This window comes from Glandiceps talaboti, chromosome 16 (genome assembly GCF_964340395.1).
Source record: "Glandiceps talaboti chromosome 16, keGlaTala1.1, whole genome shotgun sequence".
Taxonomy (NCBI): Eukaryota; Metazoa; Hemichordata; class Enteropneusta; family Spengelidae; genus Glandiceps; species Glandiceps talaboti.
The window spans coordinates 5,773,742-5,845,830 of record NC_135564.1 but is presented as its reverse complement, the minus strand read 5'-3'; the positions used below and the strand labels follow the sequence as shown (position 1 = coordinate 5,845,830).

At 36.4% G+C, this 72,089-nt stretch overlaps 2 protein-coding genes across 3 annotated transcripts; both read left to right on the top strand.

Annotated features, from left to right (window-relative positions):
• The first annotated feature begins 42,069 nt into the window (after positions 1-42,069).
• Positions 42,070-44,501, top strand: LOC144447722 (neo-calmodulin-like). The gene is made up of 5 exons (XM_078137800.1): positions 42,070-42,090; positions 42,583-42,613; positions 42,876-43,019; positions 43,409-43,651; positions 44,473-44,501. The coding sequence occupies exons 1-5, from the start codon at positions 42,070-42,072 to the stop codon at positions 44,499-44,501; spliced, it is 468 nt and encodes a 155-aa protein (XP_077993926.1).
• A 12,301-nt stretch (positions 44,502-56,802) lies between these two features.
• On the top strand, positions 56,803-65,192 carry LOC144447409 (excitatory amino acid transporter 3-like). Of its 2 annotated transcripts, XR_013482025.1 has the most exons (11): positions 56,803-56,940; positions 58,675-58,786; positions 59,390-59,591; positions 59,778-59,820; positions 60,141-60,258; positions 60,703-60,829; positions 61,691-61,924; positions 62,375-62,566; positions 62,935-63,069; positions 63,429-63,701; positions 64,638-65,192. XR_013482025.1 is itself a non-coding variant. In XM_078137425.1 (10 exons), exons 1-10 carry the CDS (start codon positions 56,824-56,826, stop codon positions 63,601-63,603), a joined length of 1,455 nt encoding a protein of 484 aa, XP_077993551.1. In that variant the 5' UTR covers positions 56,803-56,823; the 3' UTR covers positions 63,604-65,192. The 2 variants fall into 2 exon arrangements, 1 of the variants encoding a protein (XP_077993551.1); XM_078137425.1 differs by having other exon boundaries at positions 63,429-65,192.
• The last annotated feature ends 6,897 nt before the right edge of the window (positions 65,193-72,089 follow it).

The following is a 72,089-nucleotide window of genomic DNA, read 5'->3' as shown; positions in this document are numbered from 1 at the left end:
AATGCGGAAAAATACTACAGTTAGATTGGAGAATACAGTGATGGAATACTTGCATCACTTCACCACTTAATGAAGTTAATTAACAAATGTGATTGAGACGTGTATTTAAAAGAGGGATGATTTGTTGTGGTGTTATTTATATATAGATGTGTAAAGGTTTTTGTAATAAGATGACCTAATATGACTAGAATGGAGCCACGTCAATGTCAAACCCTCACCAAAGCTACTTGTCTTTATCTTTTAAATAGTGTGAGAATTCAATTGCTTTTATCACCACATTTTTACTGTCTGTCTGTCTGTCTGTCTGTCTGTCTGTCTGTCTGTCTGTCTGTCTGTCTGTCTGTCTGTCTGTCCGTCCGTCGGCCAGCCTGACCATCGCCCATCTGTCTGACTGACTGCTTGCTTGTCTGTCTGTCTGATTGCTAAAAACACAATATCTTGAAATCATTACATTCTCATTGCAATGATTCGTCATGTTCAAATATCTTTAAATGAAGACCTTTTTAGGTTTATTTTAATAAAAGATAAATATTTTCTCGACGTTCTTCCACGTCACAGTGGTAAATTGAGCAAGTTAATGATCTCTGATCGTAAAATTCAGATATTGCCCGATATTTTGCTCTCGTGGTTATCAAAGCAGGTAATATCCGCAAGGCAAAGTTAAAAGTAGTTACATAAGCACTCCGTCAATCACTCAAGCTTACGGTTATGAGTGGAGTTTTTCACATTACAAGGTACTAGAAAATGCACTGCAAAGAGATTTCTCGGGGCAAAATGACATCTTTTCCATCCAGCAGTTTCTCATTGTGTAAGTGGCCTTTGTACGGCAGAGTAATGATTTCTTAAGCATTCCAGATTGAACCCATCTTGTTGTTTTTAGAATCCCTAATGGCAGAAATGGTGGATTTTTACACCAAATATGATCATCACTCAATAAGAAGTGATACAAGTATCAACAAGCGTGTGTGCAGTGTTTTGTAAATATGGCTGCCATTCAATCATTGTCAATGTAGATAGGTGAAAGTTCAGATCAAATATAATGACACCAGCTGAAAAGTATAAACACCATATTGTACAGTAGTAGACACTTGAATCATGTCTCGAAATGCCTTATAGTTCCAGAGCTGTTGTACAAATAGTTTATTTTTCACCAAGTATGGCTGCCATTTAATAAAAAAACGTGATATGAGCTGCAAAATAAATGCTTGTCTGCGTTCACTTTGTTCTTCATTACCTGTTCCCAAATTTTAAGAAAGAACGGACACACTTCAATAAAACAACCAGTCCAAGAAATGCCATCAATAGCGTTTGTGATTTTGAAAAAAATGACTTTATTTTTATAAATGACCATAAAATTATATCAATGTCTTAAAATTGCACCTGATCATATTGGGTAGACACTGAAATGGAATCTCTATGTATTACAGTTCTGGAGTTATGTAGTAAATATAAATTCTGACTACAAATATGGCTGCCATTTGGTCGAATTTGATATAACTGAAAACATCGAAACTACATATGTATATGCCCATATCAATATGTCACCTTTGTGTAAAGTGTGGATGAAGTCACGGATATTGCATGTCTGAGGCATGACGAATTGCGGATGGACGGATAATTCCAAGTGGATGTGGTGGGTGGGCTAAAAAGTGTGGTGAATAATCATCTGAACACGTATAGTTGGAGAAAGAATTCGATTTTCTAAATGGGGCTACCAGCGTTGATATGAATATAACAGTGTGGAGATTGTAATGTCACTGGTATGTTGTCAGATATATGTGTTTAAGTATTCAACGACATACATGGCCATATCTGATAATGATGTCATGAATATGCGTCTGTTGAATTATTGAAGCCACTGTCGGTTCAGAGTTAATATGCATAGACTGTAAAATGAAAGAGAGTATTTCAGTGTTCAGATATAACATCGAAACAGTATGTCTAGATATGGCAATATACTTCTAGAGAATATTATGTATGTTGTCGATTCTACAGTTTTCATATTCTCTGCTGTTCATTGGTTGTATATCTAATGTATCACCTTTCATGTTTTGATTGTGTCTTTAGACTACTTTTAGAGCTTTATACCTGCCATTTAATGATGTACAGGTTTCTGATGCTTTTTAAGACTCTGTTTGACCCTAGGCCCCAAGGGTCATGATATATCTTGATGGCACAAAAAGTACCACATATCTTATACAAATCGGCTGACGCCAGTCCTTATGGAATTCAGTATCTTAACATGATGCATTAATGGTGATATTGCACACCAAGGAACCATCAATTTGTATAGAGTCCCGTCAGATCTACCGGGAGATGCAAGGCAAGAGTCGCTAAGGAATTTAATAGTCAGGTCATGATTGCCTGTCATTTAGTCAAGAGTGAAGAGTTATTGTGACTACCCCACTATCCTGTAACGCTTAACGTGTTGGGTCAATGGATTCAGTAGAACAGGCTTTGAAAACACACCAATAATTGGCATACAGCGCCAAAAGCGGTGACAGCATGATGTCGGTCATCCTGCCCACATCCTTGTTCTGCAGTATATGACACTGCGAATTGGTGATAACTTTAAACATGCAGGGCAGCCCTTAAAACTTCCAAAATACTGTCAACGATATTATTCGTTATGTACTATGTCGTTAGTAACACCATATGGATGCAAAATAGTATTCATTTTGGAGTTTTAAATACTAGAACAACTTTACTATGCTTTTTTCTACTTTCAATGTGCAATAATGTTGACAAAGTCAATGGTGTAACGCCATGAATTGCTAAAAGCTGACAACAAAACAAGCGTACAAAGTTTGTTGTTGTACATAGAGAAAGTGATTTGTAAATAATATGGGTAAAGACAAGTAATCATTTTTCATCGCAAAGCAACACAAATTATCACCTATTCGTGCATGGAGCTGTTCCAATATATGGGGAAGCCACGGAGGTATGCACACACCGGGCGTGAAGTAGTGATTACATGCATTCATTCACTTAGTTTACAAATCAGTTCCTGTACGTACTATAACAAACAGTTTACACATTTGTTTAGTCTATTGCACTTGAGTCACATACACGGACTTACCTTTGGTGTTTAAAGTTAGTTTTTCAAGTACAAATTATATTAAAAATAACTGTTGAATTTAAAATCCAAAATAAGTACACACTTCTCACCCATATGGCCACTTTAATTTGCAAATGATGTATTTGTTGTAGAATGCAACATTATATATCTGTTGTTATTCATTCACTCATATACTATACCAGGCTTTTTATAGAAAAATATATCAATTTTACGTGGGGTTTAACTTCCTTTTTAGCTTTTGACATCATTTTCACCGACTGTTTGCCAAAAATGGCCGCTTGACGTAAGTACTGCAGCAGCTGGTAAATCTTTATATATATTTTACAACCATCTTTTGTGAATAAAGCATACTGCACTGTAATCGCACGTCTACCTAATAAACATTATTTGTATCTGGTACATTTATAATGGTAATGCCGCGATAGTTAAATAGGTAGTGTCTGGAATAACACAGGGTTTAAATAATTGTTCAGATGGATTGATGTATGGCAGTAAGGGTCGGGGTACTTTGCCTTGATCCGGAGAATGTGAACAGTACCCTTGTATTGAAATACAAACACAAACTCTACAAAGTTTCGAAATTTAGCTGTGAAAAATCTACATTTCGGTCTAAAATTTGTGTCAAAGTTCTTCACTCCAGTCAAATGAAAGAATGATGGTTGCTCTTAATGTATGGGCCAACTTTCATTACAGATCGTACAAATTATTTTCACTGAATAATCTTGACGCAATCTCATCAGTAAATTGTTTTTGAAAGAACATTGTTTTCATCGACAAGGTAATAATTCATGTTAAGATGGTTTTATTATTTGATACACCATTCATGTCTAAAGAGCAGACGTGACTTTTCAAGGAATAACTCAACTCGATAACTACTGTAGTATTCCACAGACGTTGTTACACCAATCACCAATTCCAGAACGCTTCGAATAATTTGTAATGCTATCTGCGTGTGTATGTATGTATGTATGTATGTATGTATGTATGTATGTATGTATGTCTGCATACGTACACGCACGCTCACGCTCGCACGCACGTACTCACGCATAAAGGTACACACGTGTGCGCGTCTGTCTGTCTGTCTGTCTGTCTGTCTGTCTGTCTGTATGTCTGTCTGTCTGTCTGTCTGTCTGTTTTTAAAAAAACCAATTGAAATGACTACGTTACTTTTTTTTCACATTAAGAGTTTTCAGTGTAAACGGCTGACGCAATTTATAATCTGTTCCACTGTAGCATTTACCTCCGGTATTAAAGGAAAATCCACTTATTTGCGTCACGTTGCAACGAGGGGCAACGGAATTGATACAATGAAAGCCAATATTTCCTATTCCATTATTATTCCATAAATCCAGTGTGAAATTTTAACATCACACGTTTGCCGTCGAGACGTGACGTCTATGAACGACTACAAATCGCGAATCTAACATTTTGACAGACTTGTCTAGCTGACTAACAACACTTGGGGCACAGGGGAGGATATCTAGTCCCACGACAGATGACTTGAACGTCAAAATAAGGATTCCTATTCATGGTTTCTTGACACTTCTACAATATCTAATTACTATGCCATTCACACTCAAAATTTGATCAGGGACTTTTGCAATATCCTTCTTTCGCAAAGTGTTCCTTCTTAATTTGAGAACTATCAATAGCTTCCTAACGAACATTATTCCTATAGCTGTTCTTTCAGTATTTCATAGTGTAGGCGTATCAAATTGTTCTCTCTGTGATAAGTCAGCCAGATTACTCAGAAATTGCTACTTACAGTTTGTATCAAGGTTTTACCTAACCTAAAAATAGAAATTCAGATTTGCAATGTAGTCATAAGTGTTTGTTTTTCATGGGAAAGTGACTCATATATGCGTAGATTGGCTATGTAAAAACAAAGACAAGACAACTAAACCTACAACGGTCCATTATGCTTTAGTACGACTTTTAAGTGGAAGAAAACTGATATTGAGTAAATACACCAGAATTGTTGTGCTAAGAGTGTTATTGCAAATTGTAACCACCATGTCTGATTCTCTTTCAGTTTAAGTATCAATTGCTGTATTTTGAAATGTTTTTAAATACCAAGAGGTCAATGTTAATCTATCGGCGTTTATGAACCTTGGCAACAGATTAGAAAAAAACAACTTACTCAATACACAAAGTGTTCATTTTTTGGCACTTTTCGGACAATCACCTTTGAAACTTTGAGTAGATTTTACGTGTGTATGTATACTTAGCAAAAAGGAATGGTTATCTAATGTATTATATTATGCGCTCTGTTTCTGAATTACTCTGTTCTTCCTTGTTTTAAATCTAAATTTATCCAATATCACTTTACATATAAATTTATCCAATATATCATTTTTTCAGGTGCATCAGCATATGACTGTCCAGAGGATTATCCAATGTCCTCGTGTCCTACGCCTCACGACGAAGCTAATCTCAAATATTGTTGTTACTCCGCCGAAGATAATTACCACTGTTGTGAGCAAGCATTACCGTAAGTTAAAAACATTGTACTTATACAAACGCCAGTGGTTTGACCTTCAGGGAACAACGTGTTTAACTTTGTGGCGTTATAGTCAACATCTCCTAAGTTATCTACTCATGAAGTACACGATGCCAGCATATTAATGAGATTATTTGCATAAATGATACTGATATTCTGTGAACAACCCAGTACATTGATACTGATATTACTTATCAAATTGATAATCTAATATCTGTTAAGATTGATGTGTCTGTTAGCCATCTCGTGACGCATGATAGTAAATAATAAATGTGATTTAGCGTACACTCTTTATCAAGTCATATATCAAGTCATTAATTGAATTATTATTTCCAGTTTCTTTTCAAATGGCCATGATCTTCGATTCTTTACTGGTTGGAGTAAACATATTACGAACACGAATATACCCTCAACAGTGTGTAACAAATAATATATGCATGTGTGTTTAAAACTTAAATCTCGAATGTAGCAACAATTTATGATTCTATTGTCACACATGTATTATTAGCCTGGTCTACTCTCAGGCATAGGTGAAAACAATAAAGTTATAATTGTAATTCTTTTCATATTATTGATATGATATATGACTACATATCATATTTAGGAGGCAAAAAATTGTCTGCTTAGAAAATTTTCACATTGAAAATGTATTGCACAAAGTGTCAAAGTTAACGAATATATACAGACAATCTTACAAAAAAATAGCCGAGGTGTCGCTGCTCCTGTCATGATTTTTTACGGAGACATGTCTTATCAACCTGTCCTAATGTTTGGGGAAAGGGAGATTAGAGCGCTCCGACAGCGGCTAATCTGTCAGTCTAGGCTATATGGTGTGTTGAGTGTGTAGGCATATCAATTTTCCTAATAGAACGTGAAGTAGATTAATATTTTACATATCAATATATAATGCATAAAAAATTCCATGCCATCTTTCATGCTGATAGATTTTCCCAAGAATCCGTGTATATGTAGATACGACCAATGGTTTCAAACACAGACACAAATTCAGGCTGGTACACGATGTATGTATGTGTATGTGTATGTGTATGTGTATGTGTATGTGTATGTGTATGTGTATGTGCGTATGTATGTATGTATGTATGTATGTGTGTGTATGTATGTATGTATGTATGTATGTATGTATGTATGTATGTATGTGTGTGTGTGTGTGTGTGTGTGTATGCATGTATGTATGTATGTATGTATGTATGTATGTATGTATGTATGTATGTATGTATGTATGTATGAACTGTAGCTTCTCCTGCAATTTTCTGCAACATTTAGAGATTTTAACAGAATGGCCTACGGCAACTCCCTCAAATCTAGCGTAGGTTTTCATGCATGCAGATAAGACCGTGTTGCTGATAACACAAAGTGATGAAAGGTTATGGGTAATAGTGAATGCAATTGACTAGTTCTGTAAGTCTAAGACGGATTATAAATGTAGGTGAACAGACAGATGTTGATAAGTGACCTTAGGCTCGCACAAGACTACACAAGAACAACCTATCATCGCGATCTGATCATGGGGCATATATGAATTCAGAGAAAACACCATGCTGATCAATTTGTCAAAACAGGCAATCATTTCATGTAAAGTGCATGGGGTAGAAGTTGCATACTGTAAAAGGACTAGATCGGTCATTATGCCATTGCTATTAAACTGTCTGCCGTCGAGTAAGTTGTTAGCACCATTCCTGATTCTAAAAAAGAACGTCATTACTCAGAGATATTTAACACTTTTCAGATTCTATACATATGTACAAATTCATTCATCGTACTGAGAAATTGTAATTTTATCATTTCACATCTATGGCTATAAAAAGGTGTTTTAATATGTATCGTATCCTAGGAACAAATCCATCGATAAGATACTTGGCTGTTCTCATTTCATTTTTCAACATGTCTTTTTAGAATAAATTCATCTTGTTCATTTCATTTCATTTTAAGTGGGATTCAATATTAGCACCTGTGTTCCTTACGTTTGAATCTGAATAAATAAAAAAGAAACAGAAAGAAAAAATCCGTAGAGTTCAAAATTAGGTCTGTATATTTCTGGTTTACTATTGTCAATGTCCTTGTTAGTTTCATTTCGCTACATCACCACCTGCTGCACACCCACTCCTATTCCAATACCGACAAAGATTGCCATCGATAGCACTCTTAACACTTGCTCAAATTGACTAGTGACGATATACCTTTATCTCATGTTCTGCATGTCGAGATATACCAAAGATACAGATAAGGGGAATATTGACATTTTCATCGAAGAGTCCCGACAATGAACATAATGCACGCCTCTTTAGAATGAATCTTTTAATTACACAATTCTACAACTAAAATGTCTTTCAATGATTAATATCTTCTGAGATTATTGGAAAATGGCTGACAAGTTTAGTTTTACTCTTTTTATAAATGGGAAATCGTGAGAATAAGGTCGAGTAGTTTCATACTTTTCTATTTAGATGTTTTCCTCAACTTAATTACAACAAGCGTGTTTCCTAGTTCAGTCTGTTTAACACAGAGTGATGTATTACCATCCGTTGACTTATTCTCATAAGCTTATACGTTCACGACACAGTGTTTAATAGCCAAATACACTACTATTAGACTTCTCCGATTTCTTGAGACGTGAACCTAGCATTTCAAATGTATCACTATACTAAACTTCACATACTCTTTTAATGGCAACTATTTCTTTCCCCCAAAAGTTATCACCTAGTAAATAAATCATGCAATTGATTTACAAGTTGCCAGACACTTCTCGTCTTTACAAACCGTAAAATGGTATAAGCTCCTATATCTTAACATCAAGCTCTTTAAGGACTTTTAAATAACGAGTTGGAGATATCGCGATTTTCTCGTAATTAAAGTTAACAATTTGCTTTGTTTCCCCCATCCCCAGAAAAATCCCTTCACAGTTATTTAATGAATGTTTTTGACAAATTTGTCTAATCGAAGAGTAACAGGAATTGAAGGAGACATGACCACAAATGTTCCAATATTGAAGTAATATGCGTGAATGAAGTATATTAATTCTAAAACGTTTTTTTGTGTGTGTGTTGATATATTTACGATGCTGCCTTGGCCCTCATTTAGTATTACAACGCAAAGTAATCTACTGTAAGTTGGTAATTGTAAACGGAGGCAGTCCTGTTGTTAACATACAGTAGTTTGTTAACGGTGTTGTTACATGCTGTTTAGTTGTCAGGTAAACGTAGTGACGTCAGTATCGCTATAGCTACATTGATACAGCACAAAAGTAAATGTAGAATGTAGGTAGAACAAGATGCTGTTTGTTGGGTCATGAGAGAGAGAGAGAGAGAGAGAGAGAGAGAGAGAGAGAGAGAGAGAGAGAGAGAGAGAGAGAGAGAGAGAGAGAGAGAGAGAGAGAGAGAGAGAGAGAGAGAGAGAGAGAGAGAGAGAGAGAGAGAGAGAGAGGAGGGGGGAGGGAGAGGGAGAGAGCCAGCCAGCCAGCCAGCCAGACAGACAGACAGACAGACAGACAGACAGACAGACAGGGAGGGAGGGAGAAGAGAGAGAGAGGGGGGGGGGGGCAGGGAGAGGGAAACAGCCAGCCAGCCAGCCAGCCAGCCAGCCAGACAGACAGCCAGCCAGACAGACAGACAGACAGACAGACAGACAGGGAGGGAGAAAAAGATTGAGAGAAATAAACAGAGATTAGGCCAGAGATTGAGTTCGTACGGAGACCATTAAAGCAACAATGAGGAAAAGAGAAAGCGAGAGTGTTTTTGGTAAAATCGATATGTATTTTAGACCACACTAGGCATCGTTTTATTCACCATGCACGTTACAATCTTGAGACCTGACATTCACAATCAGACATATCCATCATTGATACTTAGTTTTCTCATAGGTTTGTTATTAGGCGTTGGAAATACGATATCGTGTGATGACTGTAGGGCATCTACCTATAATAGGACAAAACAAAAGTCTATTTTTGATGCTAGTACGTAGAACTCTATTCTCTGTACTCTCCTAGCGGCAAGTCAGTTATCTCCGGGAGTGCTCATCACGTTCAGTGATAATTGCAAAAGCGAACTTTTGCTGTCGGCCAGGTAACGATACAATGCCATTCCATCTAAATGTCGAAAATGTATCAATCTTTAAAATAAATGCAGAAAAAAAAGTATTTATTCACGAATGGGGACCGAAGATACATATTAAATCAATATCACGTTTGCAGCTTATCGATAATGCTATACAATAGTATTGCAAGAATATTAACTATTAACATTTTAACTGAATGTAGCAGCAACTGAAGAATACCGAGTAATCGCTCACCAGCTCACATACAGCAGATTTCAAAATACCGTTCAGTGGCTCTGTTTGATACAACAACGCAGCAACCAATAAGAAACAACACATGCCACACTAGCACTACATCAGTAAGGTCGCAATTTATTGCTACATTTAGTCTGAATGAAATACATTTTTTAAACCAAGCAGACACGCTGGCGCCAATATTTTGACGTCTGCATTTGCTGCATGCATGGTGGCATGTCAGTTCATTTTATTTAAGCAAAATGTTTCATGAAACTGTATTCATTCAATGTTACTATCTTAAATTTAAAGTGCAGTAATGTGTAGTTTCTTGTTATTAGTTTATGTATGTGATTGTATCAAACAGAGATGCTGAACGGTATTATGAAATCCGCCGTAAACTATGAGTAGAATTTTATAAAAATCAATACTCTCATTTATTAGTGATATTTCGTTTTTTCCCCTAAGTGATAATACTCATTTTATAGTCAGAATCTCCTTCGGGTGATACAATAATAAAATTTTAAGCACCAAGTGATGATTCTGTGAGACTAGAGACTGTGAAATATCACTCTTGTGGATTCATAGAGAGAAATGATGTTATATTCAACAATGACGAAGGACTACAAATATGGTATAAACACAATATTTTATATCAGAAAACACATAAAGACATGATTTGTGTCACAACATAAATAATAGTAATGTAGGTTTAATAAAATAGAAAGCAGTTATAGAAACAACACACTGTTTGGCTCGGTAAAACCTTCCTATCATAACAGTGTCGTCTGTCTCTCTATATATATCTTACTAGTATTGTTAAATCTTATCGTCTGTCTCCACAACTATCTTGCTAGTATTGATAGATTTTACCATATGTCTCCATAAATATCTTACTATGATAGATTTTACCGTCTAGTTCGGCAAAAATCTCCTTGTCGACATCATTATTACATGTTATCGTCTGAAACACAGACCGTTGGTGGAGGATGTATGTCTGGAACTACGCAAACTGTAGTACTGTTGTTACATTTGAATCTACTGACATGCCTCAAAAACTGTTGTTACAATAGGGAACTTGCAATCCAGACTGAGCATGCTCAGACGCAAAGGACTATGGGATTATCTGTGGTCGTAGTAATACCTAATCTGGAGCTACCAATAAAAAAAACCTTCCACAATTGTCAGGGTAACTTGATCAATCGTGGTTGCAAAAATGTGAAAGTATTGTTTACAATACTGATTCATTAGTATTTATTGTCACATTTCCCATGATGCAACATTCAACATGGCGGGTTTGAAAGTTCCCTATTATATAAGATTTGTTGACCAGCAGCTAAGATAATAGTAACTCATGCAAACAAAAGCAATATTGGTAAGACTGTTACCATGCCAAGAAGCAGAATGTGTGTTGAGCTGGACGATAAAATATAGCAATATTTATAGTTTTACGAATTTTGTTGCGGTAGGCGTAAAAAGTAGCAATATTCTACGATTTTTGTTACGTTGGGTGATAATGTAGCGATGTTAGTAAGATATGTATATTTGAGTCAGACCTAAAATGTAGCAATGTTAGATATATTTTTGTTGAGTCAGACGTTGAAATGTAGCAAACCTACACAAAAGTTTCAATTGCAATGTCATATTGAAATATTGTATTTTATCTAGGATTATTCGTAATAATTGTCAGACGTTATTATTGCTAGAGGAAGCTCCGGATCACGAGATTACATTTTACTATAAATGTTTGCATTTTTATCATCACCCTAGAAACATGATGTTATCGGTTCCTAAGACCGCAATGATCCTATAAATATCTCAGAATCAATTTTTCAAACAATGACCGCCTAATGAGTTGTTTGGATTTCACCTCATTCGGTCAATCAAGGTAGTGGTTACTTGTGCTAGAGACAGGTGATAGAGTGACATCTGACAGTCCAGATTAAACATAACTTCAAGTTCAAATGAATGACCTACTTTTTAGTTATTTATCTGTTTTGATACTGACGTTGACACTGGGGTAACATAAACAAGGTGCATGTAACATAAATCCATGAATGGTCATACAGGAATGGACGTTTTCGGACTAGTCCAGATGTTATAATTGCTAAAAACAGCGTCCAACTGATTACTGAGCTGATCAGTGCATAGACCCTCCACCAACAGGAGGGTCTATGATCAGTGTTACTGTCAGCCTTCATCTTAATACCAACCTTAATCCTAGCCTTAACACTAATCCTATCCTTAATCCTAGCCTTAACACTAATCCTAGCTGTGATCCTAAACATAACCCGCAACCATATCCCTATCTTCTCATGTTCATTTCATATTTACACTAACAGCTGCAGTGTATACACGTCAACTTTCTTCGACCTTTTTTCTTGGTCATGAGCTTACATATCGGTAGATACCCACATAGTGGTTAGCCTAGCGTTAACCCCCAATCAAAATATATCTTTTAATTGATAGACTAATTTTACCTGTTAGTAGCTGAAAACCCGTTTAGAAGTGACAGCAGTCTGAAATCTGTGTTTGCATTCATCCATCGCTGTAGGAGAAATCAAATGAGATCATGATACCGACAACGCGAATTACACGACATTTTAAAGGCTTGCCAGCTAGAACCTTTCACATGGTTCGTAAGATCTGATGTTAACGTTTCATATGAGTAACGTATACCTCATTTTATTAGTTTACTGAGGTCACATGTTATTTATTGAAAATGGTGTTATCGTTTGCCGACGTTTATATCTTGAGGATATCTAATTCTATTCATGTGATAGAGTCATCTCTCATGCAGAACAGCCCAGATTTCAAATTGACAATACGATGAGGAATCCTAACTGATATTCCTATCAAAGTCCCGCAGTTAATTGATTGCCAATACACGATCTGTGGACGGTCATCAAATAATAAAAGCAGTGCAACATAGTAATTACCTGTATACTTTCAATTAAGATAGCGAATTATTTTCTAATGTCTCTTGAAAATTCGTGTACTTTCTCTCTAACCTTCATAATGTCTCATTAAAATCAAATGAGTACAATGTAGTTTTCTGTACGTCGCGAAATATTTGAAAAATTGACTACCGTTTTGTAATTTGGTTTGGGGATTTTGTCCAATGGCTGAGAGTGAGACTTCGACTGCAAAATGTAACTACTTACTAAGTCATTGGGATTCATTTGGGTATTAGTCAAGATAGAAGCTGATAAATGTTTCTTTTGTTATTATTATACGTACAATGTGTTACAAACAATAATCAACATCCAGCTACGTTCAAGATGGCGTCCGCAAGACAATAACTCTGCAACTCCAAACAGTCCTTTTGAACACAAACCTTCATGATACTTGTAGCGATAGCGGCCATTATCGAAAGTCTACTTCTCAATGTTCCACTCGTGTGACTTTGAGTTCAGTAATCAAGTGTTTGGAGGAGGTATTGTCGCAAAACACATACATTGTTATTGTCGTGTAAGAAAAACTGGAAACTTAGGTGCACACTAAAGTACTCTCAAAAATATTTGAAGATGCAGAATTCGTCAAATGTGTTTGCTTAGACACTACATCATGTATGGAAATATTTTTGCTCGATTTGCAACTAAACTCACCACTGTCCGTTTCCATATTAAAGTGAAAGTATGGTGTCATTATGACGTTGCAGAACTATTTAAAAAGCAACTCTGACGTAAGAACTTATCTTGACATCAATGAAAAAGTGACCTGCAAGGAAATTGTCGTCAAAATTGGCGCTGTGAACTACACACACGCAACCTATAAAATAGCGGAAATTCAAAGTAACGAGAACATGCTGACGGTACATGTTGAAGGTAACGTTTTTTGGTATCAATCAGTCACTCATCTGTAATTTCAGTTCTTACGATTCTTAACCTGATGAGAATGACATCACGTGACCTAGCCATTATAATATAGTGTCTACCATAGCACTAAGTAAATAGCTGTTTAGGTTCACGTCCCAGAATATGCGCATGCGCCCATGCCAAACTTGGCTCTTTATCTTGATCAAAATTAGCGCATGCAAGATGGTGCCAGGTATATAAGTTACCTTCAAGCGAAACTAGTAATAATTTTTATGAAGCATGAAATGAAATAATCTAGGGAATAGATCCAACCGCTACAGAAACAGCGACCCTAGGCTGTCGACCAATCGAAGCGATTCCACTGGGATACAGCAGTTCCGGTTGGGTGACGCAATGAAACGTGAACAATGTTACTTTTGCTGGCAATGAGAAACGTTGTACTGTAATTCACGACTGCAAATAAATGAATGGTACAAAGCTAAAAGACAACAGGAAATGACTTGTTTACATTATGGATGATATATCACCATGGGAACCAGGTTCAGCATCTTTAGATTCATGAATATTTTATCACTTTCATAATATGCCAGAGGCCACTGACCTTGTTTTAATAAGGGTAATTTTTATGGGACCGTTCCCCAACACAGCTGGATAGTAATCAATCAATAATTTTTGTACTATTCATATGGAAATGAGTCATATTCAAATATTAATCAACACAAATCTCGTCTGACGTCTACTGGGTATATATTTGCTACAATGCAATGGCACAAACCCGTTTCGATGTTTCCATGGAAACATGTTCATTTCCTCCCCTAGTCTATACGCATAAAATGTACAATTCGTTATGTGTGTTATACAATATCTGTGGAAGGTGTACTGTGTTAGCCTCCTATACATTGGGCATCAAGTTTCATTTCCGTTTAATCATTCTTTTTTTCTACTTTTAATTTGTTCGATTACAACTTCAAATTGACAGATGTATATACTTAGACGGTCTGAAGGTTCAAATTCGATGGATAGTACTGTTGTCATCACGATGAGTTTGGAATACAGATCTTATGTTTTGTCCACATTTTGCTTGCATGTACACCAAACAACGAACATTAATTTGAATAAAAAGCTACGTCATTACCGTTGGAGGGGTGTACTCACCCTGTCCCCTTTCAGACGTGAACGGTAGTAAAGTATCCAACTTTTTTTTTGAATGAATAAATATAATTGACACCCAATTCCGAATGCAACACTAACGGGAAACTTCTGCATGGTGACCCCATTTTCTGGGTCCCTTTTCCCCGTCCCCATTTACCAAGCCTCCTTTTCCCTAGCCCCTTTTCAGACAAAGTAAATGCGGCAAAAGCACGCTTCTTTCAGATTTGGACCGCACAAAATAAACCTTTTCAGGCGGTAGATATCTATAAAGCTTTTCAATAAGCGTCCACCCCCGCCCCCCGATATAGCAATGACGTCATCACTATAATCTTACTCTAAGGGCTGAGTAAACTAAATCAATATTCTTGCCATATCCTCCCTACGAATATGCCTGTCAAAAATCACTACCACGTGACTGGCACCTTACAATATTACGATACAATCTAGTCTATTTCATTCCTATGTATAACACAATCAAAATAATCTGTGAACGAAAATGAAATTGCCAAAAAAATATGAAATTATGTATACAATACTAATCCCATGTAGGGTATTAGTTTTTATTTCATTCTACAAGGTTAACATGCAAATAGATACAGTATGAAATTACGTCACATCGCTTTTTCTGTTTTGTCACAAAGTAGCCATGTGGAAGTAGACAGTGGCCGCGACATCAAATTAATATTATATTTATCTCGTCTTCCACAAAGGTTGTCACATGGAATTACTTTTATCATTTTTCTTTCTTCATTTTTTTGTTCCCTTTTATCTAAAATCTTTCATTAATTATTAATTTTTCACACATTATTTTTTTTTTGCTTCAAATTGGATAGTTTGATTGACACGACTGTTGATATTACTCTTCACGAGTCACTGGGCGTTGTGGTTTTGTTTTCTTCTCTTTCATTATATTTGGTCTAGTCAAGCAATGGTGATTAGTTATTTACTCATTTTTTATCATTACTGAACAAACACAAAAATTGAAGCCAACAGGGAACTTGCAAACCCGCCATGTTGAATGTTGCATCATGGGAAATGTGATAATAAATACTAATGAATTGGTATTATAAACAATGCTGTTACATTGTTTGCAACCACGAATGATCAATTCATAGTTACCCTGACCATTGTGGGAGGTTTATTTTATCAGTAGTTCCAGATCAGGTATTACGATAACCACAGATAATCCCATAGTCCTTTGCGTCTGAGCATGCTGAGTCTGGATTACAAGTTCCCTATTAACTGAAATCGGTTTCTTCTATCTTCATTTAAAATAAAAGTTAGTAGTGCCAAAACGTAACAGAGCAAAAAACGACCCCCCCTATCCCTACCCCACCACCGCCACCAAATAGTTTGGCGGAAAAACTAACATTGCAGGTGTTATGAACAACCGTTGCTGTGGTTTCGTTGTTTCCAGACCACACTATCCACCTGCTACGAGTCTAATCGACATTTTATATTTTGAATATATATGCTATCTGTCCAAGTTATCATAGTGAACTAACCCCACAGCTCTATACTGGTCACATGTATGTCACGCAAACTAAATATCATGGCACAAGACTGTCACAAAGAGAAAAAACAATCTTTAGAACATCTAATTTGCACATCTTAAGATTGTCTAAGTTTGTAATAAATATCCCATCCATGATTACTGAATGAGCAAAATGATTACATGATGTAAAATATTATAAATCGAGTTGTTATTCCTATACCATGGCTGACAGAGGACACACATTCAAAAACCTGGTACAAGAAACAATCTAGCGACGAAAACTATTAACATTCCGATACAAACATGACTAGCAACATTCCGATGCAAAATGTAGCCGTTGCCATACTGTAACCATGGTAACTAGACTGATCGATAATCTGACAAAATAGGAATTATCACTCATAATGATAAATCACTAATTGTTGTGATGTTCGCTCGTTGTTAACCCATCCATACACTCTTTTTAAAGGTTTCTACTACGATTTTTTTTAACAAAACCGTTTGGGTTTTGAAACTTAGCTGTTGCATCACGACTTGGTCTACGCGATACGTTTCGTTGCCATTGGATACGTACTGATACGTCTATATGTATAACATATTAAATAGAAATATGTATATTTCATGAAGAATTTCATAGTTCAAGCAACAGTGTAGCTATTTAAATGTCACACCTAAGTAAACAGTAATCTTATAAAAACTGTTTCCATGGAAACTGGCCCTGTCATCATTCCATTGTGTTGCATCACACTCGATATATGTCATTATTAATAAATGACATTTCAACTGCATGACAAGAAACCAACGTGAATTAAATAACACAGTGGGACATACAGGTGTCGTTTTTATAATATGACGTGTGGTCTTTCGAATTGTCAGCAGTTGGCTGATCGGTCTCAAATTATTCTTCATGTTTCATTCATTCAAACATGTTTTGATTACACCTAGTACATTGCCGTGTGCACATCCCTGTTGATATATTTACACGAAAAATATCATTATAACCCCTGCCATGATGACATGACTCCCATGAGCCAAGCAAATCTACAATTCTCGCACTGAAAGTTATTATCACAGCTAGCCTCCATCATATAATGTTAATGTTTTTCTATTTTTTTTTTCAGAACGTGGGCGATCGTCTTGATCTGTCTTGGCGTACTACTCGTGTTGATTGTCGTTGGATCTCTTATTTGCTGTTGCTGTGGACTATGTTCATGTCTTACAAGTTGCTGTCGGTGTTTCCGCAAAGGCTAAAATACTAGTAATTAGAATGCTGTAGGAGCCTTGAACTCCATGCACCATCCGGTATTTTTACGGATCGTGGTACATATTTTTACGCATTTTATATGTCAGTTGTGGAACCATGTGGACAAAGAAGAACATTTACGTCATCAATGACAAACTGTAGCAAATTAAGAATAAACTTTGTACATCTTAACATTTTTTAGAGAAAAAAAAATCAATCAACCATTCCTCCATTTTCAAGATTTGTCGTTAGAGGGCGTCGTCCGAAAAATGATTCACTGAGTGAGATTATGTATAACGGTTACCAAGTGACGTATGTACTTATCAAGACTCGTAGTCATATATCTGAAAGACAATTCTTGTTATTATACTCAGATTATCTTTATTGAAACAAATGATAATAATTTGCTCTGGTATATCGCAAAGTCATTAACGTAGATTTAACCGTGTCTTAGAGATTACAACTTAGAAACCAATAAGTAGATGTAACTGATTTATGGGATTCTTCAGTTGTCTTTTTTTCCGTTTGGATGCATCTCAATTTGCTGTCAAATCTCCTTATTAAGTATGATTTATGTAATATCACCACACTATAATTGGGTCTATTGTACATGTCATATTTGGGAAGTAATGTTTTCTATCTAACGCACTGTGAATTAAGGACGGGGTCAAGGGTCACCGTCGTTGAATTTATAGTGATAACTGAACAGAACCTGTAGTCACAACTGGCCAGAAATTATCGTGATAAGCTAGTGATAACGGGCCTGAAATTATCGGGATAACCATAGAATCTCAACCAACTGGAGGGTCTATGTGATAACGGGCTAGAATTTATAAAGGGGATAGTTATCACGTCGAATTCTATGTGATAACGGGCTAGAATTTAAAGGGAATTCTTGTCAGGTCGAATTCACTATCACAGCAACTACAATGAGTGATCCAAGGCGGCGTATAAGTACTTCTACAATTTGATTGGTGCTGACTTTAATTGATGCAAAACCAAGTTCTAGACATTGTTGCGATTAGTATTAAACGTTTTTCTTAGTAGTAGATGGTTGCCAAAAAATGAAGCGGTCGAAATACAAATTGTCTCATTATTTTATCGCTAAAGCGAATTTTCATTTTCGGCGCTGGTTAAACAGTCTGTAGTAATTGGGTGCAAAAAACATCAGTTCTAATTTCCGGTCTAATTTCTAACCTGAAAATTGACTTTTAAGATAGTTCCAGATTCGAAGGTTTATTTGTTAGTAGTGAATAGATTTGCGACGTCTCTCAGTGAATTTCACTGAGCAAAGATTTCTAATTAAACTATTGTATACGCTTGTAATATAGACCTTTGTCATCGTAGGTTATGTATCTCTTGTTCTATAATATGTGATGTCATTTTGGAGATTTCACCTTTTGTATCTTGAGTCACTTTATTCTAAACTTTCGTATTTAAAATCAAGCGCATGCGCAGGGGAGATGGACGAGTCTTGTGGAAGCATTGAATAGTGTATGTAATCTCGACTTTGTGACAAATTAAAATTCGAATTTTGATAGTAAGAACAGTGTTTGCTACTTAGTTCAATGGACAAGGTGGTCCAGCTGCTCGACCCTCGGGCTATCCTGCTTTCTTTGATCGGTCGGCTTTGTTCGGCTTTGTTCGGTAACATTCCGAAGCTCAGTGCGAGGTCTTGCTTCAAGACGACGGACAAGAAAACTTTAATACTTCGAATGCATATACGCCGAGAGTCGAGAAGAGGAAACTTTAAGTGGCGGAGATTTAATGTGGTGATATAGAAACGAAAAAAAATGTAAAAAAATGTTTTAAAAAAATAATATGAAAAATTAAAAAAAACTATGGCAAGCCATACATGCCAAAAGTAGTTTTGTTTTTTTGGCTATAGTTTTTGTATTTTTTAGTGTTTCAGATTACTTTTAATCATTTATTTGTAGTTTTCGAAGGACTCCAAAATTATACAGGCTGTATATACAATGTACATTCAAACTTATACCGGAAGTCGGTCATTTGAGTTACTCCACGCATCCCTGATGGAAATCGAGTGGTCCGAAGGAACTAAAAAATAAACCTGCAAAAGAATTGCAAAATCAGAATTTAATAAGATTGTTTTTTTTCCCTTTTCTAGTTAGACAAAAAAGAAAATATAAAAATCAACAATCATCTCAACAAAAGTAAAAAATAATGTTAACATGAAATGTGAGTTCGAAAAGCTATAAATAAGTGGTTACAAATAGTCTGTAATACGAAAAATTACAAAAACTAAGCCTGAAAAGAATAATACTTTTTGCTTATATGGCTTGGCATAGACAACGACTGCCGCTGCTGTAATGTGAAGTTGTAAAGTTTAAAAACGGCGTTGGCAAGATAATGGTTAGCTATGAGACAACCATTTATAACGTTAACACACTACACGGTGGCTGGCATTTACACGCCACAGAGAGTTGGATGTGTACGTTTAAATATATATTGGAGTTAAACCGACCAGTTGGGAAGACAGAGTCTCATGTGAATGTTGTATGACTGACACCGACCCTGGATTTCAATTATCAGCGTGAACACCGCTTTCAAACGTTATGTTGCATGTCAATACACATGAGTAGTTACTTCCTATCATTGATCGATACGTTTAGCTGTCGGCTGCCTCCCAACACCTAATAATCGTTAGAGGGTAAAAGGCAACTCTCAGTTCATCCAATGCACTTTCAATCTTTAAATTGCATGCAGAACATTTGGCACTAGAAATCACATAGCCACACCTAATACCTTCAAATTGAAATTCACCTGTGTTCAACTTGGTAAACCATAGTATTCAATTTAACTTTTGTTCCAAACACAACTTAAAATATTACCTGAAATTTTCGACTGCACATTTCAGTCTTTGTCAACAGATTGACCCACTATTCAGTACACGTGACCTTATGGACACGTGAGCCTAACCAAAGGGTAATAGGTGCCTTGAAGTTTATATCGCCCTCCGTCTCTGTTTAATGATGTTTTAAGTGCCCGGAAGAATATTTTTACATTGTTTATGTTGACTGAATGTCCTGGTGATTCCTTTATACCTAATAATGTATGTACTCTGTTGATACCCAGTGACACAATTATATTACTGGCCCTGTTTTCTAGCACCTCACCCCTCCCCTTTAGAAATGCATTTTACAGTTTTATTCACTTTTTCAGCTAGCTGATATTGAACTTTCTTTTGCATCTTTATGTTGGAAATAAATTTCATTCATTTTCTTTGAAACCGGGATTAATACGTAGTTGAATGACGTCATGCTTTGCACACCTGTTTATATTATTCAATCATACCGAAGACAGAATAAAATTGTTGGTCCAGTATAGTAGCTGTATAATTTAGAAAGTCGGGGGGAGGGGGGGGGGTTAGTACATAGTAAGAGATATCCGTCAGTCCTTAGATCATTTCCAATACATGCAGACCCTGACATATGTTTCATATAATTCCATGGGGTGATGTGTTCTCAACGAATGGTGTGCCAGCAGGAGTTTGTGGTGTGTTATACAGTGTCGTGGAAATCTTGATGTATTTCGCCATCTTTATTATCAGAATTCTCACCAGTAATGACGTCATTGGCAAGATTTGGGTTGTTTAAGTGTGTTTACGGCGCACTTAGTTTGACGTGTGCAAGTACTTACAGTAGAGTACGTACGTCGTTCAGTGTGTTGAGTCTCGCCATTTCATCATCTCGAGTACTCTAAATATTGAAACATGTCGGCCTTGCAGGGAGAGAATCGATCGATGTAGTACATGCAAGTGTTTCATGGTTTTATGGAACAAAAAGAAAAAGTAAAAATACTTGTGGTTTTGTAGAGACACTCTATTTTAGTAGAATGCGTACTAGAGAGGACAACGTGTTAATCCTTAGCTTGTAGTAGCAGTCACTAAAATCAATCATCATTGAGTTAACACAGACTATCAATATCTGACATACTTTTACAGTTATTTTGCAGCCCGTTTTACTTTGTCGTCATTAATAATAATAATTGACTAAAAAGTAAAATGATTGAATGGATCTGAATCCAATACCACTGACCTGTATAACACCATAATTTGGTTTATTGTTATCATATGGTCTCTTTAAAGCCCTCTTCTAATTTTGTTTTCAAAGACAACGTAGTCTATTTCACGAAGCCTCTTCGTCTTAGTAGTTGTAACAGGGTTTTTAGTAGTTGTAACAGGGTTTTTAGTAGTTGTAACAGGGTTTTTAAAAACAATTTTATTATATAATTTTTGTTCATAATTTCTACCTTATATGTTGAACTTTTGTACCTGCTGAAGCATGTAAGATCACCTAGTAATGTAAACCATATAGTACAGAATCTCCATTCAAATTTTCAATTTTATTACTATATTAAAAGTTCCCAGCCATTTATGTGAACATTACCATCAGTAACAGTAAAAGGGAAAGTTGACCTTTGGATAAACACTTGTAATGATTAATAAGATATGTGACTTTTATCATAAAATATTAACTAAATCCAATTATTATTCATATCTTTTTAACTAAAAGTTTTAATATCAAATTCTCAATTTCTTGTACATCTTCAGATTGCCTTTTTGACCTGCCATCTAGTGTCCATTCTGAGAAATTGTGACGTCACTACCTCCCAACCTATTGGGATCGAGCTTTTTTAAAGGATCCATCTTCAACGAACAAAAGTTAATAAAAAGTTCGTGAAAATCTACAGCAACGTACTGGGGCTTTAAAGAACTCCGTTTTTTAAAGATATTTTTTCCCCTAAAACTTACTGAAGTATACTCAAGTCTATAATTTGGTAGACCTCAAACCTGGAATTTGTCTTAAGATATAAGCGATTCGATGACGTAAGTGAAAATGTGTTTACTGAAATGTCAAGGAAACCCCTTCAGTATTACGTCATCACATGTACCAACACTGCCAAAGGACGACTATTATTTTGTTTTGGTGCAATCAAAGGAAAACTCCGATATTAGCATTATTGTACTACATAGTTTCATCGCTGTGTATGATTGTTTGTATGCTAAACAATCTGAGTGAAAAATTATAAACTCAGCTTATTGTGTATTTAATACTTTTGGCGATTTTGCCATATATTTTCGATTTTTTTAAATAATGGTACTTTGAAGAAATAACCTTTTTAATGTTCAATCATTCTCCTGATAAGATTACACGTCATAACTGCAAACTGACTAAATTAACGTCTTAACATATTATTCAATGAAAATTGTGTAATGAATAAATAAATACCAACAACTTTGTTGTGTTGAACCATAGAGTGTATCATATCGTAAGAACTACTTGTATCTTTCGATGATTCATTTCTTCGTAAAATAGTAAAAAAAAGTAGCGATTTATTATTTATGTTGGTGGATCAGATTTGACGTAATGCCCAGCGGCTTGTCCCTGTAAGATACTATAAATAACGTACATTGCAGGCGTTTTAATGAAACACAAGATTAGCCCCAGAGGCACGTTCAATAACTCAATAATCATACTCTCTTATTATGAAATCAACAGTATGTGAAATTTTAGCAATATTACACTTCATTTCAGGCCATAATTCCCTGTTTGGTAATTGGTGGCAATATAAGGGTCTAGAAATGATAATATTAGTGAAACAAAAATCGATGAATATTCGATTCCCATAAATCATGTCACACACAGAAGAGATTGCGATACCTCTATATAATTGATATATGATTCTCTGCTCTTCCCATAAGGTCAAAGGTCAAATGAGAAGATATGAAACATGTCCCCATTTCTATCCGTAGTTCTGTAGTGAAATAGCGAGCTGATAAAAAATGCACTGTCTTTCCAACTTATGGCTTTAAAATTTATGGCTTGAAAATTTATGAAGCGAATATTGAGACGATTGTAATAGTAGTTTTATGGCGATTACTAAAAGCAAAATCATTACAGTTAAAAGGAAGGCCATAAATAGTAAGTGAAGGGTCTGGATTATTCTGTTTATACTTCTTTGCAGCTGGCATTTTGGTGATTGCAATTTCCTTCATGGCTATAAATATCCTGTGTGAATTATTTCGCTTCGGGGTCTATCTTTCAAACAACGCAATGTTCCGAACACCGTCACGTGACTTCGCCTTATCGACTTTTAGTGTGTACAGATTTGAATACAGGGAAATACTTAGATCTGTTATAGTGTGAGTAATTCATAGATCTGTTCTACTGGCGGGGGGGGGGGGGGGCTTTTGGAAATTTTAAACGAAATATGCGAATTTTTCAAGTGTTTTTTATGAGGGTGAATTTGTGATGTTGTAGATTGTAGAAGTACGCCCTCTACATTGTAATGATTTCACAACATTGACAAAGAGTTTAATAGCATGCAGCCCCATGCTCAAAACGTTAGTTGATATAATACTATAAATGTAACATCTAATATTGACCAACTCTTAACCTGTGATCATAGTCCACAAACAAGCTTAGGGTGTACACTGATTCACCGTGATGTTGTACTACTACAACAACAACAACAACAACAACAACAACAACAACAACAACAACAACAACAACCGACACCACTGTGTCCACTGAGCCAAATCGTACAACTGAGCTGGCAACCACCGTGTCCAGTCATACAGTACAACAGCTGGCCCTATACGTCTCAGTATAGATACAGTGCACCTTTTAAATTTGCCGTAAGAATACTTGTGTTTGACATTGATGTACTTTACTCTTTAATAGTGGAAAGCAAACTATCAGCAAACCAAGCTAGACAGAAACTAAACCTACTGCTACAACATGTTCATATAAGCATAGACAATGATATAAGCTTTCAATAGTTGCTGGAATTACACTCACAGTAGGGTGGCGTCTCTGATGGCAAGTTTTTGTCAAGTAGCCACACATTGACAGCCTCATCCAGTGTTTATATTACACTATATTGGTTTACAGGGTGACTGTATCGAAGGCACCTCTGCCACCATTATGATTATCTATCACACGCAACTATAGTAGTGTTAGTTTGTGTTGTGTCTCTATTAATAAGCTGATGACCAGCTTGCTTTGTGAAGTAGCAGCAACATATTGCCGCGATTCAGTTACTTTGACATCTTTATGGCATGCATCCTGTTTTATTTAGATGTGTAATTATTTCGATATTGATTTTTGTACTTCCCTGGGCTCCTTGTTCTCCCCAGTGACTTTCCATTATAATCAAGGTTTCACACAATAAATATAACAGGAGCAGATCTAAAGTAAAACTCTGTCGCGCCTTTCCTATAAAATGGGACCAATTCAATAACATTAAGTTTCCATTTCAGATGCCTTTTGAATTGTACCATTTTGCCGAAGTTATATATTTTGTGAAAATCGCTGTGCAAATTCAATAAACTTATATTACTTCCTATAAAACAGTTTCCTGTTTCGCTATTTTGATAAATTGAATATGTATTATAGTTCAACAGGATATAGATTCATCAACCGTTGCAGTCATGCCACGCTTATGTGACTCGTATACATTTAATTTTATATTCTTCTGTGGGGGGGGGGGGGTGAGTGGGTGGGGGTGGGAGTGGGGAGATAGACAGACAACGACGAATATTTCAGTTTATCACTGTCTCTGAATGTGTAAATATTGGTGCCTATCTGCCTGTCTCTGTTTGTCCGTCCCTTCCCCCCTGTACTTATCTTTCTGTCTGTTTGACTCTCTGTATTTGGCTCTGACAGTCTGTTTATGTGAATCTATTTGTGTGTGTCTCTCTTCTATCTGTCTGTCCCCCCACTCCATCTGTCTGTCTGTCTGTCTGTCTGTCTGTCTGTCTGTCTGTCTGTCTGTCTGTCTGTCTGTCTGTCTCACTCACTTAACAACAACAACAACAACAACAACAACAACAACAACAACAACAACTCCCATCTGTTCCTACGCAGTTTCTACCCACAAAATAAAACAATAAAAATACCTACACTGCAATACCAAGTTGTGACGGGGTCTGTTTATGTATCAATTGTGGACAATATGAAATACAATAAAATGAATATTTTTCCTATACTGAGAGGTTCAAGGTGTTATATTTTTTTTCTAGGAAAGGAGAAATATAAAAACAGTAAAGTGGTCTAATTACATAACAACTAGATCTTAATATTAAAGGGTAAGTCTATTTTTTTCTGTTTCTCATTATCATCCGACCGACCCAAAATTTCAACTCCGACATCAAAAATATTATTTTTTTAATTTTCGCCCGCCCTTAACATTTTGCTGAACAGCGTCCTCTCTGGAAAGAATAGGCAAGTATCTGGACTTTCGATGGCATCTACAGTCATGGCAGTGATGACCACACTTGTTCACGAACAGAACATTGTTTTCATGATGGACGTTATAAAAGGGGACTGAGAACATGACATGTCAATTGTATAGAGAAGCTGGGAAAGGGCTTGTTACCAGGAATACAATAAAAAGAAAATAGAGAGGAAACAGAGATGCCGAGAAACATGAAGAAGGTGATTTTTCATTTTTTAAGATTTTTTTTAAATCGACCGACCGACCCATAGTTGCTATGAAAAAGTAATGAGAAACACAAACAATAGAGTCACCCTAAGGAACGACATAGGAAAACATTCATTACAAGCGATTAATTAACGCCATCATTTTTGGAAGTGTTATGAACTCAAGGCTCATTACTAGCTGGCCGTTAATATCAAAGTAGTCGAATATCGTTTGTTCACATACATGTAGCATAATCATTACCTTAGCTTAAAAGTAATTGCCTGAAAAAAAATATTGGTGAATAATTACTTTATGAAATAGTTTTACATAAGTATTTTGTCATTTGATAAACTACATGTGAATGCCTCTTACAACTTTAACAAATATCGTATTACAACTCAGTTTGTTATGGGTTTCCTCATTGTTGACACACATATTATGAATTAACACCAATTTGTTAAAATGAAAGTGAAAAAATACTTCAAAATCTTTGCTCTAATATTTAAAACTTATGGTAAGTTCTTGTTCAAAACTTCTACACAGCTATAGTGAAGGATACATAACACATCGAGCGTGTACATGCATACATGATCACCGGGAATTTGATTTATCTACCCCCCACCCCCCACTCCCCACCCCTTCCTCTCTACACATACGTCAAGCTAATAAAGGAATGGTGGTCCGTGTATGTATTGTCTTTTTGTTTTCCACATTCGAATTGAACTGAAAAAACTACAGGAACTCGAATTCAAATTGAACTGAAAAGACTACTGTACAGGAATTCGAACACGGAAACAAACGGATGGTATATATACACGGACCAATGGTATTATGCTTACATTAATATTCCAATGTGGGTTATGTAGGCTTACAGACACCAATTAGCAAGTTAATATAATGAACAGACTACAGAAATGAGCAACTACATCATTTCAACCGTTTGCAAAACAACACATCAAACCATGATAACTTCGCAGAATTTCGTTCCATATTACCATTATAATGGTTTTAATCTGTGTACTACGTTCCCCCACCCTCCCATTCCTTCTATAGTTACATAAACAATATGTAAGTACATATTAATCACTACTGCTTGTCTGAAGTTAGTAAAAATGTATGTATGTATGTATGTATGTATGTATGTATGTATGTATGTATGTATGTATGTATGTATGTATGTATGTATGTATGTATGTATGTATGTATGTATGTATGTATGTATGTATGTATGTATGTATGTATGTATGTATGTATGTTATCATACTTTGACTCTTAAAGGTCTCCCGAGAAAAGGTAACCCACATATTAAACTATCAAGTACATGATTTTGTGCAGTGTAAAGTCATCCTTGAGAGACTTACTACGTAGCCATATGTAAATATACTGTTCATGACACAACTGATTGTGATATCTATAAATTTAGTTTCACAAACACTTCTAACAAATGTTCTGATTCATATTGAAGCTAAGAAACAAACTCTCGTCTTTTTCTATGCGCTACTATTGTGTCGGAAACATATATTTTTGAATGTGGCCCATAGACAATATTCAACCTCAGACCTCAGTCTATATAGTGGTCCGATATTACATCAATATGACAAAACAAGTATAAAATTGTCACATGAGGATACAAAGCTACACAGAAAAATTAAAACTTAAGTGGTCCTACTGACACCATCATCCTTATTACGCTGTTTCAGGTTCGGGTTCGCGTTCGGATTCAGATTCAGATTCGGGTTCGGATTCAGGTTCAGGTTTGGACTGACTCTCGAATTCTTCGGGGTTGACCGTCACTTCTGAATATTGACTGTCCTTTGATTTCTTAGACTCCTTAGATTTGGAAGATTTGGAGGATTTGTCGATCGGTCGCCTACATTTCCTACAGCAACATTTATTCAGTCGTCCTGTATACCAACAGGCAATCAAAGCACCGGTAACTCCGACCGTGATAAGTAAACCAATCACTAAAATGGCGATCGACTCGGGTCTGAAAGTAGCAAACATTTCACTTAATGTACTTTATGCATGTCTAATGATTACTTGTAAAGCAGACAACACGTGTACAGGCGGTGAGGTACGCCGTGATGGGGCGCCCTCACATCTAGTTGGAAAACAAAATAGGTCCATAATCTGGTGACAACCTGGTAGTAACCAACTTTATCTTATTGTTGAAATGTGGATAATAAACGTACTGTACGATTAATACAATTACTTACGGTAATCCTTGGGCACAGCAATGATAACCAGACTCGACGGTGTAACAGCAGTGAACTTTGAGTCTGTCTTCGTATGGTTGTGGACATGACGGGATAGGCCAACCCGCAGGACAATCAAGGCCATAGACTAGAGATTGAAAAAATAAATTAGACATCAGTTTATTTATAGCATCTTTTTAACAGTCTAGAGACATTTACCTGATAACAAACAGTATGTAAATGAAAGATTACCCCACAACGCTGTCCTTTTATACCGTGTCTAGCGTTATAACGAGAGAATTATTTTTGGCACGTTGAGGGCGTTCTTGCAGGGAACGGAGCAAGTGAAGATCAGTGCATGACAGTTGTTATTGAGCGACTTCGGTCTAAGCGCTGTCACCAAGGAACGACCATCAAATATTTGTTTTGATAATTTGTATTTTTTATTTAGGCAAGTTGAAAGGGGCACAGTTTTGCTGTTTTTGGTGCAAGGCCAAGTGAGGGCTGGCATTGTCTCTCAGATGCAACAACAATTAATGATGAGGAACCACTTTTGTCTTTTGTGTATGTATGTTTTCTATGTTACGGTATCTTAGACCGGTGGTCTGAGATGGTGTTAAAGCGTGGTGGCAGCGTGACCAGATATATACGATATTATAGCGTCACCAAGCATATACGGTATTAAAGCGTGGTGGCAGCGTCACCAAGCAAAGCAAATAACTTGTCGCAGTTGCAAGGTCTGTCAGAGTCTGTGTGTGAAGCCATGGGTGTAAACAGAACGACGACCGGCAGCATTGCGTGGGGGCGCAAATAACGACGAACCTTTCAGTTCACAGTACGTGGGATGTGTATGATTATATGCTGTACGTTCCATTATAGAAATGACCTCTCTATGACCTATGAGTTATAACACATAACTTATTAACGTTGCTCAAATATACCACTCAGGAAAATCCCGAAACGGTCATGATGGTACAAGTATAGTAGTTAGTACATAGTACATAGGTTGTCACACATGTCAACCACTATGACAGTCCGGCGTTTGAACGGTATTGATTTTACTGATTTAAATGATGACAAAAATACACGTAACTTGTTAAAATAAAACCTAGCTTCCAAATTAAAACTTTTAAATGACGAAGGCTTTCATATATGCAGGACTGAATAATAATTGCTCGTTTATCACTGAATTGAAACACACTGCAGTATTCCATATACATTGTATTTCACTAACTAATAAACCAAGGAACGTTTTCAGAGAAGCAATCATAGTTTCGAAAAAGTACACTCGAGAACTTCAAACCTCTTTCTCGTTGGCTTAACTTGATAAGTTACATAGACAACTGTCTAGCGTAACTCACGCACTCCGATGAAAAGAACTTCCTACATACTGACTTGTGTTCTGGTGTCATGACGACGAGGTACAGAAACGTATCAAGATTACACTGTGTTAGTTATCGTCGGTACATGTACTATTGACGAGGTGGAGGGTTTCAATAGACTAACCTAAGTACATAACACAAGACAAGACACCACACCACACCACTCCACACCACACCACACCACACCACACCACACCTCACCACATTACACTAAATTACATTACTTACATTGCATTACATTGCATTGTATGACATCACATTACATTACATTACATTACATTACATTACATTACATTACATTACAATCATGTGTAACGTACACGTTGAAGATCATTGTATAACTTACATCTAAGTTTGATTTATTGCATACATATACAAACGTATTTGTTACCACAATTATGTCATTAATTGTATTGTCAAATTGAAATTGCCACCACTGATGATGATATCTATAATACTAAGAGTAAGTTTTGTCATGGGTATTGTCCGTAGAAAAATGTTAGTACAGTTATGTTAACAAAACAGTTCTACATTACATTTGTGGGATGTATCGCTGTCGATGGTTCCTGTCGAGTGCTACTCGTATAAAGCGATTTGACTTAATCGAGTTTGGGTTATGCCATAGCAGATTTTACCCAAGCTAACAAAATATGCATATTTCGTACGAAGCAAGGGTTATTTTCTAGTGTCACGTCTTTAAATAAAATATATCGAAGCATACCAAATAAACAACATTTTGCTAACTGTTGTAAGGACTTTCTTAAGCAAATGTCACTGAATTATTTACTAGCACAGCAAACTTTATGACTGTTGTATTTCACTTTGTTTCTTTATTAAAGTATGGGGTCAAGGATTTACTGTGGAAAGCAAACAAAACACAAAATGTCTACACCGTTATATTATAAACTACGAAATGTCGCGATGTCAGTTTGAAATCGTGTCATCTGCATGATCTGACGAACTCAGGGTCCTGGGGGGTAGACGATACAGTCTACACGATGTAATTACACACGCCTTGGTCTTCTGATCACAACTGAGTTATTCAAAATTTTTCCAACAAACAAACTCTTTAACTTATCAAAACCATGGATACTATGGTTCCATATGTATGTGGGTCTGCTAATTCAACTAAATACATTCACATAGTTTTTTACTCCACGATTTCGAGTAGTCATAGAAATAGGAAAGAGTAGGAAAGAGCTACACAGATTTCAAGCGATGACGACATTCACTAGTAGAATTTAGTCTAGTGCTATCCTACATTGAATCTCAAGATCTCTCTTGATGGGGGGGGGGGTGGGGGTGGGGGGATGGGGGTGAGGTGGGGGGTGGGGGTGGAGTAGAATGATTCGATACCACGTTAGCATCTAGAATACTAAATAGATCGATAATATAGAAACTAGAAAATTACCGCAACACTTTTACACGTATTAATTTCGAAATAGGTCTGTACTTGGTAATATACCATAACATAGAGTATATGACCTAGAATCCAGGCAATCGGAGATTTTGAGAGGGAAAACGAAATTCGAACTGGATTCTCGGCTATAGCATAAATGACATACACATACATGTACATGTACCATTTTCACTAGTTTGCTATTCATAACAATGAAATTATTCATCAGTATTTTGGCCGTGTAGTGCTTGGCCCAGAGACGACATACTGGCGTGACAGTTCCGCCGAACGTCATTTCCAAACCAGATAGCCAAGTCCGAGTCTGCTACATGTATGTACTGACTGACATTTGGTCTTATAGCTAGTGGTGTATTATACACAAAACCGTTGTTAGATGAAGAGGCATTATAAGCACGCAGGGAATGGGTCAATACTGTACTGTACCGTAGGTCATGGTACAATACTTTACTCTTCGATAGTTCTCCCCTCATGCCCCTATGTATACATTATTACAGGTTTTATAGTGAAGATATACGAGCCTCGCAAACGGGTGTGGCCTTATGGACGTTTAACATGCTACCGAAAATTGATACACCATGCTGTCTTTGAATAAAATCACTTCGTTTGGGTCAGTGGGAAATCAAAACGGGCAGTACGTTATACACATATGTTACGTGGTTTTTTTTGTAACGGCTACGTGAAGATGTGTGCATGATTTGGTGTATGTAAATAACTCCCACATGCAAAGATCTTTATCTACAAATCATGGCGTCCTTTTCTCAGCTTACTGAATCAAGAACAATACATATTAGAACAGGACAACGAATTCCCTTCCTCTGGAAATATCAAACGTCTTTCTGTATTGTATAGATTATTGGTAAAACTTCGCCCTTTGTCATATTAGTCATTTTAAGGTGGTATTTTCATTAAATATGTGCGTACAACAATTAGTGGTGCCACCCGTACCTGTTACAACCAATAACAGTTCACAACGTAACTTTTCAAACCCACGGCGACTCATTTAAGTCAGGTCGAAAATGCTGAACATTTCACTAAGTAACGAGTAACCGGAAAGGAAAAAAAGAAGCAGATTGACACGTACCTGAAGAAAGCACTACAACAAGTAAAAATACAAGGCTGGAAAACGTATTTTGTAGAGACGCCATGATGTTTATAGTTTGAACAGCGACCTTAAAATATTTGTGTTATCTAAAACTTTCTGTTAATATTCAACCACCTGTGAACTCCTGGCCGTCCTTCTGTATATGCATAATACAGCTGGCCCTGACTGGCAATATGACCAACCTAAAAGTGACGCTGTGTCACACCCACAACATTTTATCAAACCGTTTGTAGAATACATAAAAGAAATTGACAAATTAATGAATGGATTAATGAATGGATGGATCAATCAATCAATCAATTGATCGATCGACTAACTAACCAACCAGCCAACCAGCCAGCCAACCAACCAACCAACCAACCAACTAACCAGCCAGACAGCAGGAGCGAGCGATCGATCGATCAATCAATCAATCAATCAATCAATCAATCAATCAATCAATCAATCAATCAATCAATCAATCAATCAATCAATCAATCAATCAATCAATCAATCAATCAATCAATCAATCAATCAATCAATCAATCAATCAATCAATCAATCAATCAATCAATCAATCAATCAATCAATCAATCAATCAATCAATCAATCAATCAACCAACCAACCAACCAACCAACCAACCAACCAACCAACCAACCAACCAACCAACCAACCAACCAACCAACCAACCAACCAACCAACCAACCAACCAACCAACCAACCAACCAACAACTCAACTAGAATCAGATATAAAATCGCTATCACAAGCCGATTATTAGGCCTAATAAAAAAATTGTGTTATTCCGATTACGCTCAATTTTAGAATAGATGGGGTAGGTAAAGTCTTTATTTTATTATATTATATATTTTTCTGTGTGAATGTCTTTCCATTGTTTTCCAAATGGTCTTGGTGTTGTTTATTTCTTCCTATCAGATAGCTTTATTTTGACAGTTTCCACATCCACTATTTCTCGTGAGACTTCCCAAGTTTTGCGATTTCATTATTTGTTCTCTCAAATACGTAAAAAAAGTTTAGGGTCGGCAGTGAAAAGCTGGGTGGGGTCGGGTAACCGGAACTAAACAATTATTTTTTAGGCCTTAAAAGCATCCCGATGCTAAAGTGTGACCCATTGGGAGCTTCCCAACCTCGAAATTTCGAGGTTATTTAACAATCGCTATTTATAACAGACTCCTCCTGGATATAGAATATTCAGTAGCTAATATGTTTGAATAGATCGTCGATTCACTAGTTTCATTGGTGGGTATTTTTATTTTGAAATTCCCACTTCTAGCTAGACTCGGGACTAAAGTCACAGAATTACACCAGGCAAGCAACACAAGACAAGACAAGACAAGACAAGACAAGACAACACAACACAAGACAACACAACACAACACATGAAAATGGAAAACGTTACCGAGTAACCCATCCATGGACAGAAGTAAATGATGTTACATTTTTTAATTTCATGCACGCACGATTTACATTAATTCTTTGCACGATAGAAAAGTCAATTGTGCATACTAAAAATGTAATTGATCAGCACGATCGACATTTTTGGAAGCCGACATCGACATTTTATGTGTTCAATCGTGTCAAAAATGTCAAGTTTGGAACTTAATGCAAATATTTCGTCAGCTTTTTCGGCTTTCAAAAATGTCAATCGTGAATTACAGTAATCATGACAATTTTTTTAATAGAATAGGTGGGTATGTAGGGCGCCCCGTCACGGCGCACCTTACAAAGTACAAACTTGGATTCCTGAAGCGGGACCTCATTATAGACAAGGACTTTAGTGTCCCTGTACTGTGTGGGTGGCAAATATCGTTAACAGCTTTTCATGTCACAGAGAGGAGTGTAACCACGCTTTCTAAATCTGGGTGCAGTAGTCACACACTGCGTAATTTGTCCCAGGATCTGTCCTTTCTCTTTTTCTCGGTTTCTCTATTCCGTTAACTTCTTGTGTTTTTTTTCGTTGAAAAACCATCCCGGCATGGCCCAACGAAACTGCAACATTTACAAGTCACTCTCATTTCGACAAAAGATTGGATGTGCTTTAATATTTGTCTCGAACAGTCAAAGACGTACTTTTGTGTACGAAAATATGACCAGTTTTTAGTCTGAGACAGATAAAAAATTGGCAATTGAAATACTTGGTTCTAATTATCATGAATAAAAAAATCTACATTCTGGTTATCATTGGAGGCATTGTAATATCGACTTGTAACAGTAGTTGAGAGAAAAATGTTTATGCGATGATTGAAATAATGAATATTCATGTTGTTTCATTGAAGGTGATAGGCTCGTAGGGGTCATGAATATTCCAAGTTCACTGTTCAACCGTATTGCATACACGTTTCTATTGACTCTCATGGGTCAATGTGGTCCACAGCAAATACCCGCAAATGGTAACGAAGTTCAACTTGATGTTTCTCTGAAATCGCAAGTAATGTTACAGTATTGTAGGTAATGTAAAATCAAGAACCCAATCTTCATGAAAATACCTTTATTTTGTGGAGTGGCATTTCCCTTTAAAGTCAATTTCAACAAAGCCTGAGCGAGAACACTGTAAACGTTTGAATGGGTCTTACAAATATTTATAATATCCCTGATAAACTCAAAAGTAGTATCATTCTCACGACTCAGAGCACATTTTCCTTCCACTGACTTAACGAATTGACGGTATGTCTCGAACGGTGCCGTAACAAGGCTCGTTGTTTTACGACAATGAAGCAGTAACGTCAGACGGTGATAACTTGATATCTGTACTGACGTCTTTTGTGGTAAGTTTGAACTCCACATATGACGAAAATAATAGTTACGACAACACCAAATAAGGCAACCAACCAAATAATTACCAATGTCCAAAGTCTGTCAGAAACAAAACAATATGGCCCGTGTGTTAATCGATTAAGTGAATGACACTATGTTTATTTTCTAAGACTTATGGTTTTTCCTCTAGCTAGTTCTTCATTTACAATTAATTGTTGTTCTTCGTCAAATGTTACATTTCAGAGACTTGTATCACCACTGTCTGTTAGTTAATTATTTCTTATATATGTCAATGTTGTTAGTGTCATGGGTATGCACTTATACATGTCAACCTATATCCTCTAGAAATTGTCGATAACAGTGCTTACCAGTGAGTGACGGTGAGTTTGTACACCGATGTGTACATGAAATAATACTGCGTGTTCATAGGTGTACATGTTTGTGACTGACTGACTGACTGACTGACTGACTGACTGACTGTGTGTGTGTGTGTGTGTGTGTGTGTGTGTGTGTGTGTGTCTGTGTCTGTGCCTGTGCATGTGCCTGTGTCTGTGTCTGTGTATGTGCCTGTGCCTGTGTCTGTGCCTGTGCCTGTGCCTGTGCCTGTGCCTGTGTCTGTGTCTGTGCCTGTGCCTGTGTCTGTGTCTGTGTCTGTGTCTGTGTCTGTGTCTGTGTCTGTGTCTGTGTCTGTGTCTGTGTCTGTGTCTGTGTCTGTGCCTGTGCCTGTTTGCTATTTGTTCGTCTCGTTCTTCAAAGTTTAATGATATATCTTGAAGTACTTACGGTAGAATTTCAGGTAAATTTTGATCAGTTGTAACGATGGGCAGAAATGTCGATTCAGCCGATGATCTGTACATAGAAAAAAAATGTAGCATTATAACATATCTCTCTAATGTCACTTCTAAACCTTGACGCGTTTTACCTGTGGAATCTCTGTACATGTAAGCACTTTCATTACCCAAAGACCGACCACACTCCACTTCAAGGAACTATAACAGGTCATCGCTTATAATAGGGTTTGGCCTCAGGCTGGTTCATGGAACTTATAAAGTGCTAGAATTATAACCTCGTCGATAAGCTTATTAGTTTATTTCGAACTTACGTTTGAATATTTTCATTTCGCTCACAGCATTTCGAGAGATCATTTTCATTTTCTATCTTCATACAACATTCTGTTCGATTCACAACAGCGCCCCCTTGTGGGCATGCGATAAATGGAAAGTCGTCAGGACAGATATGCGAACATGTAACTGTTGAGATTGTTGGGAAAAAAGAGAAAAGCGATAAGTCGATTTACGGCGAATAACATGGTGATCTTTAGATTCCTATGATACATGTATACATTGCAGGAATACCGACGTAGCTTAGCAATACTGCTATTGCGAACAAGTCAAAACAAAGTCTAATTTACCGTGATACAACCAACACTAGACGACATGAAGCTTACCAGGGCATAATTTACACCTTGTCATTTAAAGGAATATATGTTAAATAACTTGTTCAAATGTCAGTCGGTGCTTGGTTTTCTGGGGGTCAAATTTGATAAATAGAGTACATATATACACTTGTCTAAACGACCAAGTTCATTAAATTGCTCTGAGAAGCAATGCCAACAAATTAAACATTCATAGCCAGTATCAATTAATACACATTACATACCTTGTAGGACATTGCTAGCTACTACTAGAATGCTGATTATGCAGAGTTGGTTATATGAAGCCATGATATTGTTTTATGATGATGATATTGTTGTTGTTGGTGTGATACGCCAGTCGTTATATATATCCATAGCCAACAACAACTGTTATCTAGACTATCCAAAGTGATGCCGTACACTGGTTGTAGTGATCTTTGGAGTATAACCTATTGGACTATCATTAGTTATCTAGTAAGATTTGTCATAGTGTGGTTGAACCATGTCAGTTACACAGGACAGCATTCAGTGCAGTGACAAAGAGATAACACTAATTTTTAGATATCTCGCTTTTATTAGGTGCATACACGTATCGACTTCTAGCCTATCCCATGCTCCCAACTTGAATGAAGCATGCCTTACTTTCAACATGACGTTAACCAATTAGCCACGTTATTCACTTAAAATTGGCACTAGTGAACAATCGCAAACGTCAAAACTGTATCATAAATCTAGAGTCTCAAACACAAATAATTCTTTTTGAGATGTTTCATAAATGTCTTCTGTAGTGTGTGTGTGTGTGTGTGTGTGTGTGTGTGTGTGTGTGTGTGTGTGTGTGTATGTATGTATGTATGTATGTATGTATGTATGTATGTATGTGTGTGTATGTATGTATGTATGTATGTATGTATGTATGTATGTATGTATGTATATATGTATGTATGTATGTATGTATGTATGTATGTATGTATGTATTTTTTTGTGTGTGTGTGTGTCTGTCTGTCTGTCTGTCTGTCTGTCTGTCTGTCTGTCTGTCTGTCTGTCTGTCTGTCTGTCTGTCTCTGTGTATGTATGTGTGTGTGTGTGTGTGTGTGTGTGTGTGTATGTGTGTGTGTACGGGTATGTGTCACTGATGGCAAGTTTTTAGGGAGTGTAAAATAATCATCACAAAATAATACTATGGACCTCAATCATGTCGACAGTTGATACCAAAACTATTTTTTATATCAGTAGCCTAAATTTTCCTCCCAAGGTTCTTTGGCTATTTGATACCAGAGCTATATTAAAACACACTATGGGGTCGGAAGAATATTTTTTTAGCTATCTCACTGAAACTTGAACTATTTGATAACTTCACGCATGAATACGCTTTTATTCCAACGTGCATGCTAGACTAGATAACTGGACTGTCCAAATCTACTTTGAATTCTGTGTCAATCAAGATTGATGTTCGAGTTTTGAAATCAACCAATCAAAGATGTTAATTACATTCATGTGTATGTATGCACCCGTACATCTACCATTCGTCGAAATCACCACCAAGCACGCGTTTTCAGAGAGATTGAAGCAATAACGATGACTTCTAGTGTAACCACGTTTGTTTACTCGAGAACTCTTTACTCGAGTGTCATTTAAAGTTCATGAAATAACAATCATTATACATACAAGTCAAGTTGAACGCATTCGAACCAAAAATAAGAGATTTATTATCGATAATATCTGATAGCTAGTAGTCACATGACCAAACTCCCCTTTGTCAGAGTTTTGATTTTCTTGTTTTTTTTATCGCTGTGTTGCAGTTTTCGACTTAACTTCCAGTTTATTTTACATCATATTTGCAATAGATATGCAAATTAAGCAATCTAATGTTGTCACTGTTTAGTGACCTTCACAGCCTCATGTTACCCAACAGCTTTGTTAGACGACTCACAGACCGGTCTGAGGACGCAAGATTATTCAACAACGAAAAAAACTAAACAAATTCAAAGCTAGTACATGTATGTAAAAAATCTGGACAATTTTTATTATTACGTAACACTATAAATGTACAATCTGATGAAAATCCAATGTAGGGATATGGATCTTTTACTTTATTTACTTCGATATATTTTGTTTACTATAGCTTGTTCAATTTCTAGTGTGTTCCGGGAGGGAAGGAGACAATCATTCCCGGTACAAAAAAAATGAAAAACAACAATATACGAAAGGAATAGGGGTAAATAAAGAAGTGGAGTCGTGTTCATACATCAGATTTTAATCGAACCGATGATAGATACACTAGTCTTGGATAATATCTGCCTGATACAGATTTCTCCTAAGTATTAATATGTTGCTGTAGTGTCATTAGTAAGGCTCGTATATCTCTCATCGTAAAAGAATTTCCAAGTACTTACTAGCTAGATGTAAAGTCAGTTGTTTTAAAACCTGAAATTTGTATCAAATATTGACTCAGACAAACTGCAAAGATAAACATCAAGAGAGCTGCATATACTACGTGAATATTGATTTGTGGTGATGTGTTCCAATGAGTCAACAGTTGATTGTCTGATAAGAAATGAGTCTTTGACGAATTTGAAGATCTGAAAATTTAGTGGATTTATCGCCCTACAAATTCTTAACTAAAGTTGCTCTGCGAATGCCATTAAAATACACGTCAAATCTGATAACATCACTTCAACGTGAACCATTTTGAAATTTTGTTTTGTGGTATAATCGACAGGAAAATAATGTAATACATTCATTTGTTCATCTTAAGTGCTTCCTTTATTTTGATCGGGGTCTCGTCGGTGTTCATCCAAAATAGACATGTTTGTTTGTTTGTCTGTTCGCACGGACGTGACGTCATACATATCCTTCAACTTGGTACAATGTGGGATTTGTACTACTTCACTGCGTGGTACACGTACGTTTAGCTGGGATGAGTAATTGTAATTTGTTAAAGTTGTACCAGCTGCGCATGCAACTGGGACGTGGTTTTTTTTTTTTTTTTTTTTTTTTTTTTTTTTTTAAATAAAAAGCGTTTTGTTTGATTGACTTAACTTGTAATATCGCACACCGTGACCCTGAGCAGTATTGAATCACCTGTGGATGTATTTGTGCAGCTTTATACATAGTATGGACAATAAATCCAATCAAAATTTACTTTTAGGTCCGCACTTAAAATTCAGTGTCCCAAGGCGATCACGATTTCGACCTATTGTCGTACTACTTAATACTGATACAGTCGAACCCTATTTAACATGTACAATGTCTAATTATTGGTACTTTAACAGTTCAGTTAATATATTGTTGGTTGTCTGATCCCCCCACCCCAACTTACTACATTTACAGCTAGTGTAACTTTAAACCTAACTATTGTGACAAAGTTATCGCCATTGTTATTCTCATTCATTTCATGTTTTTGATCATATTTGATCATAAGTTTTCACTTTGAAAACACCTTTTATAAGCTCAGTTGTTATTTTTGATCTTGTGAGGAATATGCATCATTTTACATTTCCTAAACCATAGAGTAAAATTTTGAGAATTTTCCAGTTCCTTTTAATTATGTGATATTCAAGCGAAGTGTATGGGAGTGGTGGGTTTGTACAACTCTATTGGTTTGATCGCAGACATTTCTTCCCTGTCTGTCGTTCAATGGGCTAAAATAAACCAGTTTTTATCATAGATTGGTCGGTATTGATAAAAAAATTACATAATGAATGTATAAGGGCTTATATACAAATGTCTTAAGGTGAACCATCCTTATCGTAGCTGAACTCTCTCATGAAATAAAACAGTTTATATGAAAGGAAAAAAAATATGCTCTTTACAGTTATTTTTGTACATCTGTGTTGATAACATATTACATAATACTTACTTAGTCTACTGAGATATATCAAACAACATATGGAATGTGGAAGACATCATGAAATATGCCACCACAAAATAAAGGTAAACATAGCGTGATATCCATCAATATGTTTATGTTATTCTTACTTTATTAATTTGTAAACCGAACAGACTTTACATTCTTTTGGCTCGTGATTAAATATGTAAATGATATCAACATACTTTGAAATATGGGCATAGTTGAAAAACTGAATATTTTACCAGCATAGATCAATTATGTGTATTCATATGTTAATAAGTCAATAGAGCTATGGTGTGTCGATTATACGATTATCATATATTGATGGACTATAAATAACCCAAAACATCACACCCACCCACCCAGTGCACCTCACAAACCCCAGTTTGACAGTTTCTATCTACACACGCAGTCTGTTGATTCCCCAAGACATACAGAATGGTAAGTTATTTTTTGATAAATTTATTGGAAAGCGTATACCGTAGTCTGGGAAAAAGATTTGCCCTGGTATGAATAGGATTACCGTGAATATATAAATGCGAAATATTGAAATAATGATGAAAAACTAATATTTTTGTTATCGTAAATCTGATACTCCATCGAAAAGAAGTAAAATGTGGAGTTTGAATCAAATAACTTTAAACTGAACATTTCACCCAGCATCCACTGATTTCAAAATTCTAAAAAAAAAAAAAAAAAAAAAGGAGACACGAAAAGGCGGATTTTCAGAGTTGACGAGATCCAAATTTCAGTACATGAATACGTTAAGTAATTCATCTGTGTTTCAAAAAAATTGTTGCATACTGAATATCATCTAGGAAGCAATGAAACGGGTTTGCTTTAATATAGAAGTACTAATTATGAATAACAATAGATTTATTCTCGGATACAATGTAAATTTATAAACAATATTTGAAACAAATTCTGAGAATTATTCTTTGTCAGAGAGGGAGACAAATGTTGTTTAAGAATTAATTGAATACACCTTCTGTTGCAATGCCAATGATTTCTGAAATTAGTCGCACACAGATGGACACAATCAGCAACCTACAGACAAATTAAGTATTAATATATACAGGCCACGTTACCAAATGTTGGTTTAATTAATATTGGAAATATAGACTGGCGTGTCGATTATCAAAGATTGATCGTTTTTCTATGTTAATCTGAGCCTCCTGTTCATTGTATATAGTCCATTATAATTTGACAGTTCTGTGTATAAATTATGTAACTACAGGAAATCTGAAATATATCATTCAAATCAAAGTGCTAAATACTTTAATAATATGATTTTCACCAAATATTTCTCTCTTTACGGACGGTTCAAAGTTTCGGTAAATACATATATATATATTATAATATGTAAAAAGATTATGAACTGTATGAATAAATTAAGTCATAAAAATAAATAAAAGTAATATTGTAACAGCAGACGATAAAATCAATTATTTTGATAATTAAATCAATTCTGTGTTCACGTCTAATAAAACTGTCGATTTGAAAGGTACATCAGACTCACAAATACATTTTTAAATGTCTTCTCTATCTATGCATATCAAAGCAACTACGATTACGTAACAATAAGTAAATGCTTGATATGTAGCAATATTTAATCTGTTTAGCATACCACATATCTCTTTGGTCACCATGACACGGCTAGTGAACACAGAAATTTAAGCAAGACTACACGGTAATATGTATTTTCAATGAATTATTTCACTTTTATTAAGTGACTCTTTTGTTTACATAGTACAACATTATGATCATACAGGAATTAAGTATGCATACAACTCATATTAGTCAACACTCAAAAAGACTCAGTGTAGGGACAACGTCTTCCCGGCGTTCAACTATAAGTAGAAATATAATGCTGCATTCCAGGATTTGACCTTTGACACAACATAATTAAGTAAAACAATGTAAAAGTGTCCAAAATGTCAGGACCTAAACTTAAAGTGGCACAATACCTATTAAACATAAAACCTTGATTCAGTAATAGATAGTCAACGAGTTCGGGAGGGTTATATGCCAATAAACGAGGGGGCGTAACCCCCGAGTTTTTGGCACATAACCCTACCGAACGAGTTGTCTGTCTTACTTTTACTCCGGCGTGATTGGCTCAAACGGGTATATAGGTCACACCCCTAAGAAAGAGTGAGTTATGGCTCCGATATAACACAACCGAAATCAAGGCCTCTGATTGGCCAAGTTGGTCTAGCCGTAGTATAAACTATTCTAGTATGATATTAATGCAATCTATGACATTATGACTTCTGACATTGTTAGATCAATTGATTACCTAATATGGATTCCTCGACATTTTTTAGATACGTATAAAAATGACGTCATCGGATCGTTTATGTATTATATTCTAATACCAGGTTTGAATTTAGTCAATTACAAGTGATGGTTAGCTTTAATTTCATTATTTTTTTTTCTGTAAATAGGCAGTCCAGCTATCAGAATCACAACTTACAGGTAAGGGAATTTCAGTAATTATGGGAGGGGAGGTACTTTTAACAAATCGATTTTCAGGGGGGGGGGACATTTTATTAGAATTTGGGAAATTGGTGGAGATTTACATTTATAATAAAATAAAATTAAGGGGAGAGTTACAATTTATAATTATTCATCTATACCTTGGGATTGTTTCCTATCACTGTCGCTGCTTACTGTACTTTATATATAGATGATTCTATAATTACACGTTTCTATTGTCTATATTATATATATTCTCTAGCTTTGAAGCAAGCGTTCGACAGGTTTGATGAAGATGGCAACGGCAAGGTCACAACCAAAGAATTAGGAAATGTTCTCAGATCACTTGGTCAAAATCCATCAGAAGAAACACTCAAGCAGATGATCAGTAAATGTGACACTGACGGTGAGATTGTACACATTTATCTCTATATTTGTAAGTCTGCTCCAAGATCTATGGTCTTCTTTCCTCACCTTGTTCTCTGGTCTCTTCACTTCACTTCACTTCACTTCTCTTCTCTTCTCTTCTCTTCTCTTCTCTTCTCTTCTCTTCTCTTCTCTTCTCTTCTCTTCTCTTCTCTTCTCTTCTCTTCTCTTCTCTTCTCTTCTCTTCTCTGTCTGTCTGTCTGTCTGTCTGTCTGTCTGTCTGTCTGTCTGTCTGTCTGTCTGTCTGTCTGTCTGTCTGTCTGTCTGTCTGTCTGTCTGTCTGTCTGTCTGTCTGTCTGTCTGTCTGTCTGTTATTGTTACTGGATGTAAATACTGATTTCTAGCCATACATTATCACCTGTAATATAGGAAGTGGTACAGTCGAATTCAACGAGTTTTGTGGATTAATGAAAACGATGTTGAAAACCCCAGAGAGTCCAGATGATATCCGTGCAGCCTTCAAAGTATTCGATATTGACGGCAATGGTTCTATAACCGCTGGAGAATTACGTCACGTGTTAGCCATTCTGGGTGGAAATGTCTCAAAAGAAAGATGCGAAGAACTGGTCAAACTCGTTGACACAGATGGTGATGGAAAAGTCAGTTACGAAGGTACGTTTAATGGTTATCGATAGAGCTCCATACGAACTGAGGGTCAAGGGAGACAATTGTTGAACAATTGTATAAACAATCATAAAAACGCATGTACAGACTGCCATGTCCATATATGGTATGTGTGCAGTGAGAACCAGCAAGGTCCTTTGGAAACTCAGAATACCAATAAATTTCGTCATCCCTTTAAACGATTCTTTCGTTGAGGGCTGTAGATATTAGTACCCCAAACGAAATGGGTGTAATTTTCAAGCGTTACAGAATCAACAACATTTGGAGCGTTACAGAATCAACAAAGTATACTGAAGCCTAGTTACTTTTAAATTTAAAAACTAAGAAATACAAGGAGGCCCCCAATTGGTCATGGAGTCGTCGATGACAGCCAATCAGGTTAACTGTACTATCTTCAAATTGCAGTCAAGAGTTAAAGAGTCAGAAATGAGTCAGAATCCCTTGATTATTCAAGATGTCGGGAACATGTGTAAATATTGATCTCAGACAAGTTGCCTTGGTATTGTTGACTTTTAAGAGGAAGTCTCTTAGTTTCTACATTTGTTTTTTTTTACTGAATGCAATCTCAAGTACACCTTAATCACTTCCAGTTTACAAATTATCACTTTCAGGCGTCTTTCACAATTTACATTTCAGAATTTCGAAGCACATATAAAAGTGTAAAATCTGTGATTTATGCGTTAACCCCTGCTATCGGAATTCGATCAATCGACAAATAAAAACAACTTGTCCCTCGTCAAAGACTCCATCTCTTCAAATAATCTACCTGTTATATTAACTTATTCCGGTTTCTGCTTTTCTCTTCGCAGAATTCGTCGACCTGTACTTCAAAGTGTAAACTCCGAAATATGTGCGAGTATCATCCGTCACTATTGTAAGCTTTCTACTACTGTAACAGTTCTGTGGTTTCATCAGAAGTTATTGTTTTGTCATTGGAGTGTCATGTCGAATAGGAAGAAATTAGAAAAAGTGTAGAATCTTTGAATGATGAAAACGACCATTAAATCATCATAGATCTGGTAGTGTTATTGTCTTCAAACAATTCCCATTCTAATTACAGTTGGTGCATATTAAAGTCATTATGTACTTCAATACGTTGTTTTTGTTTCCTTTCTCATCAATAAAGTTCATACATTCTAGAGTCACCTGCAGTCCTTTTCTTCAAATTATGTTCTTTTCGAGAAAAAGTCGTAAAAGAAGTTTTAACCACACCATGCACAAGCCAAATGATTGTCTTTGAACAGTAAATGTGGATTGGTTACCCTTGTCTTTCCTGTCACGACAACCCATCAGTGCCTATTTAGGTGCTCGAAATATTAGTCAAAACGTTACAAATCGCCATTATTTTTCCCGAATTTTCATAAATTATGCTGAAGAAGGTATATATTATTGCCCAATATTTTTCTTCATTCAGTCGGAAAACATTTGCGACCTAACTGGTTTGTTAATACTCGTCTGGCCACTCGTCGTGACAAGGCCCCTTAGGTCACTCGTATTTTCTTTGGCTGAAAGGAGAAATATTTTTGGGAATGACATGGCTGTGAAGAGCTGATTTTGATCTTATACCAAACGTACGTAACTTTTTTTTTTCTACGAATGAAAACCAGATTACAACACTACAAAATAACTTTTCTCTACTTGCCAACACTTTTCAAATTTGAAAGTTGGCCCATGAGATGATTTGTTGTGATATTGAAATCGTTGAAAAATGAAAATAAAAGAAATAATCCGATAGACATAGAAACATAGAAATGCAGGAATTAGTGGTTTTCATCTGTCAAACTCATCCCCAACTCTGGTGACCAACGATAAAGACCCCCCCTTAAAGACCACATTTTACAAAATGACCCCCAACCCCAACCCCAAGCACTTATTAAATACAATCAATACAACTCTCTCTACTACCAAACTTGGTCTTCACAAATTAGTAGATACTAAGAGAAAGCAACATAAAACCAATTTCTCATAGTGCTACCCTTGGTACATATATGTGTGTGATATTTTATAATGCAACAATATAAAATGCAATACAAATGAGCAGAACCAAATACAACTCACTCTGCAGTGAATTTGGCCTAATAAAAAATTGTGTGGTTTCGGTTACGCTCAGTTTTAGAATAGGTGGGGTAGGTAGATTTTTAATCTAATTTTATTTTTTTCTGTGTAAGTGTCTAGTTCAGGTTTTCCATTGTTTTCCAAATGGCCCCTGTGTTGTTTATTTCTTCCTATCAGATGTACAGCCATTACAGATTGGAAGAATAGTTTTATATTGTCTTTTTAAGTTAATGGAAGTTTCGGCATCCACTATTTCTCGTGAGACTTCACAATTGTTGCGATTGTATTATAATTTTTTTTCCTCGAATACGTAATAAAAAGTTTAGGATCGGCAGTGAAAAGTTAGGTGGGGTCGGGTAATCGGAACCAAACAATTATTTTTTAGGCCTTAATACCAATTGTACATCATTTTCAATCAAATTATTAAGATGTCGCTAACACCATGATGTTTATACAATAAGATTACAGATCTAGTAGATAAAAAAGTGTCGATACGGTGATAAAATAACTTTTTCATTAAATATGTTGTTTTGGTTACATTGTGGTTTTACGCGGCAACACAAGTCCGTAAAGTAACAATCCGATGAGGAGATGTTTGGAATAGGTAGTCCAAAAGGAATACAGAAATCATGTAATTGTCTGGGAAGTCGGAATCTAGACTAAGAATCCCTCCATTGCCTTCCAGGGCTTCATGGATAATTTTCAGTGCCTTAGGGGTCCTTTCTACGTCTCTGTACTTGAAATATGATTCCGATGTTAAACGTGTATCTGTAATACAAAATATAGATAGGAGATAGATAGAATGAAATGTTTAAATCGATTGTGGAATTATAGCTGAAATCTGAATGAATCTGGTCAGTTTGGGCATTCGTCAACTAATGAAAACTAGATCGACAAATTGTTGCATACAGTAGCTAAGAGTGAAATCATTGTCGCCAGCAAGAGTATAATATTTTTACTGATGCAACTTCCTTTGTCTGTTAAGTGCCTATGTAACGAGGTAGTGGTCTTAAGACGATGAGAGTCTGGGTAGCCGAAGCTATCTGTTTGTTTGTTTGTTTGTTTGTTTGTTTGTTTGTTTGTTTGTCTTTGAAGATGTGATGATTTGCAATGCCGGTAACATGCAGTATCCGAACTAGAAAGTACTATATAAATGTATTCGCAGTTTTGTTTCAACGTTACTCTATAGCTAGGTCAAATGATATTATAGAATATAGGTAAGAAATTGGGTCAAGAAACTGACAAGTCCCTTAGATTTCGTGACGTTATGACATGGGATCGCGAGCTAGGCGCGTGCGTTTGAATCGGTCATCTGCTTCACTGTAATAATTTGGAACCAATAGTCTGTTATACTCATATTCACTTACCATTAGCTTGATTTGGTGGGAAAGTCAAAGTACTAGATACTGTCCCCAATTCCCTCTCAGTGGCAATAGACATTATATTTTGAGTAACTCCGCTAGGAAAGATGTATGCTGGCTCTATTTCTATCTCTCGAAGTCTGACCTCGGCACTTACAATAGACATGCGCAGAATATTTATATTTTGCATTTTCCAATATTGCTCTGGTAAGGGACTTCCAGAACGTATGCCAATTTCGTAAAGTGCACTCCATTGCTTGACTAGGTAAGGATTTTCTTCAACGAAATCACCGTATACGAACAACGTTAGTGGTACAGGTAGGTGATAGGCTTTGATAGTTTCGACAAGTCTTCGCGCAGCTTTGACGTTCATACCAACTTCTATGACGATAGAGACCAAGGTTCTTCCTTCCTTTGGGATGCACCTGTCATTTACAATTCCAACAGGTCCTGGAATATCGGCTTCAACCTAAAATGAATAATATAGTCATTCAGTGAAGTCAGGTTCTTCAAAATACCAACGATTCGTTCATGATATAAAAGTGAACAACATATTGATCACAACCTCAAAACATTCTACATTGTTGTATATATGTCCATGTTTTACCCTCTTATTTTACAAAAAAACAGAGTTTAATCGTGCGTATTTATCAAACAGATAATCTCTCGTTTTGAAAAGAAATGTGTACAAGATTGTTATTCTACGTAAGGAAATGATTTGCAAACACAAGGAATCCCTACGTCACGTCCAATCTGCGCATGCGTATTTCGTTTTCTCCATATACTGAAACTTCACCATGCATGAATAATTTGATTACTTCTGTTTAACTTGAAATACTGTTATTCCAAAGTAAGCTATGGGTGACATCGGTAGATTTCTAAAAATGTTCACCGACTTCTATTCCGGGGGTTTAATTTGTTTTTTGACGTGGTAACAAAATTTATAAAAACTCGCATACAGAACATAGAGGTTAAAGGTCATGCATACCCTATAATTGTGTATCTTCTCAAAGTCGCCGTACGTTTTATGTTCGCCAGCCCACGATATTTGGTTGACACATAGAGACGATAATCTTCCTTTTATCTCTTCCTTTTCAGCCTTATTATAACCTGTTAACATCCATTCGTGTAATTCACCATAAAACCTACAACGGAGACATTAGAAATTAAAATGATTTTTCATAATTGATTGGTCGAAACCTAATTGTTACTAGTATAGTATATCCAAAGAGCTGTCATACCAGAAGTCCATAGTGATATGTTCTTATTAATTTACATATTACCAATGACTAGGGTTGACAATATAATATGTTCCCTTTCTTCAACGTACGTCAAACCACTATGTATAGTGGCTTGAGACTGTATTCCGATCGATGGATTTTTTAAAAATAACCTCCATGGTAAAGGGTGAGCCTTCTTTCTCTAAAAGAAATGATAAATCCGAGCCATACATTGGTACTTTGTCTTTGCATGCGTAACTATGCTGTCGATTATACAGCCATGGTTGGCCGCTTACGGTACGCTCAGACCACTCACGGTACGGTATCTATTTATCGCTATGGTCATATAAGTTCATACTATCACCAAAATGTTATCACATGTATTGGACTGACCATTTCAGGATTATGAAGATTTACCGGTATCCTCCATGCCTAGATAGACTCTCCGTGACAATAGGGAACTTGCAAACCCGCCATGTTGAATGTTGCATCATGGGAAATGTGATAATATATACTAATCGATTAGCATTGTAAACAATGTTGTTACATTGTTTATAACCAAGAATGATCAATTCATAGTCATCCTGATCTTTGTGGGAGGTTAATTTTATCAGTAGCTCCAGATTAGGTATTACGATAACCACAGATACTCCCATAGTCCTTTGCGTCTGAGCATGCTCAGTTTGGATTGCAAGTTTCCTAGCATGCGTCTGAGCATGCTCAGTTTGGATTGCAAGTTTCCTAGCAGTAACTTATACGACATTCTTAGTAAAATATACCGTATCTATATGCCGAAGAGACTTGCCCGACAGAGCTTGTTTCTAACGACTATACCTCAGCCTCGGAGTCGAGTATATAAAAACATTCTAAAGTACGGTCTGAGCGACTATCAACCGATGGACTCACCACTCTGAAAGTGTGACCGTGAGAAACGAACTTTACATTCCTAACCCAATATGGACGATGCCGCATGAGATCGGAACATGGTAATCTGTCCCGATCTGAACGCACAAACGCCCATTTTGAGGGTCTATTATTTCATTACATGTCAAGTGAACGTTTACATCTTGGTAGAAAATATCTGATTTTTGTAATCATGGCTGGATTTTGCAAAAGTCGCAGTTTTCACGTGGCTCTATTTTTGCACGTGGACAGTTTAAGCTTAGACCTAAGCTTCACCTGCCACACAAGTATCCCGGATATTCCCACATAAAAAATATACAGATTCAACTCTCTCTCCCCCCCCCCCCCCAAAAAAAAAAATGTTTCCATACTTATCAATCCAATCAAAGGTTTTATCAGCTATCATCTTCTTTAATATACCATACTCCGCGCCCTCAACGTCGAGTTTTAAGATAACATAATCTGTCTTCCTTGTGTTGGTTTGAATCCACTGGGAGAGATCGACTAACGGTACGTCAACATGACGCGAGAGTTTACGGGATCCCCCGTCACTAGCGTGAATTTCTTCTGCATGCGCGTAAAGTGATCCACCACCCCACTGCATATCTTTATTGAAATTAATCTTGCCAGGATACCATGGGCCCTCTAGATAAGCTGTCATATTACCTGTTTCAGGGATTAAGAAGAACATTATGATGGAATACTTTCGTATTCAGAAAGCCACAACTCTACTAGTTTCTGCGTACGTCTTGGCAGCAATGTGCCTGAAGATAAAAAAAATACAAATCTCTCCAAACATTACAGTATGACAACTTGCTACTAGTCCATTTAAATAATAAAAATATTTGGTTCATTATCTTGTTTTCGAGGAATTCAACAAAATCGTTCATTTTGCCACAAAGATAACACAGGATTCGGATAATTTAAGACCAATTTGATGTCTTTTTCTTTTAATGACGACCCTTGATTTGTGTTCTTAGGTTTCCATGAATAGTAAAAGTACAATGTTAAAACTTAACTTTTTGAGGCGTATACTTTTTAGTTAAGTCTGATTGATGTGAAACATGAATGTTTTTTGTCGCATTTTTTTTCAGATAAAGCATATTTCAGCACCTTCAAAAGTTAGTAATTGAAAACGTGTTTAATATTCAACAGTGATATCTTGTGTCTTTACCGTTTTCTCCAGCCACTCCTACTGGAATGTGTTCAACTAAGCTACCCTCTGAGGAATACGATGCAAAATACGGTCGAAGGCGACCATCTATTTCAAAAGAATGAATGATGAAATCTTTGGCACCAGGGTAGGTTTCTCTGAAGAGTTGTACAGAAGATGCTACGTTACCACCACAATCAAGGAAATACTTCTTTGGTGGGTCCAAGTCGTCGGAGAAGATATCTTGGTCGATGCCTTGTTTTCTGTGATTACTAAAAATAAACAACTTTAGGTGCAAGTACACATACCTACCTACCTACCTACCTACCTACCTACCTACCTACCTATCTACCTACCTACCTACATACATACATACACACACACAGTGACACATACACACATACATACATACATACATACATACATACATACACACATACATACATACATACATACATACATACACACAGACAGACACACACACACATCGGTGACGAAGCAGTCTGTGACCATGTAGCGAATGCAGATTAATGGCTACCATTCATGATGGATTATAACAAACAACTGAATCATTTTTACAAAATATATATAAGATCTAGTCCTGTTTTGTCATGTACAAAACGTCAGATATATACGTACAGTCCATCATGCAGCGCAATTAATTCCAATTCAAAACTGTCACTGTTACTGTAATCTGTTTTACGACAGAAATGTGTAATAGAAAGAAATGACAAATATATATACACAAGTACTACCAAAATAGAAATGCATATGGAACTTATAAATCAGTCCGTATAAATAGCTGTTAAATCCGACGTTTCGAATAAATATATTCTTTTACAAAGGAGTAATCGGCGAGATATAGAAATTTTAATATTTATTCGAAACGTCGGATTTAACAGCTATTTATACGGACTGATTTATAGTTCCATATGCATTTCTTTGTACTACAGTCCTAGCAGCATTATATTTTTTACTACCAAAATAGGATGTATTGACAACTCTAAAAGACGGAAAATGTTGTCTCACCTGCTGAAAATAAGTGGTCCATCGTCGCGACGACGGTTTGCCACTGAATCCGGTGTGCCTCTTTGACTGACTTCGTTGCGAACAGTGCCGATGGTACCGAACATGTACCCAAAGGTAAAAGCTACAACTGGTAGAAATAAAAGCACGAGGGTATTTGGGCGAAGCGTCATCACAGTCTGTTTGTGTGTTGAATTTACAAACGGGAACGCTAGGAGTCTTATTGTACAATTCTAGTTTCTGAAAAAACAAAGAAAGTCAGATATAGACAAAGTTCTCAATGTTAAAATTCCAAAACATGACGTCTTTAGAAATAGTCATTGTTGGTCACGATTTACACAGAAATAAATATCAGTCTGTTTGCAGTCTGTATGTATGTAACAGAACTATTCATTAAAAACTGTATTTCATTTTATTTTAAAGTTATTTTTGGGTTTGTAGCTATCCACAAATACATTTGAATCACATCCTTATTTTCAAATTATTCATGTTGTCGAATTTGGTTTTCAACCCAAATTTTCACCTTTATCATTGCTTTATTATGTAGCGAAAATCGAAATGTTAATACGAGTCATTAGTAAACGCCTAATTCACCAATATTAATTCATAAATGTGTCATTTATGGCGTAACCAAAGACAACTGGCCATGTTTCTTTGTTTTGTATTTTATATTAACAAAATCTTAAATAGGAATTTTTTTTTGAAAAAAAATCATGATCTGGCTAATCAAGAAATAATACTGTTAAAAATAAATAAAAAACGCACAATACTGACTTTTCGGAAATTGTTAAATAATTTGAACTTTTTTTGAAACTGCAAAATAATTTTCGTGCTGTTTTATTTGCAATAATGTTAATATATTCTCCACATACACAAAGGGCTGTGGAACACGTGTTGGTAAGAAAGAATAGGTCGGCGTCAAAACGAACACATGTGATGTTGATAACAGCAGTCCTTATCAATTCTCTATTTTATTTATCCGTGGATGCTATAATGGGTTGTGATCGTAAAGGGTCATAAGAGTCACAATCAATCTGATAAAAATCCGATGTGGTGAAAGCGGCTGAATGCTTTATCTACCTCTATTTCCATAGTTTTGTGTCGTTTGTTTTTGTTCCGAGTGTAGGAAGGCGGCGATCACAAAACGATGCAAATAAAGGTAAATAACGCATTCTTATTAATACACGTAGCCTTGAGAGTCTTGGCCTTCATGGGCGCATGAGATCTCAGACGTCGACATGGATGAATAAGTTATTAATGAATCAAAGGCAATATCTACAGTCCATTCGACCTTACGTAAGTCAGTTTGAGGTCTGAGAACCAAAATACTCCTTTCTATAACTCTTGAAAGGTATCGGAAGACTGGTAATATGGATAATACATTTGTATTACCAACATTACTAATACTACCTATTGGCCCCCAAACAGATAACAATTGTATCTACTAAGATTTGGGTCAGACCAGACGATACAAGTTAGCAACGCTACTAGTATAATCTCCCCCAGGCTAATACATCCATGGTACAATGTATGGTGTATGTCAAGATATGCCATGTGTGTAGCAATGTTAGTAGAGTTTTGTCGAGCGAGACTATTAAATCATAATGTAGCAATATTTAGATTAATAGACAGACCAGGCGTTCTGTTTTCTGGCTTCCATTGTATATCTCACTATAGACACATTGGATTCGGTTTTAGGGACTGGACACTAATTGCAGTGGGAGGGCTGGTATTTTCAGGAGTCCAGTGCCTCAAAAATATGGACCTTTCTCAAGACCTTGCACAATAATTACTGACCCCCCCCCCCTCCTGTGTCACTGCTCAGACCACGATAAAAATAGTGGTTCGAGGTCATTGGAATATCTCTAATGTAAAGTATCACTGCACAAAAAACCAGCGACCATTCCCCAAACACTTGCACGAAAAATAGCGACCCTCCCTCAACCCCCCCCCCCACAATTTTTGTCCAGTCCTTTATTGCTAGTTGGTAAGTGTGTCAAGACCGTATCAAATACCGAAATCAATGCTACATGATAAATACTAAACATAGTATATATGGTATGTTTTAATTGGAAATATTAGCTTACATAGCTGCGAGGCACATATCCATGTCAGTGACATGGAGGTTGGAAATATTGTCTGCATGTGGCTACAAATATAATCACGTTCTACCAACCCAGTTTTTTTCACTTTCGCTTCACCGTATTATGATTAATGTTATCATGGAAAGAAATGAAACGGTGATACTATCACGACTATGAGTTAGCCACACAGTAGAAGAATATATTGTATGAGTTACTTACCGTACTAAAGTCACGGCTTCTGTGAATTTAAAACGATTTGAAAACACACACAATGATCCTATCAGCGGCTGTGTCCCCCGGCGTCATGTGTTGTCACGTGACCTACTAATACGATGAAATATGGTAATTAAATTAGTCATTCAAATAAGTTACTTGTCACTGTGTGACAGCTCGCCTTTCATATTATAAATAATTTATTTCTTAGGCCTTTTACGTATTCGAAAATAAATATATAAAATCGCGAAAATTGTGAAGTCTCGCAAGAAATAGTGGATGCGGAAACTGACATCAGCTTAAAAGGACAATGTATAAAACTGTTCATCCTATCGGTAATTAATGGATGTACATCTGATGAGAAACCAATAACACAGAAACCATATGGAAAACAACGGAAAGCATAACTACTTGAACTAGACACTCACATATGAAAAAAAATCTACCCACCCCACCTATTTCAAAATTGAGCTTAATCGGAACCACAATTTTTTTTTTGTTCGGCCTAATCAGAAGTAAAACATTCGAACTATGCATTCATATAATCAAGCTTCTAGCGCAGTGGGTCAAAAGTAAAATGAGAGTCAGTTAGTTTGAAACAAATTGTCTTACTAGACAAAAAGTCTGACTCAATACTTTGCTACATTTTATATAGATATAAAAAATTAAACTTAACAAGATTGTTAAAATCTTATTGTCCGACACGACAAATATTGAAGAACAAACTACTTTTATCATATTTTTATCCATTGACATACAAGGAAAAGAATACTTTATTGCAGAGTATTTGATTTAGCAACACATTTGCTAACACAATTGCGACAATGTAGCAATATCGATAAGATTTTTTTTTCACGCCAGACGTTTGTGAAAATTTTGTTGGGTAAGACGTTTAGTTTCATGTTAACTAACTTCTATTGTAGAGTTCATTTTATAGTATGGCAAAGCTTTTGACCTGGTTCTCAGTCTGATCACTGGACACTAACGGAATACTGAACGACTCGTCAGACTTGTGTCCTACAAACTTGTTGATTTATAGAAAGGATAAATTAATATAAGTCTGATCGGATCGGATCCAACATCCAATGTTATGTGAATATTAATGTATATGATCATGAAAGTTCATCTGTATTGGTAATACAGATGAACTACGACTCGATCATTGACCTTCACACAAAGAAGGTCAAGTTAGATCATTCCGCTGATGAAAGCTGTAGTGTTGACAGCTGAAAATTTCGGAGAAAAAATATTCGGTATTGAGAACAAAAGTTCAATTTGTGACAATTAATGTATATGTATAAGACAAAAATCTCATACGTCCTACATACCCATAGCTACAGAGTGTCTGCTTTGTTTGCGTCTAAAGTAACATTTTCCACATTTTCCGAAATGGATATCGTCCTGTGTTTATAAATTACGAGATAGCCTGAAAGAATAACAACTTCAGTACACTTACCCAGATAGAATGTTTGGGTGTAGTCGACAAGTTTCGACCAATGCATGCAATGTTTATCTTTAAAGTGCCACGCCTGGACTGCTTCTAGAGTATGACCAATACATACGGTGTATATCTCAAGAGTGCCACGCCCGGAATGTTTCTAGCAACCAACACACATGATATACATGCAATGAATATCTATACAAGTTCACAGCAAGAATTATCAATTTGTTCAATACTTTTGTTTTTTACTGTTCACTTTACTGTATACAAACAAGTCTGCGATCTTATACATCTGTCGCCTGAGGGCGGCTGTACAATCGACGAGTCTTGGTGGGTGACAATTAAAACAATTGTTCGGACACAGTGGGAGAGTTTATATACATTTTGGTACACATTAGTGCGGGATTACGTTAAATTGCAGTAAAAATGTAATTGCAATAATTGATGTAGGTGTACATTCCCTACTACATGTATTAACATTTTAATACCTCTAAAATATATTCAGGTACAAATTTGAAGATTTCTGAGCTAACGCCATTCTGATCTCTAAATCAGTGTGAATCTTCACCATACATATAAGGCCTATATATATATATATATATTATATATATATATATATATATATATATATATATATATATATATATATATATATATATATATATATATATATATAGTTTTGGTAGTACTGGAGTTCCAGTACTACCAAAACTATTACGCTCTGCCACTGCGGTATAGAGCACTGTCTTAGCAGATTGATACTCACCGAGTTATATATATATGTATATATATATATATATATATATATATATATATATATATATATATATATATATATATATATATATATATATATAACTATACCGCTCTACCGCTCTACATAGATATGTATTGAGCACTGTTTACTCCAGCATAGACATTCAACATATTCGTAAGTATATATATATATATATATATGTGTGTGTGTGTGTGTGTGTGTGTGTGTGTGTGTGTGTGTGTGTGTGTGTGTGTGTGTGTGTGTGTGTGTGTGTGTGTACTGAATACATATGTTAAAAGTATTTTAGTACTCTTTATTCAATATTTCATAATTTTATAACTGTTGTCATCATCTTTAATTCATAAATATAGCAAGGATATATTGGGATGAATTTCTCAGCCAATTTTTTGTAAAATAATTGTTACGTTAAAGGGGCACAAGTTGTATATTTAAAATGTACTCACAGTATTGTACTTACTGAAGTGCACTTAACCACCACTCTCAATTGACCGTGAACTCAAACCAGGTATTAAGATATATCCGATGACGTAATTTAGCATACGTACAAAAATGTTGATGAAATCTGTACTATACAATCAATTGTTTTTGACAATGCCAGAAGACAATCGTAATGTTATAGAACACATGCGTGTACGTGGTTTGTGTGTTGACCCTAGATAATGTTTATTTTTTTTTTACATTTCTTCATGTCAAATAAACTATAAGGTACTATTGTAGTATAACCTCTTAGAGGCAACACCCAAGCATGGCATTGTGTCATAAACAAATCCTGGTCTGTGATTGTATACAGTACATTGTAAACACTGAATTGTATTTTACGTGTCATGAATATTGAAGAATTATTGGCAACACAATACAGTGCCCTCGCACAGAGTCAATAACCGGTAACGAGGCTAGTGGTGTTGTTACCAGCTTTAGACGACACCATGGTGGACTACGAGTGCTCCTCATCTTGCTGGAAACAATGGGCCAGAAACAATCTCTTACTTATGCTGACTATGATTGGCGTCGTTATTGGATTCGCTATAGCATTTTCAGCACAGGTAAGTCATGGTCACACATTCACATACTTCCTAACCCCATAACCCCGACCTCTGTTTTGCCGAATTTCCTATCTTAGACCGTATGTTTTTACGCTGGATATCAAAAAAAGTATGTGATGCAAATTTGAACACTAAAACGTAGACCCCAGATCAGTTGATTGTATAAGTTTATGTCATGAATTTACGTACAAAATACTTGGCACATTTACAGTTGCACGGCTGTAGTAAACCATAAAAATTGTATATGTGACCCCGGAAGGTAACCAACTCGTAGGTCGACCTTGTGAATGGGACCTGTCACATAAATCAACGCATTGAATAGATATTGGCCAGGTGACACTACAAAGTAACCGCCAGAAAATTTACGTTTACGAAGCCAAGATGAGAATGAAGAAAATGACGTCTACTTTAGTGCCTCTAGTGCTGTCTCTCATATGCCAACTTGTCTGTGGTACACAATATACAATAAAGGCATTTTAGATGTTTGTTTGGTCATGTATTGTACGTGCATGGTCTTGTAGCCCTATGTTGTTATAGGCGTAGCCTGGACCAGAATCATATAAAATGCCAGTCTCCTATCCAACACATTACAACAAGAATGGCCAATATTTCAGGATGGCATTTTCGAATCAAAACAGTCATCGGGAGTTGGTTATGTTAATAAACTAAATTGCAATAACTACAATGGATCAATTAAATGTACACAGATTCGAATGGAAAAGTATGCTAGTTATACGATATCTTATGTTACGTTACGTTACGTTACGTTACGTTACGTTATGTTATGTTATGTTAAGTTATGTTATTTCTGTTATTGATTTTAAGGTGTCCTATGTCGACTTAACAATATGAAATTTAAATAAAATTTATAAAAAGAGCCTCATCCAGCCCTCTGGCATATAGGACACAAAGAATGTCAAATAAAATAAATAAATAAATAAATAAATAAATAAATAAAATATCACATACGTCTCAGTTGTAAATAAAGGTTTTCATATGCTTAAAGGCTTCATGTAGAAAGTTTGCAGTATGAATCGGAAATTTTATCATTAAGTGTGAGTAATATGCCTAATAATTCATACGCTGTGTAACTGTTACAAGAGGGGGCCGGTGAGGACGGAACGTCACGACGTATCTTACGTACAGTCTAAAGTTTGTCATACTCTACAGGAAAGAAGTGTGAGGGGATTGATGCAGGATCCATACAAATATATGACACAGAAATTCATAAATTCATTTCATAATCTCGAGTACACGTCGCTCCGAATCCTTTCGATTCCGGTTAACTTCCTGCAATCTATACGTGTATTGTACATGTGTAACTCTAGACGCGGACTATTATTAGCCATGAATGACTCACTAATAATATTATGCAAAGGAGTGTCAATGTATGTTGGAAAACGTTAACAGTAATCAAAATTAAATATGTTTTATCCAGCCACAGATAACCCTATCTGAGGCTGGATAATTATTTATGTTATACTAAGGTTATGAATCTGAAATGCAAATGTTATACTTCTCTCCAACTATGCTAGTTGTGGCCGTTTTGATTATGTTATGTTCCTGGACTTTCATTACGACGTAACGTATGCATTGTTTTTGTAACTCTACATACATACATACATACATACATACATACATACGTATACATACATACATACATACATACATGCATACATACATACATACATACATACATTCTTGTGATATTACACTTTCAAAATTTCTCTGTAGCCACTTAACCCGTCTATAGATGCTATAATATGGATTGGAATGCCAGGAGAGTTATTCCTTCGAGGTCTGCAGCTTCTTATCATTCCACTCATTGTTTCCAGTATGATCACAGGTGAGTACAGCTGACGTCATAACACTAACAGCTGGCGTCACAAAATCAAATTTGACAAACGATGCAGACAACAGTTGAATATTTACATGCAAAAATTACAAGATGTATGATGGCATTAAATAAACTTAATTTCAATGTTTTGGTAATATTTCTATGTTTTTGATAAATGTACCATAGTTTATGATTTCAAAAAATTGTTATAGTTTTCTTTGCAAACACTGAAAAGTTTGGACATTGCGCCATCGTCACACTCTGTGAATTTGGGTTACGATTTACAAATTGTTCTGGGTGGTTCTAGTAAGCACGGTAGTTGTTAAAGGGGAAGAAAGACGAGGGTTGGGGTAATTCTGTATTAGCTCCAAGGTTTGGGACACAGAAAAGTCATTTTCACCAATCCTGCATCCCATAGAGTTTGACTTCTTTTTTTTTTGTTGGCAAATCTGGTTTAGAAGAGACATGCTGTTTACCGCATACCCGAACAGTCAGGAATATCTCAAGATCATTATCCAGATTGAATATTGAAGAAGGTTGTGCACATTTTTCGTCTGTGTTTTGTTTTAGAGTTTAAAATGTAGGTCTATAGTTTCCCGCCTTCTATTTCAGCTACTGGTTCAATGCAACTACGAAGCAGTGGCAGACTGACGGCAGTCACATTCATCTACATATTTGCCGCCATGTTCGTTGCCGTGACAACAGGACTCATTCTAACAGTCATCATCAAACCTGGAAAGACGCAGGGTGGCAATAGTGATGTTACTCTGGCGTCAGATTATGAAACCCAGGATACTTTTGCCGATCTTCTGAGGTATTTGTGAACTCATCCTCCATATTTCTTTTGTCAAGTTCGGTTGATAGCATTGGACCATGCTTACGATGGATGGAAAATAACGAAATCTGACTATTTGTGTCAACAGCAATTAATACTTTGCAGATTTGTCACTGAATATGAAACAATATAATGTGTTTATTTTTTTTATTTTCATAATTTCAGGAATATCATCCCTAGTAATATTATAGACGCTTGTCTAAAAGTGGTAAGTAAGAAAAATGTCAAATTTCATTATCGGTTGAACAAAACAGTCTCACATATCATCTTGTATGGGTTTCGATGTTGGCCAGCATTGACTATGAGATGGGGGTCGTTATTGCCAAACAGGCATTGCCATACTGCCAAAGACTGTATTATACAGCCTCGGAAGTTATGAGTGTCTATGGTTTCAAGTTGGCAATACATGGGTTGTATTTGCAAAACAAAAGCAACTGACAATTCTATGAGAACTTATGTTTACAGTTAATAGGTGCCATGCAAGGTCAATATACGTTTTCTTTTTTGAAATATTTGTCATAACTCTAGGCATACACTGAATACACGAAGGATTCTATCGTCGTAGAGGGCGTCAATGGTACGAACGTTACAAAAACAGTAATAACGGGCAAATCGGTAGCAATGACGAGCGGTACCAATATGTTAGGTAAAGTTGGATTATTGATGAGATCTTTATAGTAATTTTAGCTATGTTATTTAAGACTTATAATCATAGTGTAAATACGAAATCCAAACAGAATGTAAAATCGCACCTTTGGAAGTACTTTTATGATCACCAGCAGACAAATTACCAGTGTGCCTTTCGTTTTGTATTTCTACATTGTCTTTTTGTTCTTACATGAGTTTCCTCTATGTCTGTCTGTCTGTCTCTATGTCCCCCCCCTCTCTCTCTCTCTCTCTCTCTCTCTCTCTCTCTCTCTCTCTCTCTCTCTCTCTCTCACACACATTTACTTATCAATCAATATAATTCCATCAGTTCCATCTATACGATATTATTGCATGTTTTATTTACGAATACAAGCCAAAATAAAATTCCAAAATATCTAAAATATTAAAAAACTGTCGATTTTTGTCTTTTACTCCCATATAGGTCTTGTGACGTTTTGTGTTGTGTTTGGTTTGGCAATGAGCACTGACCGAAATGCAACCAGGATTCTGTTAGATTTCATGAATGCTGTTAGAATTACTGTCTTCAAGATATTCACTGTTTACATATGGTAGGTGGGTTGTTTAGGGTTCTAAAAAGTACTTTCGATTCAGCTGAGGGGACAAAAGTGAACAGGGGCAACGGACTAAGGGGGAGGGCGACGGGCCGGGGGGGGGGGGGGCAACGGGCTGGAGGGCAGGGGGCTGGGGCAAAAGAACGGGGGCAACGGGTATACAACACATTTCTGCAAGGGAAGGACTTTGTTTAAGATTTAATGGCAGTGATTAATGATAACCCGATTGTAGTTCCATACCAAGCGGGTACGCATGCTTGTTAGACATTTCACGGGAAAGGGGTTGTTTTTCGTCGGCCATCTAGGTCCAAAAATATTGTAAAAAGGGGTACTTGCTATTAGGGCAAACAGTGTACATGCAGTGTGCGGATAAGGTGTCCTTGAATGTAAACCTTGCGGATTTCGGAAATAAGGGGGTGTTTTTGTAATTGTAGTGATTTTCTCTCAGATTCACTAAAAAGGGTGTTTTTCATTGAAATATTCCGGGAAAAGGGGTACATTTCGGAATTTCGCTAACAAGCATGGGTACCAACCCATCGAGGGACTGTCACCCATACGGGTTGACAGGGACACATAACAGTTGTTCAAATCTTACTCAAGGACTTTATTTAACCATTTAGAAACAAATTTCAGCCCCAGGGAAGTTCTAAGCTGCAACTTCCATATTCCACTTTTATTTAGCCATTCGACCACCATGACTAATGATATACTTGTTTACAACGTAAGCTTACTCGTCTACTTTGCTGTCTGTAATTTCCTTTACTTATCACTAGTTTATTTCTTTTAATCAAGGATAATAAACTTTCTGAATTGTGAACACCATTCTCTGTTAATTTTCAAATCTCTCATGAACACTAGGACCTTACCTGTAGCTACGGCAAGCCTTATCGCTGCCTCTTTACTACGAGTTGATGACATCTACGATATATGGTCAAGTCTTGGCAAATTCGCAGCCACCGTCATAGCTGGGTTGCTCATTCACCAATTCCTGTGGATTCCTATTGGATATTTTATATTTACCAGAAACAACCCATTCATGGTATACTATAAAGTCGGCAGAGCTCTGTTCACGGCCTTGGTATCAAAGAGCAGGTAAGCTTTAGGTAATCTCAAAGTTTAGAAATTTTATCCTGAAAGTACCTGGATTTCGTTAAGCTCCACTATATGATGCAGCGTTACTGAGGTCTCCCGAACCACTTGTTACCGAGAAGATAAGTTGAAACCTCAACGTTACTCCCTAACAAACCAGACACCACCGCTCAATACCGCCCTCAAGCGGCGGCATCTAGGACAATTATAGTTGAACTTAATGCCACTAGTGTATTTTACTCGGAAATGTAGCTTACGGTCTTGAACTTGAATCATAAGTTTGAGTGAAAGGTTGCCTCATTTGGTGCGTAGATGTTGTCATTTTGATAGCTGTGATGATTAGTATGTGAAGTATAGAATATAATGACTATCTAAACCATCGCAAACAGAACTTTATTTCAGAAAATAAATCTGAAATTAAACCAAGTATTCATGACACTGTTTTTCTTTTAGCTATGCTACCTTACCTGTGCTCTTCAAGTGTTGTGAAGTTGGTCTCAAATTTCACAAGAGAGTGTGTAGTTTTGTACTACCGATATCTTTGTTTAAAGGAGACGGCTCTGCGTTGTTCATCGTCTGCAGTTCATTGTGGCTTGGCCAACGTGCCGGCTTTAGTATGAGTATTGGACAAATCATGTTGATGGGGTAAGGCACTTTGTTCATATATACTAAGATTATATTCTATAATTAGGGGGCTTACTTGTATAAATGTACAGTCATGTTCAAAACCGTTTCTTTTTTCTATACAGTATGAAAGGCGAAACGTGTCGACTTTGGTAGGGAATTTTGTCCTAATACCTTAACTGATCATGATGAGAGATTCAAAGTTGTACAATGTTTGTTGGGCGTTGTATACAAATATAAATTCAAACCCAGCTAAATGCGTGAATGAAAACAAATGGAAAAAGGAAGAAGCTTTTCACTTCCTTGAAGTCGATACCTTTCTACTGTGTGGTTCATGTACATCATGATGATGCATGGAAATAATAGTTACATTTGTTCTTCTTTCTCAGTATTTTGACTGTCATCCTTACATTGTGTTTACCAGCCGTACCAAGTGCTAGTTTGGTAGGCATAGTGTTGGTTTGTAAATCTGCTGGTGTACCTGCTGAAGAAGTAGGACTTCTGATATCCATGGAATGGTTACTGTAAGTAGCACTAACACAATCCTTTGACTCATGATATGGCATAGTCTCGGTTACTCAGACTCTCACCGTCCGTCCGTCCATCCATCCATCCATCCATCCATCCATCCATCCATCCATCCATCCATCTATCAGCTGTTGAGCTGTGATGTCAGAGATATAGATTTCTGTTCGTTTCCTTTCATCTACAATACAATGACTTTCCCTAACAAAGTAAATAGGACGCGAAATAAACGTGTTCTAGGAAGAAAATATATGTAAACTTTAGCAAGTGACTATAGACCGTAGACCAAATAGCAATTTAATTTGTATTCGATAAAGACATGTAGACACTGACATTATTTGTATCTTTGTTACTGCAGGGATGCTTTGCGAACATGTGTGAATGTGTCTAGCCATGGTATATGTGCCGGTATTGGTAACCATTCCATGAGAAATGTATTATGGGATAGCGATGAAAAAGACGATATCACAGAAATGAACCAGAGCGCCCTCAATGGTGGCGATTACAAAGACATCGGCGACGAAGCTGTATAGTTAACTGATTCATAGCTTTGGGAATTGATCGACTCGAATAATTGTATTTTACTATAATTTCATGATCAAGTCTAATTATATGTGTTATTAGTTATTAGGTTGGTAGTAGATCTACTATTTACTCTCCGCTAGCTGTGACCTTTCAGTATTATTCGTTAATTTGTGCCCGTCCAAAAATCCAAAAATCCAAAAATCCACCAAATGAAGCACTTAAATCATATTCATTAGATATAATGGTCTCTTTACCAATCACCAATGCTTCTATGTACACCGGATTGGTGTCCGTGCGTAAGCAGATGATGGGCAAGACGGGTATTTTTATAACTTTTAATCACCTCTATTAAGAAATAAGAAATGAATCATCGAATGTTACCTATCAATCAATGCAAATACAGGAGTGGCTAAACTAACTGCAACGATTTACACATTTATAATAGGCACACTATCAATGCATAATTGTTTCATAAAATGTAATATGTTCCAAGTCTGCACTATTTTGATGGAGTTTTGTTTACCAGTGTCCGTTTTAGGACATTTCAAATTCAAGAAATGCAAAAGAGTGCAAGCTTTTCGAATTTGTAATATCATGTTCGAAATTTGTTTTATTTCTAATACTTTGTTTATATTTATAACAGATTAGGTTTACTTGGATTTCATTTTGCTATCCATATTATATATTTTTGTATCCTGAGAATATCTAATGATGTAATCAAACGTGACATGGGATGGCGCCCTCTTTGGACAAACTGATATATTAAGACAATTTAGTGAAAGTATGGAGGTTGATAGTCTAGAAATACATTCGAGTCGACACATCGTTGTAAAACAACACACCTTTTTACGGCAACTGCACAAAATGCGTCGTCAAGAGCGTTAGCGATAAAATGTGGTAAATGCTTCCTAAAATGAGTCGATAGTGTGGTGTATTTAGTTAATTACTTGCAGAGGGGCTGGTTTGACAAAACTGTGGTCTTTCAGAATTTAATAGTAACCAATAATTTACGTCATAATTATGTAATTTTTTTATATTACAGAATTCCAGATGAGAGCTCAAATTTTCTAATACAAGACATGATTCGTAACCACCTAAAATCACCAGCGTGCCCCTTTAATACACATCACTCAATTTTGCCCTTGAAAACAATATGAACTGTGTTAGCATCGTGAGATCATTTTCTCCTCATTGTAATTTAAGATCACATCAATATTCGTGTGTCTTGACTCACTTCCAAAGGTTAAGTGGGTGTCTGCTGTGTATGTTTGACATTGTAACTTAGGAGGGGAATTCTCACAGCGAAGTCATGGAAGTTAAAATGTAAAGTATTTGGAGTTATCTTAAACAAGAAATGGTGTTGGGAATCGATATGAAATATGTAACATGATGATGAAAGATGATGATGATAAGAAAGTTAGAAGGTCAAGTCTAAGGCCTGGGAATTTAAACTCTTATATGCAACATTCAAGTTTCCCCACTTATGTTTGACAGTCACAGTCGACTGTGATAATAATCTTACTTTGGCCTAGTTAAAGCCAGACCTATTTTTTAATAGAACCCCATGCATGGGGTCCACATTGGTGACAAATTAAAGAGAATGGTTAGATAATTGATTGACTGGTCTATAGTCTATTGCTTGATTTCTGAAGAGGAAAACCGAATGGTGTTGGCGTAATGCCCCGTTTACCAATCTTCCATTTCCAGTGTCTTCCCATTTACACGTGAATAGCTGAAATCTTGTTTTCCCAACTTATAATCTTAGTGTACAAACTAAATCTCCCCATCCCCCGGTGGACATATTTATACTGACTTGCCGGGGTGTGAATGATATAAAAAAAAACTCGGGTCATACCCGTCACGTGGTTTTTACATGTACAGTCTTTATCAAAACTAGATAATTGCCCAGCAGTGCTGAATGGGGCTATAAGCTTAGTCATGGAACAACGTTCGTCTATTTGCTTATCGGCCAGTGAGTGAGTGAGTGAGTGAGTGAGTGAGTGAGTGAGTGAGTGAGTGAGTGAGTGCGTGAGTGAGTGAGTGAGTGAGTGAGTGAGTGAGTGGGTGAGTGAGTGAGTGAGTGAGTGAGTGAGTGAGTTGTTGTTGTTGTTGTTGTTTCTTTATTCCTCCTCAAAGAGAAGAGTTACAACTCAGTTCACAAATATACAAAAAACAAAATAATAAATAAATAACTATAGAGTGCATGACTTCATTAGTCAGTTAAACGATAAACTTAAGGATTTTATCTTGAATATTTCCTATTTGTTCGGTTGCTGAAATTTATACTTACTGTCTTCTAAAAAATTGACAGTAAGAAATAGGAGTGTGACGAGACATCATAATCCAATCAAAAGTCTAAGCATGTGTCTATAAGCTTATAGACTATATCTTGAAATATTTCCCATTCGTATGGTTGCTGAAAGTGTTTTTTGCTATCTTCTAAGATGCTGATAGTAAAATCAACTTCATTTAAGTTGTACAAACGTACAGCAAAGTTAACGTTGATATTATCAAACATAGTTGACCAGAAAATGTCTCTTCGTACAGCCGTATTACGACATGAAGTCAATAAATGAGTTATATAATCTCCAACGAGCTCTTGGCATTTAGAACATTCAGTTTGTCCTAAAGAGGCTAGGATTTTCATTATTTTGTAAACTATTGGCCTGTAACGAGGAAACTTACGTGATTGGAAATACAGATGAAACGGTACAAGGCTCTGATGTAATTGAGAGAAGAGTAATAGTTCGTCTCTACTATCTAGTCTCTGTCTCCAAAGATTGTGCTCGTTTTCATTAATGGCTTCCTTTACAATGGTTTTCCATATTGTTTTAGGAGGAAAATAGCTTGTTGTACAGAATTCATCGAGGAAGCATGAAAGATTGTATTTTGACAAGATTTCCACAATATCAGGAATGAAACCCATACATCTTTTAACTGAAGAAAGTTTGAACTCAAAAAGACGTTGTAGAAATATATGGTTCCTGGTCGACGAATTGTCACTGTTGCATAGAGTTCCAAAAAAGCGTAATTTGCACTTATCAATATAGGCTCCTACTGACATTAAACCTAGAGCACCTAAAGTTAAATCTGTTGAAGTTCTCGGAGGTAGACCTTGAATAATTTTCGCAGCGTAACGCTGACACTTTTCAAGCATTATTAATTCAGTGTTAGTGTATGTCCACAGTTCACAGGTGTGTAAGGCTGCTGGGAGGCACATGCGTTTCCACAATTCAGCACTGACGATTGGGTTAAGTCCATGTGGTCCAACCCCAACACTTCGAAGAGAATTAATCAAACCTCTGCCTTTTTTACAAGCAGAAAGTGTACGTTCCATTGTTGACGACGTATTTGAAATTTGCAAGCCAACGATCGTAATTGAGTCAACTTCTGTAATACGAGATTTATATAAGGACAGGTTCCTGTGTTGATACAATCGTTTGTGTTCACTTTTGGTTTCTCCAAAAACTATAATGCGACTTTTTGAATCGGATAATTTTAATCTCCATTTCGAGCTGTATGCGCATACTATATCAAGCAGTGTCTGGCAAGTAGAGCAAGTTGGTGACAATATGGAAATGTCATCGGCCAAGGCGGGCGATCCTAGAAAAGACGGGCCAACATAGCATCCTAGGCCACTTTCTTCAAGTTTGAGGAATAGGTCATCCTAGGCCACTTTCTTCAAGTTTGAGGAATAGGTCATGTATATAAATCAAAAAAAGTGTAGTTGAAAGAACACTCCCCTGTCGTACTCCTTGAGAGATCGGGTAAGAGTTCGATACATGCGTTCCTAAAGCAATTTGACAGTTTTGACCAATAAACATTGTACGTAGAATTCGCCATAGTTTTGAATTTATGCCCATATAATACATCTTGTAAAATAGCCCATTCCACCAAACGGAATCAAAAGCTTTGTGGAAGTCTAAGCAACACATGAATAATTTGCTGTGTCTTTCAATATGGTGGTATATTGTCTCCAGAATGACAAAGGCTGTGGTTATGTTACTCTGGCCAGGCTGGTATCCAGCTTGTAAAGGGTGTGGTATGATTTTTTCGTTGAGCCAGGATTGCATACGTTTAGAAATGCATAGTTCGAATAATTTGTGAATTGATGGCAGCAGGGTTATTCCCCTGTAGTTTGATGTGTTCGATCGATCTTTATTACCTCCTTTGAAGATGGGGACAAGGTATGCAGATTTGAACGACGTTGGTATGTATTCTACTGTAACAATGGCATTGTAAAGGCGTGAGAGACAGTCAGCAACAGATGGTCCCCCGAAGATGATATGCTCATATGTTAATGAGTCAGGCCCACCTGCTTTTCCACGTTTTAACTTCCTGACTGCAGATAGTATCTCATTTTGTGTGAATGGTGTACACAGTAAGGTTTCGGTGTTGTTGTTACTTTTGTCAACTAGACTATCAAGTTCATTGTCAATCTTGACTTTGAAATCTCCTAAAAAATTATTGTCTTCTGCTGGTTCATAAAGCTCTCTGAAATAATCCGCAAAGGCATTGACAACACGGACTGGCTCTGAAATTGTTTCATTATTTGCTTTTAGAACAGGGAAACTGTCACGGTTGTTTTTTCTATGCCGGTTAATATTGCGCCAGAAGACAGATTGGTCGAATTCCATTGAATTTTCTATAAAGTTATACTTTTCATGTTCTTCTTGGCGTTGTCGTCGCCTTAGTTCACGCCTAAAGTCTCGTTTAGATTCTTTGTAGTGTCTATAGGTTGGATGTTGTAACCCTCTTGGCCTACCGGCTTGTATCCATGTATTACGAAGTTCCCATGCTTTTTTGTGCAGTGCCTGTATATCTTTCCAATAAGGCTTTAGAAATGGTTTAAAACGTGTGATAGGGATCATTGCTGCAGCAGTGTCGCGCATAGCTCTTGTCAATTTATACGTATAGTGATCAATGTCAACTGGGCATGAAAGTTTGTGTTCATTGAAGTCAGCAGTATTTAATATTTCAGAAAGCGACTTGGTATACGTTTCTGTAATCGTGATGCTGTCAAGTTTGCGCCAATTCAAACGGGTTTTGTTTTGCACAGGAATTCTACTTCTTAAAGTAGATAAACTGAGAGTGCACAGAACTGGATAATGATCCGAAAGATTTTGAGCATCGTCATCCAAAACTTTACAGACTGTGATTAAATCAGCAAGATAACAAGGAATTAAAATACTGTCTATAGTTGACTTATTTCGTCCACTGAAAGAGCAAAATGTTTCTACAGGACCAGTACAAAGTTTTAGCAAATTTGTTGGTAGAAGATCACACGAGTGTAGAAAATCGCTAAGCGTCCTTTCACGAGTCGAGGTAGGGTTACCTTGGAGACGGGGTCCAAACAGATTAGCATTAAAATCACCAATAATTATAACGTCACCATCAGGAGAATATGTTGAGTGAAGATCCTCTAGCAAGTTTATATATTCGATATAAGAATCAACTGTATAGTTTACAGGTGGTAGATATACGGCAAATAGGAACATACATTTTTTCAGATGTTGACAGTTGGAGTAGTCAATTTTGATACCAATAACTCGGTCATCAAATAAATCCAGGAAGTTTACCGAACTTAGCAGAGACTTTCGTATAAGGAAAGCTACACCACCTTGCCCCCTTGAGGAAAAATCAGTTGAGTTAACCTCTAATGCACGATCAGTAACTCCAAATGATGTGAAGTCATTATCAACTGTGTTCAGGAATTGCATGGAATACGGGAATAACCAGTGTTCAGTGATTGCAAGAATGTCAATATTTTGTAGAATCCTTGTTAGGTAGGGAACTGTGGACATAACTCCACAGACGTTCCAGCAACCCAATCGTAGTGAATCTTCTTGGGAGGAAATAGTCATGGATGTGAAGAGGAGTAGTAGCAGGATTGCAATGATTAAGTTGTTATTGACCATCATTATCTGCAGAATTAGCAATTCTCTGTTTTATTTGTTCTGAGAACTTTTGTTCGCCTAACCACTGCCTACAGAATACATTTGGTGGCCAAAAGTTCTTAGCTAGAAGAAGTTCAACATAATTTGTTGGTACATTTATTTTGGCAGCCACAGCTCCTTTGCGTTTACTGGAAATGATTCTTATCATTGTAAAACGAATATTGTGTCTGGTCAAATGTCTCTCGATTTGGTCACTAGTGGTGCCCAGCTTGATTCCTCCAACATACATGAGTGAGTGAGTGAGTGAGTGAGTGAGTGAGTGAGTGAGTGAGTGAGTGCGTGAGTGAGTGAGTGAGTGAGTGAGTGAGTGAGTGGGTGAGTGAGGGAGTGAGTGATTCCTCCTCAAAGAGAATTGTTTACAACTCAGTTCGCAAATATACAAATAAAGAGCATGACTTCATAAGTCATTCAAACGATAAATTTAAAGTGAGTGCTCGGAGTGAGTGAGTGAGTGAGTGTGTGTCTGTCTGTCTGTCTGTCTGTTTGTCTGTCTGTTTGTTGGTTTGTCTGTCTGTCTGTCTGTCTGTCTGTCTGTCTGCCTGTCTATCTGTCTGTCTGTCTGTCTGTCTGTCTGTCTGTCTGTCTGTCTGTCTGTCTGTCTGTCTGTCTGTCCCTCTGTCTGTCTGTCTGTCTGTCTGTCTGTCTGTCTGTGCGTGCATATGTATATGTTCAAACTTGTAGAAAAGACTCATAGTAGTCATGGTTACACCCATACCTACAAGCAAATGTTAGTTTCTTCTGCAAAGACGATAGAAGGCACGACAGGATTCCCATCAAGCAACCCACCTAGGCTAAATGTTGTCTTACCAATCAAGCCCTACAAAACTGACATCACCTAGAATACTTGCACACAACATGCACTTGTATTACAGCGCCATTTCAGTCGTCCCACTCAGTAACAACAGGGTAAATATTGATTGACAATCGTAACTTATTATCAGATGTCTTGTTATCAATCGTAGTCGTCGCCGTAAATACACTAGGCTTCTTTACTATAACGATAGAAAGTTTACTAGATAGAACGATTACCCTGGTTTGTGAAATATAACAAGCCATTAGGAATGAATTATTTAAATAAGTAGTTCTCTTAAGTGAAAATTTTGCATTACTGAATCATTTGTGGTGTACTTTAAATGGAAAGTAGAAAGTATGTCAGTATGAGGGATATAGAATCCTACACATGTATACTTGACTGTCTGACTTTAACTGTGTCATTTATAGTTCAGAGACCTGGCTATCTGACTTAACTATGTCACTAGTCCAGATACTTGGCTACTGTCTTAACAATGTCATTAGTCCAGAGACTTGGCTACTGTCTTGACAATGTAACTAGTCCAGAGACTTGGCTACTGTCTTGACAATGTCACTAGTCCAGAGACTTGGCTACTGTCTTAACAATGTCACTAGTCCAGAAACTTGGCTATCTGACTTAACTATGTCACTAGTCCAGAAACTTGGCTACTGTCTTGACAATGTCACTAGTCCAGAGACTTGGCTATCTGACTTAACTATGTCGCTATCTCAATTATGTCATCCGTCAGAATATAGACTTGGCTAGCTGACTTGACAATGTCATTCGTCAGAGCTGTATGTTGTCCATATGCTAGAGAGATACGTCCATGTACATTTGTGAATAAACCCCTTCATAAGAAGTGAAAATAACCAGGATATCTCGTTAAGTTCTCACACAGTATTTGATTGTTGTACCAACCCAACCCCACCACACATGTAATGTTATCATTTGGGGGATAGACAGCCACTGAGCAATCAGTATACAATTAACCAAAGATCAACGTTACCTGTATCTAATCTACGTTTGTACATCTAAAATATATCATGTTATCATAACGATGACTGACGTAAATCAACGCTAACACAGTATTATATCATTTTTAATTGGCAGTGACAGGGTGTATGTGGGACAGAGTGTTATTTGACACCACTGTTTTAATGCAAGCCATATCGAATACTCTGCATCAATGGAATAACAATTTTTATTTTACAATAAACACAGTTGACGACTGTTGTTTTCATTGTCAATACATAGATCATAACCCCCGTACGCATTGTAATACTATTTTGAAGCCACAGCACAATTTTGACGGTTTAGTTTGAAATATAAGCCGATAGCTGGGGCTTTACCGATTCTTTAACTGTGTTTCGTACTACAATAGAAATTATGAAAATAATTAGGGTTGATTTTGTAACAGTCGAAATATTGAAAATATATATTGGCATAAATCAATTTGCAATGTTAAGAATTGCAAGTTTTTAAAAATAAAAGGAAACATTAATGAAATATACAATGTTGAGGTATTATGAATGATACATGAAATAAGGTGTTAAATACATTGCGATTAATGCAGTACAATGTGACTGTCGTCTGCTAGAATTAAAGTTCATTTGGGCAATTCTCAACAATAAATGAAAACTAAAAAATACAGGGAAGTATTCATTTTTTGTAGCTGATGATTGACTAGTACATCTTTCGATTTGTCACACCAAGCACTACAACTCTTTCAGTCACAGCTCTTTGA

What these genes read in the sequence shown, in the direction of transcription:
- LOC144447722 (XM_078137800.1), top strand. Translation starts at nt 42,070, where the DNA reads ATGTCAGGACCTAAACTTAAA. An exon ending in TGTCAGGACCTAAACTTAAA is followed by an intron (nt 42,091 to 42,582) that starts GTGGCACAATAC and finishes TTCTGTAAATAG; the next exon opens with GCAGTCCAGCTATCAGAATC. An exon ending in CAGTAAATGTGACACTGACG is followed by an intron (nt 43,020 to 43,408) that starts GTGAGATTGTAC and finishes CCTGTAATATAG; the next exon opens with GAAGTGGTACAGTCGAATTC.
- LOC144447409 (XM_078137425.1), top strand. Translation starts at nt 56,824, where the DNA reads ATGGTGGACTACGAGTGCTCCTCATCTTGCTGGAAACAATGGGCCAGA. An exon ending in CTATAGCATTTTCAGCACAG is followed by an intron (nt 56,941 to 58,674) that starts GTAAGTCATGGT and finishes ATTTCTCTGTAG; the next exon opens with CCACTTAACCCGTCTATAGA. An exon ending in GCCTTGGTATCAAAGAGCAG is followed by an intron (nt 61,925 to 62,374) that starts GTAAGCTTTAGG and finishes TTTTTCTTTTAG; the next exon opens with CTATGCTACCTTACCTGTGC.